The 72,089-nt window shown below is 35.0% G+C and overlaps 3 protein-coding genes across 4 annotated transcripts; 2 read left to right on the top strand and 1 right to left on the bottom strand.

Moving 5' to 3' along the window:
- The first annotated feature begins 30,462 nt into the window (after positions 1-30,462).
- Positions 30,463-34,363, top strand: LOC104113074 (uncharacterized). The gene is made up of 5 exons (XM_070182927.1): positions 30,463-30,689; positions 31,363-32,503; positions 33,269-33,348; positions 33,440-33,533; positions 33,623-34,363. The coding sequence occupies exons 2-5, from the start codon at positions 31,387-31,389 to the stop codon at positions 34,159-34,161; spliced, it is 1,830 nt and encodes a 609-aa protein (XP_070039028.1). The 5' UTR covers positions 30,463-30,689; positions 31,363-31,386; the 3' UTR covers positions 34,162-34,363.
- An 11,229-nt stretch (positions 34,364-45,592) lies between these two features.
- On the top strand, positions 45,593-47,760 carry LOC104097791 (transcription factor MYB3-like). The gene is made up of 2 exons (XM_009604407.4): positions 45,593-45,899; positions 46,930-47,760. The coding sequence occupies exons 1-2, from the start codon at positions 45,767-45,769 to the stop codon at positions 47,694-47,696; spliced, it is 900 nt and encodes a 299-aa protein (XP_009602702.1). The 5' UTR covers positions 45,593-45,766; the 3' UTR covers positions 47,697-47,760.
- A 3,346-nt stretch (positions 47,761-51,106) lies between these two features.
- Positions 51,107-57,740, bottom strand: LOC104097790 (rsm22-cox11 tandem protein 2, mitochondrial-like). 2 transcript variants are annotated; one of them, XM_070182925.1, is made up of 12 exons: positions 57,446-57,740; positions 55,096-55,361; positions 54,875-54,948; positions 54,663-54,781; positions 53,902-53,999; positions 53,568-53,651; positions 52,934-53,014; positions 52,735-52,818; positions 52,552-52,647; positions 52,212-52,295; positions 51,985-52,069; positions 51,107-51,877 (listed from the first exon to the last, which is right to left on the bottom strand). In XM_070182925.1, the coding sequence occupies exons 1-12, from the start codon at positions 57,573-57,575 to the stop codon at positions 51,546-51,548; spliced, it is 1,533 nt and encodes a 510-aa protein (XP_070039026.1). In that variant the 5' UTR covers positions 57,576-57,740; the 3' UTR covers positions 51,107-51,545. The 2 variants fall into 2 exon arrangements, with proteins under 2 accessions (XP_070039026.1, XP_070039027.1); XM_070182926.1 differs by having other exon boundaries at positions 54,663-54,757.
- Between the last annotated feature and the right edge of the window lie 14,349 nt (positions 57,741-72,089).

Below are 72,089 nucleotides of genomic sequence, written 5' to 3'. Positions count from 1 at the left end.
TTGGGGATTGGTTTTGGGTCTGCACTCGAGGGAAAAGGCTTTTGAATGAATTTTTTCGAATCCAACCCTTTTATCATTGGTGGAGCTCCCGGGATATGATCGACCCTGGAATTATATGTTTTTACTTTTTATCATTGGCTTCGACTCGTTTTGTGAGTTCCTCGAGCAATTTAGTAATTTCGGGAGTAGTTCCCGATTCTTTCTCGTTTGACTTCACTATGGCTGATTCCGTTCTGTGTTTGATTTCTAGAAGCGGATCAGGCTCCGGCCTGATTTGTACCTGAGTTTGGCTATGCAACTGGGCTATCAGTATTTTCTAGGTTTGTAACATCTCGAAGATCATCTGTAAGCTGACTCCGATCTCCTCCACCTTATGGGCGTCTTGAGCTACGGATCGAGTGCCGCCCTGAATGCTTTTTTCTAGTTCGGTATGTTGGTTCGCCTCAAGATCCCCTTGTGAATTGACATCTAGCGGTACTTCGACTCGAGCTTCAGTGACATCGTTAAGTGGTCTTCCGGCTCTGGGTATCATGTTGTTGGTTTCATCCTGAAGCCTGGCTTCGTGGTCTATAGGCAAAGCCATCAATCGAGGGTTTGCCATTGCTGATTCGGAGTTGTAAACTGGTGCGTATTGCGGATTTGTATCAAACAACCATTGTTATCCTTAGCCCCACGGTGGGCGCCAAACTGTTTACCCGAAAAGTTGGATATAGTTGAATTTATAAGTAGTTCTAAGGATATACGATATAGCTTGACATAAATCGTACGTAGAAGTGGAAAATATTTAGATTTTGGCTACAAAAACGGGATATAAATTATTGAACAAGAAGATTCAGTATGCTTGAGTAAAACAAGCTCAAGAGATTTATTCTTCAATAAATAGAAGTAGTCTTTTCTTACAACATGTGAACTTGCCCTATGCTTACAAGGATTCTCTCTTTATAGTAGATGGATCTTACTTTATTTATAATAAAAAATATATAATGGGAAACCCATGATGAATTGTCTCTTCCTCGATTCCCGCCAAGATTGTCTCCCCTAGTGCGGTTGCAACGGTTCTTGTCTGCGAGCTCGATACTGGCTCGAGCTCGGTATTGGGTCGAGCCCTCGGCCTGAGTTCGAGTTTAACATTCGAGATGAGTGTCAATCGGTCTGTGCATCTCCGACAACCTTCAGGTTGCCTTGCGGTTCGATTTGGTTATGGGCTCGATAATGATACCGAGCCGATTTTTTGATCGGTCTTGGAGATCGAAGCTTGTTTGTACTATCCTCGGAACTCGTCTCGAAGTCTCATTTCGATCGCTTACCATTCGAACTCGATCAAACGTATAGAGGCCGAAACCTATTTCGACCGTATACATGCCACATCCTAAGGGGCGTGTGACGTGAACAACCTACTCTAATGCGAGCATTAGTGGCTGCTTCTACGGTTCGAACCCGTGACCTATAAATCGCACTGAGATAACTTTATTGTCGCTCAAAAACTTCCCTTCAAATTTGCATTAATTGGACGGGTAAATTTAAATAGCGAATACTTAGAGAAAAAAGGTAGAAAGTTTCCATTCATGAATAGAGGAGTTGGGCTACATTGGGCAAGTATACTTTTAAAACTTCAATTCTATAAGAAGTACTTAAGATTTTGAGCATTTTAATCTTGCAATTCGTATGACTTGTTATATTGCTATTGTCATTATGCTAATATCTAGTCATAAAATTTTAGTGTAATTCTTGATGCGACTTACTCCACTACTTCTATATTTAGGATCCCACTACTTATTACACAAAAATATTTACTAATTAAGAAATATTGTTGGTTGAATCTCACTAAATAGAGCAAGATATTCTTGCTTCAATTTGAAGAAATTTTTTGTAATTTTTCAATTGTATTTTCACCAAATAAAATTGGTATGTGAGCGACACGTGGAAGAAAAATGTAGTAGTGTTTTTAGTGGTGTTAGTTTGTGGGCCCCCAAAAGCATATGCGCGCATGAGAATTGATTCAGAGTAAGAAGGGAGATAGTGAAGTAATTATCTTTTGAGGAACCAAAGCCAACCATCCAAATAAGGAAAAAGGTCTTCTACCTTTGATGAACCCACGTTATTGCCCTTTAATGTTTTTTTTTTCTTTCTTATTTAGTATTCGATATTCATATTGACGCTCCGATTAATTTAAATTCACGTCATATTAAAAGCGTTTCGTATCGGGAAAAAATTCAATCTCAACGTTATTTAATTACCCGTAAAACGGTACAGTTGAATTTATACGGGGTTTCTAGACAAGTGAACTAATTTGATCCTGAAATAATATAATAATTGAAGAAATATACAATACTTAGCCTTAGAATGTAGATAAAATAACAGAAATAATGATTTCGTGAACACGGTTTTCGAACACAACAATGATGAGATCTCTAAGCAAGCAAGTGAAATTGTATAAAGCTTTGTATAGAATATAGTATATGTTCTTGCGAGAAAGTTCGTGTCCTTTACAATGGTAACTGATCTCACTATTTATAGCTATGCCTAGGGAAAAAGGTCCTAGGATCATGCCCTCATTTAATGTCAATTATGAGGGTCATTGATGAAGATGTAACTTTGAGTATATATGCCAAATTCTCTATAACGGACCGTCGCTCTTAATACACTTTTATGAACGTTATCCGTTCCGGTGACAAGCGCAGTGACTGTGTTCGGTCCTCAACCATCCTATCTTGGATTCCATGTGTCCTCCTTTTAGTTAGCCACATGTCATATCATATTTTACCCTATATAGATAGTCTCACTGCTTTCCCGTGACATAACTTTGTGTTATCAGGAAGTTGGTAGAAACACCTTTTTGGCGGGAATTACTATAATTGCCTCTGAACGTCTCTGACAGTTGATTAGACGCACGTCTCTCCGCATTTAATGCCCCAAACACGCGTCATCTCATGATTCAACACAGTTTTTGTCGATTATCGAGGTAATCATGATAATGAATTTAGCCGCCAAAATTTTACTTATACACAACTTTCTTTTCCTTTACGTTTCTCAATTGCTTGAGCTTCTAATTTGTATCCTTGTTTTTCATCCTTTTTCTAATTTTCTTCAAACACAAACCCTTTATCTTCTTCTTTTCCAATGGCTTCTTCCTCCAAACGTGGTGGTTCTTCAAAGAATAAGAACAAAATCGAAGATTTTATTCCTCCAACAGCGAATTCCATCATCCCAAGAAGGCTTAGTACTTCAAAGGATTTTGAAGAAAAATTTCCTTACCGCTAAACTCATGTTAAAAACGTTTCGTATCGGAAAAAAATTCAATCTCAACTTCTAAGCTCGAAATATCTTATTAAAATTGGATGTCAGTATCTGCTATTCGGTTGCATTTATTCTTATTTTCACTACTGAAATTCTTTGTGTTCTTCTAGCTATTGGTCAAGACCCAAGACTAGTGTCTTTTCACATAACCCTGCAAAAGTCGTCACATAATTTGAAGTAATTTGTTTGTTGCAATACATAATAAAAAAAGAGAAAAGGCAAATAAGTTACGGACAATAAGTTATTATAATTTCGATTACAGTATTTAAAATGTCATGCTATTGGTGCAGTTAGGACGCAACTAATCCTTTGTTGACTCTACAAAAACATAATAACATAACTACTACTAATACTATTACTATTACGTCAATCTCAACCTAGATGGATGAAGGAAAAAAATCAAAAACTAGCTGGAGTTAGTTGTATAATGTTGGTCACTAAAATGAAATGGGCTGGCCCATGAATTGGTAATGATAGTGGCCCGGAAGTACGTAGAAATTACGCCACGTAGCCACTCTAAAGGATGCTATTTAGAAATTATCCAGTGCGTTTTGAATTTCAATTTTTCGGTTTAATTTTTTGGGACAAAAGTATCATGAAGTTAAAATTTTTTGTTTAGAATTTCATGACAAAATAAGTACTGACTAATCTCTAAATAACATTCCTGAGAATGAGTATTTTGTGCACCTGCCCTTGGAAGTACCTATACCAGGCCCATGGCATATCAGATTGGGATCTTTACACAAATAGCCGGATAAATTCACTGTTTACTTTTTCTAGCCGGTATACATACATTATATACTCATTATACACAATTATATATAAACTAGCTTTAGGGTATGCGTTTTGCGTGTGTATATATCAGTGAGTGTTCAATTTTTAAAAATTTATATAAATATTATTTCCTGTATTTTGATTTACATGACATATTTTTCTTATTAAAAAAAGATAGATAGATCGATCGATAGATAAACTCATGTACATTTTTTAGTTGTGGACGAAGACAATATATACATGGTAATTAATATTAGATAAAGATCTAATGTTATTTGTTATTAGTCCTTTTATATTTAGAAAAATATAGCTTTTGACTTGCAACTTTGAATAATTTTGATGCAGAATTTTAATTTTGTGAGTTAGAAATTTTCTTTTCTGTTTTTTTAATCTCAATTACTAATAACGTTTATTGCCTTCAACTTTTAGAAAATACTATTCCACTAACCAAAACTATTAAGTTTGCTAGTAAACTTCGTGAGTTTATTGATTAGTGCAACTTCTGTACTAATAATCTGTAATTGTAACCTTCACCATATGATGAAATTTCTGACCTTGACCAATTATTTATTTGATTAAAGTTACGTTTTTGTTGTCAAACTAAATGTTTCATAACACAAATAATCCATCATCTTTCTATCTATTTAAAGGCTCTTGATTACTAATAAATATTCCATCAGTTTCAAGTTAATTAGAATAAATTTGTGACTATTTACCCTTATTTATGTCTTTAATATAATATCTTTTCATTACATTTACTTTATTTATGTGTCATCTCCATCTGCAAGAATAATTACTGCTTGGAATAAAATAAAAAAAAATTACTTTTATTTTGAACTTCTGAAATAACAAATAATTTGAAACATCTATGTTTAAAAATTTCGATAAATAATATGAGATTGAAGGAGTAGAAATTAATTCCTTCATATTAGTTGTATATTGGTTTATTTTAACTCTAATTCCTCATCTAACTTTACTTTTAGAATAACAATAGTACCAAAAAAATAAATGAAAGAACCAAATAATAGTAGTTCTTTTCTTCAAATTAAAAAGTAGCAGCGGTTCTTCATTTTTGACTTTAATGCCTTGAATGCAAGTCTAATGTTTAGTTGTGATACCTTGAAACAATGTCATAATTAGTTCTTATATTTGGTCATAAATATTAGGATTTTGAATTATAAAAGGAAAATTTTAGTTGATTTAAATGTCCTAAATATTAAGATTTCCTACTATAATAAATAAAGTTTTAGTTGACTTCAAAATCCTAAATATTAGGATATTAATAAAATGACTATTTTATTCACTATGAACTCTATTTTTAAAGGGTAAAAAAGGCGAACGGTATTTCGCTAAGGGCCTTCGTACTTTTAATACATACATATTATACATCTACTAATTATACTTAGTTTAAGCGATTGGGCAGACGATTATTTAGCTTAATTCTTCTATCAGGAGATTTGTCTTAATTTCACTGAGGTTTCATGTCCATAAGAGATAAAACCCAAGCCATTATGAAGACACAAAGACTACTATATCCTTATATAGTCCAACAAAAGTGTTAGAGGTTTGTAGTTTGCTCACTAAAAAACACTCATATCAAAGAAGAAATAAATAAGGAACAATAATACTTATAAGAAATCCGATTGGTGAAGCATATTCGCAAAAGAATCAAAGTGTAGGAAACATGTTTTCTCTAAATTGTGTCGTAGATTTCAGAAAGGACCACAATATATGATGAAAAGGCTTAAAACGGGTCCAAAAAATGTGGTTCCACCATTTGGCCATTTTGCTATAACTTCTCAACCACCACCCACATGGCTTGATGATCCTTATTCCACTTGCAACATTATTATTCCTACAGATTTTAGTCCATTGCAAGTATTTGAATTCATGACATTGTGATTTCAAATATGGAAAAGTTACGCCACATATCAAATATATTGTACTTTCAGCAAATTTACCATTCATAACTATATTTAAAATTTATAGCAAATTCTATGAAACAAGAGATTAATTGTTTTGAACTGAAACTAGAGAGCAACAAGCTCTCGTTGCTCAATTGGTTAGAGGACCTCCACTTGCTTAGCGGAGAACCTCCATTTACTTAGTGGAAACTTTGAGTTTGACTTTCAACAAGAGCATTTTATCTTTCTGTATTTCTATATTTCGCTTTAGTTGCATTCAAACAAATACATTCGATACTTATTGTATCCTTTGTATACATCCATGTATACAGTCGGTACAAGTTGTATCTTTTGTATACACCCTTGTATTTCGCCTTGGTTACAATTGATATATATTGTATTCATTATGCGAATAAATACGGTTGATATAGATTGTACTCATTGTAAAACAAACACATTTAACACGAGCTGTATTCGTTGCGCGTTTGAATACTAGTAATACAAGCTAGTAATAATTGAACAGTAGCTATGAATAGTAATTAAACAAACTATAGTTACTAGGCTCTAAACTATAGTAATTTTTGAAAAAATCTCTTGAAATATGGGACAGTTATCTGAAATTATCTTTTAAGTAATCTAATTGTGTGAATACTCTTTACATCATTAATATATAAAACAATTGAAGAAACAACGGATTCAACCGAACCTATCAAAATTATTCTATTTTGAACTCCTAATTTCAAATGTGTAACAGATTTAGCCATAAAAATTGAACATATCAAATTAAAATCTTAAATATCCCTTTATCATATAACACCATTATTGGTATCTCTTTTATACCAAGGGTTAGGGAATTTTCTTTTGTACACAAGTTGCATGCGGAAATAATCCAAGGCAGGACACTGATATATATATATATATATACGAGTTTTTTACACGCTTGATCCCCTTTTAACTATTATTTAAAAAAATAGCATCATTTATTGTTTATTCCATAAAGAGCACTTTTTTTATTATTAGCATATTATAAAAATTAAGCTCAATATTTACTAAGTTAACTGACTCACTAATCACAGGAAGTACTTTTTTTGTCCATCTCCATTCTCCCTTTCCAACATTCATCTTCTTCACTCCATTTTTGAAAATCTGATGCATATGTGAACAGAAAAGGTCCAATAATATCCTTAAACTATTGGATATAGCTCACTTTTATCCTCCGTTAGTAAACTGGGCCAGAAATATCCCCCACGTTAGCAAATTAGGCCACTAATGCCTTCAACCTAACGGCTAAACACACAAGCCTTCTCATCAGCATTATTTAGCTGATATGGCATCCACATAAGCTGACATGGCATCCACATAAACGGATCCACATAAGCGGATCCACATAAGCTGACATGGCATCCACATAAGCGGATCCACATAAACCTGCTCAGATATCCAAATAAGCTTAAAAATGCAAGAGTCAGTAACCACAACCTCCAAACCTAGTTCTTCCATTAACAGAGGCGATTTTGTCACGACCCAAAATCCCACCACAGGCGTCGTGATGACACCTAGTCTCTAAGACTAGGTAAGCCGATTTTCATTACATTTTGAAGCCATTTTTTAAAAACAAAATTGAATTAAATAGATAATCAAAACCAACAGCGGAACAATATGAATATAGCAATCTCCCAAGACTGGTAGTACTGAGTCACGAACTCTAACTGAATACATGAAATGATCTCAAGGATCAAATACTCAATATTGTTTGATTAATAATTAACAGTACAATAAAATGAAAAGATTTCAAGGGACTGCGACGACCAAACAGCTCTACCTTGAATCCTTGCGATCACATTTTAACTATGTCCGAGTCCGATAGCTTTAATACCTGGTTCTGCACAAAATGTGAAGAAGTGTAGTATGAGTACACCACGATCGGTACCCAATAAGTATCAAGACTAACTTCGGTGGAGTAGTGACGAGGTACAGTCAAGACACTCACTAATCAATTAACTTGTGTAATGTAGCAGTATATAATAATAATAATAATAATAATAATAATAATAATAATAATAATAATAATAATAATAATAATAATAATAATAATAATAGAAACAAATGGCAATGATGACAACAAGAATAAATAAATGATGTAAACAACAAGGCAACAAGAACACCATAAATATTGCTCAAACGAATAAGGAATACAAATACAACCAATCAATCAAGTCCCTCAAATATACATTTTCCAATGTAAGCACTTCAAGTATAAATCTTTCAAATATAAGTTTTTCAATAAAAATCCTTAAAATATAACCTTGTCAGATAAATATATATTTCGAATATACTCCCTTCAAATAAATTTCTTTCAACTATAATTCTTTCAAATAATATTTTTGGAATATAATTACTTCAAATAAAAGTCACCGTATGATACCTCATTTCTTAATCATAAAAATACGGGTCTCAACCCATTTCTATATTTTCACGGCACCTCGTGCCCATATTTCTATCACAACTCCACGGACAACTCACGTGCCAATAATATCAATATATATAAGATCCACATGATCAATTTATTTCCACAAAAGTGATTTTACAATTTTTAAATCAAGTAAGAAATCAACAAAGAAATGAATTTGTTTTAGAAATCATTTGGGTGAAGAAAATAAAATTGTACCTAAATTAAAGCAACAGATAAACTACTGATTTGAATGTAAAATAATTTAATGTAAAACATAATAATAATTTTTTTTATTTAAATCAACTCAATCATCGAAAATTAGTAAGAAAAACCAGAAATATACTTCTTCAGAGTCTCGTGCTAAAAAGCCAAAGCCAACACAATACAATTAGGAGCACAAAACACATAATAATAAAGTCAACTAGTATATCACGGAAGAAGATAAGAATTTACATATTAAATGAAACAAAATCACCCAAGACAAGAACATAAATAAAGAAATATCAACAGGGCACTCCCTAGGTACCGCCTCGTAGTCTCAAATCATAAATAAATTCACAATATCTCATTTTCTTATATCACCACGGGAGCCTTCATATTTAATTTTAAAGAAATCATTTTTCCCGAAATAGCATCCCGCGTTTTAACCACCCTTATCACACCGCATGACTTCTAGTAGTTCCCCTACTAGCCACGCATTTCAAGCCACCATTATCTCACCGCATGTGTTTCAACACCCTGACCTTATATCACCGCATGACTTCTAGTAGTTCTCCTACTAGCCACGCGTTTCAAGCCACCCTTATCTCACCGCATGCGTATCAATATCATAATATTTCATAAATCGCACCTCAAGTGCCCAAATATCACAGCATAATACAACTTGCACCTCAAGTGCCCAAATATCATAACATATCACAAATTGCACATCAAGTGCTCAAATATTATCACATATCACAAATTGCACATCAAGTGCTCAAATATTACAACATATCATAAATTGCGCATCAAATGCTCAAATCTTACAACATATCACAAATTGCACATCCAATGCTCAAATGTTACAACTTTCCACAAAAATCAACAATACATTATTTTTTCACAATAAGGAGCCCACGACTCGATCATAATATATATAAAATCTTAACAAAATGTTCGGAAGTGAACAACTCAACCGAATAATATTTCACAATTTGGCATTTTGCCTCAATATGATTCACGACCTTTTTAATTCAATACCGAATTTTCAACAATGTGAATTGAAAAGTAATTCATCAAGGAACAACACCTCTTTTAAATCACAACTTCAAGAAATAAATAGATTTATTCATCTTATTAATTAAATTTTCCATTTAAATTATCTATAGGTAAAATCAATAATGAAAGTGTTTTCCATAAAAATGGCTAATCAAACAAACAAAAAGTTCACGTAAAAGTCAAGTGACAATCACACCAAATTATCATATAAAAATAACCTCGACAAACAAGGAATGAGGCATGACAAATAAGGGATTTAATAAGTTACAACAATTTTCCAATTTAATACTTAAGACCGTCTACGAATTTCAACCGATATAATATGCACATATAAACTAAGTACGTACTCATCACCTCGCGTACATGATTTTCAATTACACAATTTCCAGATAAGACTCAATGCCTAAGGGGTAATTTCCCCCACTCAATGTTAGGCAAGATACTTACCTTTTTGAAGTTATGCCGATATTCTAAAATAGTCGTCTTGCTTGAATAAATCCTCCGTACAGCTCAAATCTATTCAAATTAATTCAATTTAGTCAATACTAATTATAGGAATTAATTCCATATGAAAATACTAATTTTCCAACAAAATCCGAAATTTAACTCAAAAATCGTTCGTGGTGCCCACGTCTCGGAATCCGACGAAACTCACAAAATCCGACAACCCATTCAATTATGAGTTTACCCATACCAATTTTATCATATTCCGATAACAACTCGACCTCCAAATCTCAAATTTTTGTTTTTGGAAGATTTTACAAAAATCTTATTTTTTTCTCATAAATTCACGGATTCATGATGTAAATGAATATGAAATCATGAAATATAATTAATATAGGATAAGGAATACTTACCCCAATATTTTTCTGTGAAAATCACCCAAAAATCGCCCAAGAACCGTGCTCCAAAAATCCAAAATGAAATGAAGGAAATGACCATTTTTGGTCCTTAAGTTTGTGCCCATCCGTCACTAAAAGTCCATTTTCCGTCACTAAAAGTCCACACCAGAACTTACTTGCACCAGTCTTCTTTCAATCGATCATAACTTTATGTACAAATATCCAAATGATGAATGGTTTAACTTTCTAGAAACTAGAATAAAAAATACTACAACTTTCATGTTTTGATAATTTTCTGATTCTTTATAAATTGCGAGATATAAGCTTCCAAAGTCGGCTCCACGCATCAGAAATTTCTGACGAAACTGTCATACTAGCCTTCATTCAATCCATCATAACTTTTTGTAAAAATGTGCAAATGATGAGTGGTTTAACATTATGAAAACTAGAATCAAAATACGACAACTTTAACGTTTTGATAATGTTCTGATTCCTTATGAATTGTGAGATATAAGCTTCTAAAGTCGGCTCCACGCATCAGAAATTTCTGGCGAAACTGCCCTACCAGCCTTCATTCAATGTATCATAACTTTTTGTACAAATGTCCAAATGATGAGTGGTTTAATATTCTAGAAACTAAAATCAAATATCTACAATTTTTATGTTTTGAAAATTTTCATATTCCTTATACATTTCGAGATATAAGCTTCCAAATTTGGTTGTGCGATTGTACCAGTTGCTGTCCAAAAACAGCTTTTGCAGCAGAAAAATTTCAGCAGCTCCTTTTTGTCCGAATCTATTCCGTTAACCTTCCGAAACCCACCCGAGGCCCTCGAGACCTTCACCAGTTATACCAACATATCCCAAAATATAATACGAACTTAGTCTAGGCTTCAAACCACATCAAACAACATCAAAACGACGAATCACACCTCAAATCAAAATCTATAAACTTTAAACTTTCAAATTATATATCTTGTGCCGAAACACATCAAATCAATTTGGAATGACTTCAAATTTTTCACACAAGCCATAAATAACATAATGGACCTATTCAATTTCCAGTCTCGGATTCCGATCTCGATATCAAAAAGTCAACCCCCCCGATCAAACTTCCCAAAAATTTAACTTTTGGCATTTTAAGCCTTATTCCACTGCGGACCTCCAAATAATTTTTCGGACACACTCCTAAGTCCAAAATTATAATACGGAGCTATTGACATCATCAAAATTCCATTCCGGAGTCGTTTGCTCAAAAGTCAACTCTCCAGTCAACTCTTTCCATTTAAACTTCTAATTAAGATTGTTTATTTTAATAATTTTGAATCTTCCGAAAAATCAAACTCGACCACACCCGTGGGTCATAATACTTATTACGAAATTGCTCGAGACCTTAAGTTACTGAAAGAGACGTTAATTCTTAAAACAACAAGTCGGGTCATTACAGATTTGAGACTTGAGGGGATGATACGATCGAGCAAGGTTTAACAACACAAATTGAAGATCATCTGAAGATATTAAGGTAATTTCCATTTATTGGGTCTCTGTCGCGAACAAAGGGATTAATCAATGATTTTTGTAATTTTCTAGGGTTTTGTGATGTTGTGGTATTTCTGATCCTGCCGCATAGTGTATAGTGTTTGCATGTGGGTATGGTACTCTTTTTGTTTGTTATCTTTATGGTTTCCTTATGCGGTGTCAATTTGTGCCCTAGGTCTACATCGTCTTTGGCTGCAAGTGTCCCTTTCACATATTTTATCATAGTGTGGTAGGGTTGGGTTATTGAAATCGACAGAACCATGTGCATTTCTTCTTAAATTTGTTTTTTTGCTTTCCACTATGGTTTGAAATCGACAAAACATGTGCTTTATCTCTTAAAGTGTGTGCATTATTCTTTCCACTATATTATATGCAGTAATTTATTGTATGTTCAATATTTTATTGTCAAAGTTGTTAAATTATTCATGTGGTCCCTCTATATTTTTTTCTATGTCTATATTATAGATATTTCAATATGGGGGACCATGAAGAGCCAATTTCAGGTCAATATCAGTGTAAAATAGGTACTGATTGTGAATCTGATAGTGATAAAAGTTCAAATTATGGTTCAGATGCTAGTGAATATGATTTTGAAGAATTAGAGTTACTTAGGATGCAAAAGGGTAAAGAAGTTAATGATAAGCTTACTCACTACAAAGAGCTTGATAAGTCTATGACATTTAAGGACTTGGAAGAGGCCAAAAAAATCATGAACTTCTATGCTATTGCAAATTCCAAACCTTTGAAGCTTAGAAAAAGTGATAAAATAAGAGCAAGGTATAGATGTGTAGTAGGTTGCCCTTTTGTATGCCTCATCTCTAAAGATAAGAAGGGTCCTGGCTTTAAGATAAAAACATTGAAGACAAAGCACAACTGTGAAGATGCATTTGAGAATCCTAGAGCCAAAACAAAAACTTTAGCTGAATATTTCAGGAGTAAGGTGCAGAATAACCCCAAGTACAAGATAAAGGATATGAAACTAGATTTGAAAAATCAATTTTCATTGAATGTACATAACTCCACATTGAAAAGGGCTAAGAGGATAGCACTTCGGCAATTGCAATGAAGCTTTTTAGATGACTATAACATATTAGAAGAATATGCAAATAAGATTAGGGAGAGCAATCCTGGTAGTGACGTGGTTATCAATTTATCAAAAGATGTCATGGCTGAAGGTAAAAGAAGATTTCTTAGAATATACATATGCTTCAATGCAATGAAGTTGGGGTTCAAACAACGGTTGAGACCATTCATTGGACTAGATGGGACTTTCTTTAAGGGTCATTGCAAGGGGAAACTATTAGTGGCTGTTGCACAAGATTGCATGAATCATTTCTATCCCTTGGTCTGGGCTGTAGTTGATAAGGAAAATACCTTGATATGGACATGGTTTCTAGAGCTGCAAAAACACTCATTGAATCTAAAAGATGGAACCAGTATTACCTTTATGTCTGATATGCAAAAGGTACAACTTATGATTTTGTTTAATTGACTATTCCAGTTATTTTTAAGTTATTATATAGTTAATTTTGTTTAAATTTACATGTGCAGGGTCTGTTGGAAGCAGTAAGAACTGTCCTCCCTCTCTCAAATCATAGGTTTTGTGTGAGGCATATTGAAGCCAACTAGAGTAAGAAGATCAAAATTTCATGAGAGATGAAGAAATACCTATGGTGGTCTGCTTGGAGCACTTATGAGGAGGACTTTAAAGATCAACTAAAATATCTTGGTGAATTGTCTGTTGATGCTGCCAAGGAGTTGCTTAGGTACACCACAGAATTGGTGTAGGTCATACTTTGATACATTGTGCAAAATCAGATGGTGGACAATAATTTTATAGAGTCCTTCAACTCTTGAATCTTAGAAGCAAGAGACAAGTGTCACGCCCCAAACCTGAAGAGGCGTGGCCGACACCCGGTACCATACTCGGCCCGAGCGTACCACTCTATAACTGTGAGCTCTAGAGGAGTAACCCTCAACCTAGGCCGATGAGGCCATATTCTGAATCATCTGAACATATCGTCTCTCTCATCTGAGGGGTAAGCATACCCAAAAACTCATATATATTTAAATATATATATCTATATATAAATGTGCAGGCTGAAGAGGCCGCCATGAACATCTATTGATATACAAGCTATACAGGACTTGTCTATAAGCCTTTAGACCTAGTTGAACTGTATCATGGTCGGGACAGGGCCTCGACCTACCCATCAAACATATATATATAAAATGGACTCCAAGGTCTAGATATATATATATATAACAGACTCCAAGATCTAGACCTGGTAACTCCGGGGAAGTGGAGCTTACCAACCAAACTGATATTTGGCTTTGTCTACTGGGAAGGTCTATCCATCTGTCTATCAGGACCTGCAGGCATGAAATGCAACGTCCCCAGTAAAGGGATGTTAGTAAAAAATAATGTACTAAGTATGTAAGACAACAGAATAACTGAAAGCTGAAACTGAACAGATGATATAATAGTTGAATGTAACTAGGAGTCAAAAATAATCTGAAGATATGCTTACCTGCTGATACTGACTCAACTCTCTCCATATAGTACGTAAAATAACTGTCCGACCCTATAAGGCTAGGTATGTGTAACTGCCCTACCGCAGTAGGCTCGCTCATAGGCGTTTGGCCATACTAGGCTCTGTATCTCAACCATTCTGGGCTCGCTCATGGGCGCTCGACCACAGTAGGCTCGGTTTATAACTTACCATCTGATAAGAGGTTGCCCAATAGGGGCCTGCCTACTGATTATAGCTGGATGGTGGTTAAAATACTATAATACTGTATATCTCTCTCTCTCTATATATATATATATATATATATATATATATATATATACACACACACACACACACACACACACACACACTGATCTCTTGGCTGAAAGAAGACAATCCTAAACTAAATATGAAGTTCCGATAAGGAAGAATACTGTAATTTCTGAGACTAGGATAATGTGAATAAATTCAGAAATACGAACTTCTCTTTATACCTCGTTATCAAACTCATGTAGTTACGAGATCATGCCAAAATGAAGAAAGGTTTAGCCTTAACATACCTTATCACAATCTTTTCAATCACCAACTTGAACTCGCCTCTTCTCACCTTAATCTATAACAATGATAATAATACTATCATTAAGTTACGAAAGGTACAACTAACGCACAACGAACGACAAGCTTATTTTGTATTAAAACGGACAGCATCTCCCCTATAATCCTTACTTCCTCCAAATTCAAGATAATACCAACAACACCAAAAACAACAATAACAACATATATACATTATTTTCCAACCTTATGCATACCACACAATACTACAAAACAGCCCAACACACCCCAATCTCTTCATACACAAAACGACCACAGTAGTAGTGTCAACAACCCAAAAATGTTACGACGAATGACCATCCCAACATCCTGCATTTATGTGGTGTTTCTCCACACCCTTACTCCTCCAAAAATCAGCAAAACAGTAGTAAAACACGTAGCCCAACATCACCACAAAACAAACCACAAAATAGTCCGCTATAAGTGAATAACTCGAACTCTCGGCTTCCGATCACCATCCCGTGAGTTCTTAAAAATATAGAACGACTTACTATGCATCTACAACAGAAAAAAATAGATGAAAGAGAGCAGTAAACTTACCTTATTTGTTGGATAACTCGGCTCCTATCTTGGTTCTTCAAACTCTAGGCTTTACCTCTAATTAGAACTTGAAAGGGAGAGAAAATCAATTGGGGTTTGGGGGAAATATTTGGGAGGAGTTTTGCAGAGATTAAGTCTGGTTATTTTACCCTATTATCATCCTAATATATGAAGGGGATAGGCCGTTAAAAAGGCCTCTTTGAATGGCCTGAACTGGCCCATTTTGGACGACCCAAACATGCCCCGTTTTGGATTCTCGTTTAAGCAAGTAGGTGACAGTTTGCGCAGTCTCGCAAAAACGCCCATATCTCTCTACTCCTATATCGTATTAACAAACGGTTTAATGCGTTGGAAAATAGACTCATAGATCTTTAATTTGATGGGTGGAACACCTCATAACTCTATGTATATTGGAAAAAAATGGCAGTTACAATTGTCCTAAAGTTTCAATAAAACTTATGAACGTAACTTATGATGACTTTCATCGACTTTTGTTCCACCACTCGCTTGACTTCAAAACATAACACATGACTATCATACGACTAACATAACTCATAGAATAACCTCCTTATCCTGTTAAACATCCTAGTCTCACTCCAAAAGTACATGCTATAACATTCCCAATTTGTCGACTTTCGACGAAACATTATTATTCATGATCTTCAATATTTGTAACCTCCGAGGTAACATGATTAACATACTTTGTAAACTTTTCAAATATGATTTTATTTCTGAGCTTACATTAATTGACTTATGACGTACTTGTACGTACGAAAACATGGGTTGTAACATCATTCCCCCCTTTGAAACATTCGTCCTCGAATGTTGACTGGTGCACTTATCAGTCTCATAACCTATAGCCCTTATAAATACTTTATTGACGGCCTTTCTATCTAGGCAACTATTCTATGAATAAATCCATAGTCCAGGGCATTCCCCTCCCCCCTTAGGCATCTTTATGTCACCACGACTTGTGGTCTGAATCCTTCCAACCTCGTAATTATTGCGACCTTCTGTCACGCAGCCTGTACGACTTTGTCCTTGTATGTGCGCATATGCGACTCTTCTGTTCCTTTTCCTCCAGCTTTTAGCCAATCTCTAGGCCTCACTTTATGAACATATATATAACTATGACAAGTTGTTCCTCCTGGTGTATATAGGTGTAGTGAAGTTCTTCGCTTGGTACTTTGTCAAACTTATGACTGTTGCAATATCTTGTTTCGTAGCCTTCTAATTATATCCTTATGGATTTACTACATCTAGGTAGGTTATACTACAGCATCACACTTACTTCGGTTTATTATTGCTGAGGTTTGCTACCCAACTCCAGGTTACCCTCTCGGTGCTTATTCTATATGTATAAATCTAAGTCCTTTAGTTCTTCCTCATTACTGTTCATCGTAAGAATGACGGTCTAATATCATCTAATACTTTGAAACTTTTATCTGCTTATTATTGATTCACCTTAATGTTGATCTATAATCTACAGGAAATAAATTGAAACCTCTTATGTAATACATTGTCCTTAGGGATCACGTCTCATCAGGGAACATCTAAAGTTATTTGCTCGATCTACGTAGGGGCGATACTATACTTTAATAACCGTATTTCATCGCATCCCAACGTGATTCATCTTATGAGGGGTATTCTAATCTCATATAATTCATGAATCCCTTCTTTTTGAATCATTAACCAATTAATGTCCTTAACATCATCCTCTTATCTATCATAATTATACCCTTATTCTACTACCAGGGCAACATTTCATCTCTTCAAATTGCTCATAGTCTTAGACTCCTCTGAGTTCATTCAGGCTATACTGAATTTTTTCTATAACTTACGGAAACCACCAGCTCTCTTGTTTTGATAGGTTTAATTCTGAGGCCTTATCTATTCTCGTCACCTTCTCAATCACCTCTGCTTATCCTTAATCCTGTCCACCTAAAACCTTGTTGCTCTACCATACTTTATCTTGCGACCTACACATATCTATTTATAGTACTCGCAACCTTCCTTTAACTTTCTAGCACCATACAATTCATTATGTTATTCTGGAACTTCAAGCGAGACATCAAATCATCTCTAACTCTTCTTTAATCTCTTAACTAGACCTCTCGGTACTTGGAAACTATAGGCTAAAAGATATATCACTGACAACACCACTATCATTTGTGGATACTGAATCATGACGCTTCTAGCCCTCTATATGATGTATGGACTATTCACAACCTTTTACACTTGTGCATCTCGTACCTTCTTAACCTTTACTTTACTTAGCTTTTAATCTCGCATTGTATCTTCTGTCTCTTTCATAACCTTCCTTCCACATAGGTAGAATTCACATCCACAACTTGAAGCTCTACTATAAACTTGCACCTCTAGTGCGTACACAATCCGGTGGGAGCTTCATACTTACTCCTTATGAGGCTGGTACTTTTTTTTTAATATGGATTTATTGTAGAGCCGTTATAGAATATGACCGTTGTACTATCTTTCTTGTACCTCTAATCTTAAGAGTGATTTTGCAATGTTCATAATCATGATTTCTATATTTATATTGGTCTAATAATCAGGCTCCTGATTCACTTACCTGATGTAACTCGTTAGTTTCCTCTTATCTCCCAGCCTTATAAGTATGCTTAAGCTATCTTCCGATCTACTGCTCAGGGTATCATTATTTTCACCTTTGGTGGAGGCCATGGAACATCCATAATATAATTTTCTAACAATTCAAGCCTTTGTCTGTGAGGTGGACTCAATTCTTTCTTTTAACTTTATACCAGAGTCTCCTATAGCTGTAGCAATGTCAACATATATGCTGCATGGATAATACTCTGAAATGTTAAGTGCGGTCATAACGTAACTAACTCTGGGTCATTGATTGAATAATTCCTTTCGTGCCTTCTCAGTTTTCTTTAAAAGTGCGCAATTACGTCTCCTGGTCGTTCTGCCACTTGTTGCATGAATACTTGGATTATCTTAGTGCCCACACCTATTGGAATTTCGTGCAACTCATATGATCTCAAATATTACTTTTGATTTTTACTTCCCGTTCATTAGCCACGATAGGTGCCACTTTCTTCTGGAGTGTATGCAATATTGTAGTGAGACTGTTATTACAAGATCATTTCTTCTTTAGGTCACTATGCTTATGTTGAAGCCTTCTTCCTTATTTCCTCAGCTAGTTTTTCGTTGTAGCACTTAGGGAAGACCCTCTGACTCTTGTAAAGCTGGTAGCTTTTTACATCGTATACTCGACGAAAATTTTGATGTACTGACCCGCCAATAATTATCCTTAGTTACTTATCTATGCGCCCTTATGCTCGTAGGGTTACTTCTGCACTCAAATTTTTATTATCTTCTCAGTGGCACTCTCTCTTTTATTTCCATAACACTTATATTGTATCTTTTACTACCCAACTCCTATCAGAATATAACTCAAGGATTACGATGTCGTATCTATGAGACCGAATTTCCTATGCTGGGTTTCAGTTCGTTTATCTTGCATGATCTACTAATTTATCTAAGACCTTTTGTCTAGCCATGACTATGCTCTTTTGGAATTTCTGAATGAACTACTAACTACTCGTCAGTCCATGCTCATATTTACATTCTGGGTAACCTCTCTTGGGTTATGTCTTCTGTCTTAACTTAACTTTTGCACCGCCTCCTAATATATCAAGTGTTCATTCGCACTTATTTATCAATAACATCTGGTGTAGGAACCCTTACTGCCTCTCCTCGGCGTCGTGCTTGCATAATATTCTGGAGTCGTATCATGTCTGTAGGATCTGAATAAATTCAATATCATTCCTTTCGCCATTTACTGCATTCCTCCTTTACTATTCCATAGTCACCTGAACCACTTAACTCCGACTTAATACCATATTACACCATCTTCCCGCCTTTAGGGGAGTATTAACATTTAATGTTATGAAAACTTACTTATAAATTTTTACCTCTTCATCTTCGACGTCTTTTCACGTCTTTATTGACTCTTACTCACCTTGCAGTAACCCTTATGTACCAAGGATAATTGAATATCTTACACACAATGGTATAAGATACCTGGTGTAACTGGAACACTTAGTCCCTTAAGGTTAACTTTGCTCAAAGTGCTTGCTTTAGGGAAGCGTCTTCCTGAGTGACCTTTAAAGGTTATTCTTCTGTTATCGATTATATTATTGCTGGAATGCGATATTTGAAATTCTCTTGATGTCGAATATCATCACCTCATTCGATCCCTAATTGATGTTCAGTTTATCCTATTCACTAGCCCATACTGATTTCTATTACTCCGGGGGTCTAAATTTTTTGTTTTGGTAATCACGTTAGACGCACCAACTCATTTCTCAAAATGAGGATATGAATTTTGGCCTATACTCTTTTATTGTCTCAAGACCTGTCACCTCTTGTTTTTTTCCTTCACTTGACTATAGACTATGTCATCATATCATATTTTGATTTACTGTTATCACTCATTTATCACATCTTACTCATAATACTTCATTTACTCTCTTCTTATTCTCCTGCTAATACTTCTGTTTATCGCATTATTCTGAAAACTTCAACAAAATATTGTTTCACTTTTAGTTCCCCTGGCTCAATCCACCATTTCAGGTTACTCTAACCCAAGCTGGATCTTGATATCCCATCCTTCTCTTAAACTATATATGTTAGCTCCCATAGGGCATAATTGAGATGGGTGTGGCCAATGGTACATACCTCTATTTCTGTTGAAGGTAACTTAGAATCCTTTTATTTCTCTGCCTGACGTGGAAATTCGGACAGTCTTCATTAACTAGGTACCTCGTACCCTTCTTTACCTTGCTTCTGTTACCTGTTGAAACTTATACTTTTACCTTCTGATACTCCCATGTCCTGCTATTTACGGGGTATGTTAGATATTCCCGTCTTAGGGTAAATGGGAAATTCGCACATATGGTAAGCACGATCTAATAGGGTCTCAAACAGGGCCACGTAGTCAAGAATTCTCTCTCTACTAATGTTTTTACATGCTGTTGTATTATCCCTTTAGCTAGCTATAATTTTTCTAATTGAAAGTATCGCTATATCATTAGCAAACATAAGCTTTGGCTCGAACTCTTATGACTCAACTCTATAGCACGATTTGGATTTGAATAAAGGGTAACAGACTCCTAAATGCCTTGTAGCCTCCAGCTTATAAGTGTGGTGCACAACACACCCATAAACAAGACTCTACTAGACACGGCTTGTAGACTCCCTAGGATAGAACTGCTCTGATACCAAGTTTGTCACGCCCCAAACCTGAAGAGGCATGGCCGGCACCTGGTACCATACTCGGCCCGAGCGTACCACTCTGTAACTGTGAGCTCTAGAGGAGTAACCCTCAACCTAAGCCAATGAGGCAATATTCTGAATCATCCGAAAATATCGTCTCTCTCATCTGAGGGGTAAGCATACCCAAAAACTCATATATATTTATATATATATATATATATATATATAAATGTGCAGGCTGAAGAGGCCGCCATGAACATCTACTGATATACAAACTATACAGGACTTGTCTACAAGCCTTTAGACCTAGTTGAACTGTATCATGGTCGGGATAGGGCCTCGACCTACCCATCAAACCTTTATATATAAAACTAACTCCAAGGTCTAGACCTGGTAACTCCGGGGAAGTGGAGCTTACCAACCAAGCTGATATTTGGCTCTGTCTACTGGGAAGGTCTATCCATCTGTCTATCAGGACCTGCAGGCATGAAATGCAGCATCCCCGGTAAAGGGACGTCAATACAAAATAATGTATTGAGTATGTAAGGCAACAGAATAACTGAAAGCTAAAACTGAACTGATGATATAATAACTGAATGTAACTGGGAGTCAAAAATAATCTGAAGATATGCTTACCTGCTGATACTGACTCAACTCTCACCATATATTATGTAAAATAGTTGTTCGGCTCTATAAGGCTCGGTATGTGTAACTGCCATGCCATAGTAGGCTCACTTATAGGCGCTCGACCATACTAGGCTCTGTATCTCGGCCATTCTGGGCTCGCTCATGGGCGCTCGGCCATAGTAGGCTCGGTATATAACTTACCATCTGATCAGAGGTTGCCCAATAGGGGCCTGCCCACCGATTATAGCTCGATGGTGGTTAAAATACTGTAATACTGTATATATATATACACACACACACACACACATACACACACACACACACTCTGATCTCTTGGATGAAAGAAGATAATACTAAACTGAATATGAAGTCCCGATAAGGAAGAATACTGTAATTTCTGAGACTAGGATAATGTGAATAAATTCAGGAATACGAACTTCTCTTTATGCCTCGTTATCAAACTCATGTAGGTACGGGATCATGCCAAAATGAAGAAAGGTTTAGCCTTAACATATCTTATCACAATCTTTTCAATCACCAACTTAAACTCGCCTCTTTTCACCTTAATCTACAACAATGATAATAATACTATCATTAAGTTACGAAAGGTACAACTAACGCACAACAAATGACAAGCTTATTTTGTATTAAAACAGACAGCATCTCCCCTATAAAACTCACTTCCTCCAAATTTAAGATAACACCAACAACACCAAAAATAACAATAACAACATATATACATTATTTTCCAACCTTATGCATACCACACAATACTACAAAATAGCCCAACACACCCCAATCTCTTCATACACAAAACGACCATCGTAGTAGTGTCAACAACCCGAAAATGTTATGACGAACGACCAACCCAACATCCTGCATTTATGTGGTGTTTCTCCATACCCTTCCTCCTCCAAAACTCCACAAAATAGTAGTAAAATACACAGCCCAACATCACCACAAAACAGTCCACAAAATAGTCCGCTACAAGTGAATAACTCGAACTCTCGGCTTCCGATCACCGTCCCGTGAGTTCTTACAAATATAGAACGACTTACTATGCATCTACAACAGAAAAAAAATAGATGAAAGAGAGCAGTAAACTTACCTTATTTGTTGGATAACTCGGCTCCTATCTTGGTTTTTCAAACTCTAGGCTTTACCTCTAATTAGAACTTGAAAGGGAGAGAAAATCAATTGGGGTTTGGGGAAAATATTTGGGAGGAGGTTTGCAGAGATTAAGTCTGGTTATTTTACCCTATTATCATCCTAATATATGAAGGGGATAGGCCGTTAAAAAGTCCTCTTTGAATGGCCTGAACTGGCCCATTTTGGACGACCCGAACATGCCCCGTTTTGGATTCTCGTTTAAGTATATAGGTGACAGTTTGCGCAGTCTCGCAAAAACGCCCATATCTCTCTACTCCGATATCGTATTGACAAACGGTTTAATGCTTTGGAAACTAGACTCATAGATATTTAATTTTATGGGTGAAAAATCCCATAAATCTACGTATATTGGGAGAAAATGGCAGTTACATTTGACCCAAAGTTTCAGTAAAACTTATGAACGTAACTTGTGATGACTTTTATCGACTTTTGTTCCACCACTCACTTGACTTCAAAACATAACACACGACTATCATATGACTAACATAACTCATAACATAACATCCTTATCATGTTAAACACCCTAGTCTCACTCCAAAAGTACATGCTATAACATTCCCAATTTGTCGACTTTCTACGAAACATTTTATTTTTTCAATTCCTTTAGCTTCTGAAACTTTCAACCATCTTTGTACTTGTTATTCATGATCTTCAATATTTGTAACTTACGAGGTAACATAATTAACTTACTTTGTAAACTTTTCAAATATAATTTCATTTCCGAGCTTACATCAATTGACTTACGATGTACTCGTACGTACGAAAATATGGGTTGTAACAACAAGCCTATCCTGAAGATGCTTAAGGATATTTGAAACAAGGTCATGAACAGGTTGAGAGAGAAGAAAGAAGAATCTAGAACATGGGGAGGTGAGTTTAGTCCTAACTGCATGAAGTTGTATGCTGCTTATTTGAAGGTAGCCAACTTATGTATTGTTCATTTAAATGATGAAACTGACTATGAGAATTCTGAGGGTGATGATAGACATAGAGTGAACCTAGTGGAGAAGAAATGCACTTGTAGATCCTGGCAGTTGATTGGCATCCCATGCCCTCATGCCATCAGGGCACTAAAATACAATAGAGAATATCCAATGACTGAAATTAGTTGGTGGCACAACAAAGAAGCTAACCTGATGACATATAGGCCAAGTTGATGTATGTTAGAGGTGAAAAGTTCTAAAAAGTATTACCAGAACATGCTACGGAACCTCCTCTACTTGCCAAAACTGTTGGAAGGCCAAAAGTCAAAAGAAATAGGGAGAAGGATAAGGCTAACAAGAGATAAGAAGATTGGGCTGCATCAAGAAGGGGAACTAGAATGACATGCAACATCTGTGGTGAACTGGACCACAATTCAAGGACATGCAAGGTACTTGCTTCTTAACTTATCTTTCTTCTTATATAATTGTAGTTATTTAATAGGAAGTTTTTCTTTTTAATACGTTGGTGCTGAAGGAAATGTTGAGGATGTTAGTTGTTCAGCCCCTCAACCAACACAAGAAGATGAACATGAAAGTGAATTTGTGTTCATGCCTACACCTAGAGTACCGAGACACTAAATAGAACCCTTTGGTGATGATAGTGAGCATGAAAGTGACCCTGCTTTAATGCCTAAGATTATTTTTGAAGATCAAACACGACTACTAATGAGGCAGCAACAATTGACCTCAATAAGGACAAGAGTGATCTCTTTCAGAGGAGATCATATTGGTGTCAGTTATCCCACTGATCCTCCTTACTCACCTACTTAGCTCACTTGGAAAGGTAAAGAAGTTGTGACTGGAAATCAATTGGAAGTGGCAAGACAAAAGAAAGTTGGGAAGTTTAAGTGCAGGAAACTCAATGGGAACTCACAAATCTAGGAATCTTGGTTATTGTATGTAAACATGTTTTGATGGCAGAAATCTAGCAGCAGTAAACATGTTTTGATGGCAGAATGACATATAACATTGTATGTTTTGTTTTGATGTTTTGCACAATAGTGCTGTTTGGTTTAGTAGCTGTATTGTTGCAGCAATAAACATGTTTAGTTTGCAAAACAGTGTTGTTTGGTTTAGTAGCTGTATTGTAGCATCAGTAAAAATGTTTAGTTTGCACAACAGTGGTGTTTAGTTTATCCAGCAATAATTGTATCCATAATAGTTTAGTTTGCATCGTTTAGATTGCGTAACAGTTTACACCATGAAGGTACACCATAACAGTTTCATAACCTGTTCCATAACAGTTTACACCATGAAGGTACAGATGAAATACCATAAGCCCAACAACTGAAATAAACAAACATGTGCTTTCATATCATTCACTTCATATGTAACACAGGAACATCCATAACGAAGATGAAACAGGAGAAATGATTTAACCAAAATACTACAACATACTAAACCAACATACATTCACTTCATCATCCCTATAACTAAACCAAAATACTACAACAACATATTAAAACAATATACATTCACTTCATCATCCCTACGACAACCAAAGAAAATAACAAAGCCCATGAAACCAAAATGATATTTCTCATCTTCTTCACTTTGACCTCTAAATTACTAGCTTTTTCAGCTTTCACAAGTTAAAATTGCTCCATTTCGTCAAGTTTCATCTTCAAAATATGCCTTTCAACCGTGATAAAATCTTCCATTTCATCAAACAAGTTCGTAGAGTTGTCTCTTTCGGCTTTAATAGCATTCTCCAATTCCTCAACTTTCATCTTCATAGGGCCCCTTTGAACCATCGTACCTTGTTTCATGAGGTAAACTTTTTTTCTCAAATTGTTCCTTTCAACCTTAGCAGCATCGAGTTTAGTTTTTAAATCTTTGATCACCATCACCGCTCGACGAGGGAGCTCTTCGTCAATCCATTCAAAATGCCAGCAAGAACTAACTTACATCATATCAGAATTTACAGCAGTTCTGGCAGTAGTTTTTGTACATAAACAATAAAAATCAAAAAAGACCTAACTCGACAAAAGAAGATGAATCACATAAATCGACCAAAAATAAAATAAATTCAAAATTAACCTTGGATCTTGGACATTTGTAGAACCTTCTTCCAGCATTGGCGTCTGACCAAGCTGTCAAATATAACGCAATCAATCTGCAATGACACCTTCTTGCATATTGAATTTCATGCACATTCACAGATAAATCAGACATTGAGCAGAAATTTGAGCAGAAATTTTGATGAGAAAATAAAGATTTTTAAAATTGGGGAACAATGATAATTAGGGCTTTGGGAATGGGTGAATATCGGTATAAGAAGAGGAAAAATAAGAAGAGAGAATAGCTTATGTGGATGCCATGTCAGCTAAATAATGCTGATGAGAAGGCTTGTGTGTTTAGCAATTAGGTTGAAGGCATTAGTGGCCCAATTTGCTAATGTGGGGGATATTTCTGGCCAATTTACTAACGGAGGACAAAAGTGAGCTATATCCAATAGTTTAAGGATATTATTGGACTACCAATACATATGTGAATGCCATATAAAATTCAAGATGTATTGATTTATATGTCTTTTATACTTTGTATATCAAGTATCACTTTAATTCAAAAGGTATTTTTATGTATATAATTTTTGTATACTTATTTGTGAAGTGCCATCTTATTTTAAGATGTATTTTTAATGTATATTTCAAATATATTTTATATGTCAAGTGCCATTTTAATTCAAGATGTATTTTTATGTATATTATTTTTGTATATTTATATGCCATCTTAATTAAATTTAAGATATATATTTTTATGTGTATTTTACATGTCTAAGTGTCATCTTAATTGAAAATGTATTTTTTATGTATATTTTTTTGTATATTTTATATGTGTTAATTCAATGTATATTTTTTTTATATATATATACGTTTTGTATATATTAACATATATTATTATCGAAGTAAGATCTTTATGTTAAAGAAAGGAAGAAAGAAGGAAGAGAAAAACTTAAGAAAGATAATTAAAAAGAAAATGAATGGAACAAATTTAGAAAATATATTGGCTTCGGCAGAAAACAAAATTAAGAAGATGAAGAAAAAGAAGGAAAGCTAATAGATAAAGAGAAAAAATGCATGATTTTTGTACAAAGAATTATTGACTTTCCATTCAAATTGCTTATGTTTACGGATTAATAATTAATATTCCTATTTTAATGGAACTGTATGCTACAAATATAAATATTTTTCTGCCACAACTGTAATATTGGGTTTTATGCTAAGAATTTATTATATTTTTTTTAAACTGTGGCAGTTATGTAAAGTTCTATATATATATATATATATATATATATATTGGATAGGGCAGAAAGTGCAATTTCTTGGTCTAAAAAGTATCACTCTCTACCAATATGGTTTATGGTCGAGTGATAAGAATTCATTCATTTTTAGTCAGATGTTTTCAATTTAAACTTTAGATATAAAGTCGTTTTTATTGTGAAACGCTTTATTCTCCGGTATAAGTTTTCTGGCGCAATTCGAATTTAATCTATTCATATACGAATGTCGAACATTAGGTGTAAAATCAAAAGGAAGTATCTCAGTCCACCTCCCAAAGCTCAACGCTACTAGGACAGCTTTATTGTACAAAATAAAGGAGCTATTCCAACGCTTAATGATTAATTAAAATGCAAGCAAAACCGAGTCAAAATGCTCCGTGTCCTTTTGTCAATTAAGGCGGGTTGATGTTGCAATCAACTCAAAAATTAAAATGCATAAATTGAAATCAGAACGAACTTTTATATTATTAATTTGTATTTTTTATTCACTTGTTAACTACGTTATAAAAAATTAGTTGAGATTTTTCTTTTTCTTGCTAAATTTTTATTTTATTTTTTGTTACTAGGGGAACTAAATGTGTGCTGTGCTTTTGCTGAAATAGGGAGAAATTGGGCGGTGCAGTTTGTTAACCAGCAATTGACTAAAAGTCGAGCTTTTTGTTTTTTCCCCTTTCTAGCAAAAAGAGATTATTTTCTCAAATCTTGTTAACTTGTTTTTAGTTTTTAAAATTAATATAATATTTAAAGATGTAAAACACTTGAAAAAAATGACAAATTGGATATTTGAAATCACTCCAAAAATAAACAAGTTACTTTTAATGAATATGGGTACAAAAACCATAAAGAATGAGGCAACGATCAATCACGTGGCATGACCCCAACTAATTAAATTAAATATTAGTAAATGCCAATAGGTTGGCCTATGGATAAAGCAAAATTACCTGAAAAAGATAGTAATGCACCGCTTATGGTATGGGTTACCTTACTGCTATATATCATAACATTCTCATAAATGAAAAACTTGGCCATACGAAAGAAGTGAAAAAATTATTCTGACGAAGATTGTTGAATATGTATTATATGTCTAAAATATAATATTTTTTTATATATACAGTGTAATTTTTCAACGAAGGGTGGTCTCGTAACCATGTGTCTTCGCCACTGATATGAATGTCTTTATTACGAGCATCCTCCACTAAAACAAGCATCCTCCACTAAAAACTAGCAAAGGAATACTACTAATATTTATGTTGGAGACGAATTATACGAAAGAAGTGGAGCCTTGGAGCAATAGAAAAATTATAATTTGTATGATTTATAGGTAATGCGTTCGAGCCGTGGAAGCAGTCACTAATACTTGTTTTAGGGTAGGTTGTCTATATCACACCTCTAGGGATGCGACCCTTCTATGAATCTTGCGTGAATGCATGATGCTTTGTGACCGGGCTATCTTTTTTAACTAATGAGAAAGGCCCGATGAAATGAAGGTATTGTGTTGCATTAGGGCATAACTTAGTTACATGTGAAAATTATTTTTATTGGTTATAACAGGTTATTTTTGTATTTTTCTAAGCTACTATATCAGTCTTGATATAAAATGTTACATATTGTCATAGTCTGTAGATTAATTTTACCTAATAGTATAAAAGAAATTATATTGTCAATGCACAAAATTTAAACTGAACTAAAATGTTTCGCAAAAAAATGGAAGTTCAAATAGTAAACAGCAACGCTATTTTGACCAAAGGTAGAGGCAACTATTCCAACTTTTTGTATTTTTTTTTGGAATTTTAGTGTTCTTAAATAGTCCATATGAGGACGAGAATCTATATTATGTTAGGGTCAAACATAAGATATTAACACGCGCTTGTGCTGACATAACATTTTTTCGTACAAATTAGTATAAGAAAAGAAGACTAATTCAGTTATGTTAATGGTGGTAATACAACTATTCGATTAGATTATAAATATAATTGAATATAATATGATCCTAGTCAAATTACCAAATGGATTCTTCTTTATTTTTGGTCCTGAAATGGTATTAGTAGTAGTTTTAATTTTTTTTAAAAATAATTACTGTGTTTGAAATAAATCTAGACTACTTACTATCCATTAGTACATGCACTGAATAATTCTATTTTTTTTAAATGATTAGTCGACTCAAAAATAAATAAACATTTAAGAATTAGTGAACGACTCTAAAAGTGGAGTGTTGCATAGCATATACCATGGTCCATGCGTAATATTTATTTCATAATTTTATTTCGGTGTGATTTTGCAAACAATATATTAATTAATTTATGTACTAATTAATATGTAACTCTCTCTATATATAAATAAATAGCGACACCCATTCAGTTGGCCAGAATTGAATAAGGGGTGTGTAGAGTTGGTGATATTATATTGTTACCTCACATTTTGGTCAACAATTAATTCGTAAGAATATTGTTAGCCTACTTTTCAAAAACATATTTTGGCGTTTGTCTATTTTTTCCTCAACATTACAGGTCTAATATTATTTTGATGGGAAAGTTCATCCATAATTTCACAAAATAACCTTCTTCTGATCTAGAATTAATTTTGTTTGATTTGCACACTTAAAATTTAATTTGAACTTTTCGTAGCAGTCAAGGGACAAAACATTTTAGAGAGCACTGAGTACATACTTTAACAAGTTGAACTAATAGGAACAATATGTCGATGAATTGATCATATTTCGGTGACACAATAAATTCTCTATCTCATTTTATATGACACCATTAATACTTTTTGAAAATCAAGAAATAAAAATATTTATAGAAACTAGATTATTTAATTGTTGTAATATATTGACAGACAAAAAGAAATAGATATTTAAAGAACGGATTATTTGAACAACACGAGAGGGAGGTTGGTTTCTCTTCTCTGCTATGAAAGGAAGAATTTTTATTAACTATGTATATATAAAACTCGAGTTGTAAATAACTAATATATCCTTTAAAATAATATATATTATTAAAAGTTCGTATAAAGTTGAATGATCTTAACTTGAAATGTTATGTTAATTTTTATTTCATAATACCAAATGCATCTTTAATTTGAATACTATTTATGTTATTTTTTTTAAAAAAAGAACACGAAGAACATCTATAATATAAAAAACAAAATCCTAGACTAATAGTTACATAAATGCCTATAATTTATTTTAGATTAAAAAAAATTTCGTAAACTTTGTGCCGAGTTAAATCCAAATAAAATGAGACAATTGATTCTTTTTTTTGGGTTTAATTAATATTCGAACTCGTGAAATTTTAAACTATGTAGCACCCAAAATCGTAATAGTTACAATTGTTGGTTGAACGGACACATCATCTCGGGGGTTAAAACTGTCACCTTATTAATATGCATATACAGTGGTGTTGGTTTTGTTCCTCAAAAAGTGAAAGTGACATCCAAATTTAGAAAGAAGAAAATAACAAAACGACTCACCTTCCTCCTTGTGGCCTTGCCTTTACGTCGAAATCGGTTCCTTTTTTTTATTGAGATTTTCTTATTTGGTCCAATTTTTGTGCTCAGTCTTGATTTTAATTACAGTAGATCAGCCTTTATGTGAACTGATTTCTGGGGGATTTTCCATGATTTCATGGCAGTTCAGGTATGAAAAATCTTGTCTTTATTTCTGAAAAAATGGTGATTTTTTGTTCATTTTAGTTAGAGAACGATATTAGCATATTGTTTTAGTTATTTATTGTGTGTTGATCATTTATTGATTAGTATATTTTATGAACCCGTTTTCAAATTATGATTAATTATTCTAATACTTGTGATGATGGGTTAATTTCATGGCAGTTGAGGTAGGAAAGGTCTCTTCTTTTATGCTGAAAATGGTGATTTTTTGTCATTTTAGGTGGAGAATTGATTAGCATATTGTTTTAGTTATTTCTTGTGTGTTGACCACATATTGATTGTATTTTTTTTAACCCCCTTTTCAAATTATGATGAATTATTCTCTAATATTTGTGATGATGGGTTTAACACTTATTAGTCTTTTACGAGGCCTTACCTTTTGATTGTTATGCTCATGTTTGTGGATTTTGATACTCAATTTTGTTTCATTTTCGTATTTATTGATTATGTATGTGGATTTCTTTTGTTTGGTTAGAAAATTTGTATTTGGTTTTTGAGTTGTCTTTCCTATTTGATTGGGAATTTAAATTTCGGCCATCACGGATTATTAATATTGTTGACCCCATTTGTTTGGGGTTGAGGCTTAGTTGATTAATTGATTAAATGGCTGTTTTCTGATTTTATTTTCATTTTCTTTCAAGGATTTTGTAGTTTGAGTTCAAAGAATGATGGGAAGTTGTAGTGACAGTGAAGAAGAATGTTTCTTTGATAGCCGTGATGACATCACTTCTGTCTCTGATCTGGGTTCTGATTGCAACGAGGCGTGCACTCGTGATGGGGGTGATGAGTGTGTTTTAGGATATGAGTTTTGGAATAAGGATTTAGAAAGTGTTGATGAGCGTCGTGATAGATTTTTGAAATGGATAGGTTCGAATTCGAGTTGGGACAGACCTGATGGACATGATGAACAGAGTGATGTAAATAGAATTAGGGATAGTGGTGAGACTGTGCTGGCGAATTCAGATTCTAAAGACAGTTGTTTCTCAGGTTGGTCTTCTCAATCTTTCCAGTTTAATGAAGCTTTGGAATTGGAGGATGATGATGATGCAACAAAGGCAAGATTGCATTGCAAAATTAGGAATTTGGACAACGGAGTAGAGTTTGTTGTGGATGAATTTGGTCGGGATGGTATACTTAGCCAAGTACGTGAAGTAGGTTCGAACAGGTTGTTCACTGCTGAAGAGTTTCAGAGAACTCTTGGGTCATCACCTTTGGTTCAGAAGCTTCTGCGGAGAGTACCAGATGGAATTGATACAGTTGATGCTAAGAAAAAAACTAAAAAGAGTTGGCTTCAAAAGATCACTGTTGCAACCCATAATAAGGTGAGGTCAATAGCAGACAAAGTGAAGGCTAAGGACTCCAATTTGAAGCCAGGAAATCACATTCATAGAGTTCGGGTCCACACTTGTAGTAAGGAGTCAAAAGAACTGTCCTCACTCTACACAGGGCAAGAGTTCTTAGCACATGAGGGCTCAATCTCAACAATGAAGTTTAGTCCTTGTGGCCAGTGTCTAGCAAGTGCCGGCAAAGATGGCACTGTGCGCATTTGGAAGGTGATTGCAGATGAAATTCCAAGCAACTTGAATGTTCAGGATAGCGACCCATCTTGTTTATACTTCTCACTGACTCATATGTCAAAACTAGCTTCGTTGAACGACAATAGAGAGAAAATTAATGGGTCAAAAATCATGAAAAAGTCGTCGGAATCAGCTTGCGTCGTATTCCCGCCAAAGATTTTCCGGATATTGGAGAAGCCATTGCATGAGTTCCATGGACACAAGGGTGAGGTCCTGGCCCTTTCATGGTCCAAAAATGGGGTTAGTATAGTATCTTTCTGGTTCTTTGTAAAAAATATATATATCTTTCTTGTTCTTTGTAAAATATATATATATCTTTCTGGGTCAAGTATACTAACACGCTGTAATTCTTGTAATGGATATCATTTTCTGCAGTAGATTGGGTCAAGTATCTTGTGTTTTGTGAGACAAGCTAAATTCATTGATAGCGTGTTCTTTCTGCGGGTAGATTGAAATTGGCAATTCATCTCTTTCTGGAGGTGAGTAGCCTTTATGTTATAGCAAGTCTTTTGGCGTGCTATGATGTACGAATAACTTACCGGTTTTAGTGTTTCGTAGTAGGGATTTGGGAGGGGGAGGGGGAGGGGAGGGGAGGGGGAGGGGAGGGGGAAGTGGGTGGGCTAGGTAAATCATATGAAATAAAATGGTCCGTGGCTTTTCTTAATTTTACACATCAGTTCTCTCTCTCTCTCTCTCTCTCACACGCGCACACACACACACACAAAAAAAAAACATTGTTGAGGGTGCCTCCAACTGCAACTTAGACTTGCCCTTTGTAAGATTTAGGTATATTCCCGAAAAAATTGTTGTTACTCCTGCTTGCATAGGATGGGGGTTCTAACTTTTTCACGTAGTGTAGCTTCAACATAGATTAGACAGCTAAATGGTTGAAAGCTAGTTTGTTAGTTTCTTCTTGTTTCGATCTACTCTCTTCCGCATTTGACACTGCACTATCATTCCTTTGCATTAGGTAATCGATTGCAGATGGGCTCTCAAGTATGCCTTCAAGGAAAGAAGAAGCTTGCTCGCAAGAGAATAACTGGATTTCAGGTAACCTTTTATTTTCATTTTTTTTTTTACAAAAATTATTTTTTGTGCGCTTTTTTTGTGCGCTTAAGAGGCTACTGTAAACTTCATGCAGTACTGCCCGAACGACTCGAGCAAAGTCATGGTAACTTCTGATGACTCACAAGTTAAAATACTTTGTGGATCTGATATCATCTGCAAATTCAAAGGTGTGTTGATGCCTTATATGTGAAATCCTTGTTGGCGCCAAGCAGATTTATGAGTTTTGTTCTGAAAGTAGTTTTTGCTGCATTTCCAGGAATCCGAAATTCTGGAAGCCAATTTCCTGCATCTTTCACCTCAGACGGGAAACACATTCTCGCAGTTACTGAGGATTCAAATGTTCATATCTGGAACTACACTAACCAGGGCCGGACAACTACAAACAAACCAAAGCATGTCCGGTCATCAGAGAGTTTCTTTTCCAACAACACATCAGTTGCTATACCTTGGTGCGGGTTCAAAACCAATCTGGGAACACTTCCTACAAGCGTTTTAGAAAATGGGAATGCCAACGAGAACTCGCTGCCAAAGACTTCAGATTGTTTTTCCCTGGGGCGTGCATTATTCTTAGACTCTCTATCTAAGGGCACCGCGACCTGGCCAGAGGAGAAGCTGCCTAATTCGAGCCCAGTAACCGTCACCCCTTCAGTATCCAAATCGGAGTACAAGTTCTTGAAAAGTGCTTGGCAAGGTGCATTAAGCTCTCCTCATTTATGGGGTCTTGTGGTTGTCACTGCTGGATGGGATGGATGTATTAGAACATTTCTCAATTATGGGTTACCAATTCGTTTTTGAAATCTGGTTTTGATTGTAAATTGTTTTTGTTTGTTAATTACCAATTCTTAGCTTTGTCACCAAAATGGTGCAAAGGGCAGAAGATCCTGCTCCATAGGTTACTAGTATAGGATTGGAAAGGCATATTAGTCACTTTAATACAAGTTGTAATAGTCTTGATCAATCAATTGGCTTATATATTCTTTTATTTGTTTGGAATAAATGTTGTGGCCAAAAAGGTCGATGTTATGGAGGATCATGTGACATGCCTAAGCACAAAATTTTTATTTCTTTTTTTCATTTTCCACCCGGTGTTGAGTGGAAACAAATTGGCTGGTTGGTTCAATTTTAGGTCCACAATAAATACTTGGTGGAAAACTTGTGCCTGTTTTTTCACATGGAAAGAGTCCAAAGGCCTTTGTTAATAATTCTCACTATGTCCCTAATTTTATGTTTGTTCATATTTCCTTAAAATCCGTATCTAAGTTATTGCAGAGAATTCATAATTTTGAGTTTATGAGTTTTAAACTTTAATAACTACATTCTAAATTTTATATTTTTATATATATATTCCTTGAAACTGGTGAAAAAATAACACTCAAAAGGAAAAAAAGAAAAGAAAAGAAGTGACAATATATTAAAATGAATGAAGTAACATAAATTTTCTTTTCCTTTCAATTTTTTCTCTCTTAATTTTATCTGGCCTAAAACGTGGTGTGTGTGGCAGAGGTGGAACCAAGATTTGAAACTTACGAGTTCAGAATTTTAGATCTTTTAAGTTATTGAGTTTTAAATTAATAATTTGTACATATTCAATGAATTTCTTAAGACAAATACATGATTTGTAACAAAGTTACTGGGTTCGGCGAACCCGTAAGTTCTACTCTCCCTCCGCCTATGGTGTGTGGGAATTAAAGATGAATCCAATATGGTTGATACAAGGGAGCCAGAAAAGATGTGAAGCAAAGGTACATCAGAAATTTCAAATAATGTTGTTCATTGTATTCAATAAGTATTGCAACGGCCAACTACATAAGTGAACTATTACTCCTACGTCGAATAATCAATAGATATGACGACTCAATCAATCGAACTTAAATAGCTTTTTTTATAAGGAAAAAAGAGTATATTCTTGCTCTTGACTTATTAACTAGTAGTAGTACTTAACTTTATTCTCCCACAAAATATTATATTTTCCTTTCAACTGACCATTTAATAATTAATATTACCACGCTGGCACGATTAGATCTCTATTAAACCAGTCTTTAAAATCGAATATTCAGAAAGTGGTATTCCTTTGTTAATGTTCGAACGACATTCTGAGACCCTCTGACATTGGCTTCTTGTTTAATTAGCAACAATATTTTCATATTTGTAAATTTAAGGAATCTCAGAGAATCAAACTTATTTTCTATTTTAGAATTATGTTGGTATGTTTTCTAGGCAAAGCAATTAAGAAAAAAACTGTATTCGAAAAAACATAATGGATCCAAACTTATTTTTGAGTTGTATAAAATGAATATTGTTGATGTTTTTTGTTTTTAAGATTAAATAGTCTTAAAACGAGGGTGAATGAGAAATGGAGGGAAAATAAAATTTTGAGTAAAATTTTAAGTTTCCCCCTCTTGACAATGAGACATTGTCCCATATTGAAAGAGGAAAAGATTTTTTGTGGGTATATATATAATTGCTCTTCTTGTAACTCTTAAAGAGTTAAGAAGAAAGCAAGCCTCGCGCCGTCGTCGCTCGCTCAGCTTCGGCTTCGGCTTCGGCTTCGGCTTCATTCGGATTTGGATTTGGATTTGGTCAAATGACTGATTGATTAATTTTCAATCCGTGTATTGACCATTTGGCAGCCGCCTAATGCTCTTCCCACCAGCTAATGCTTGCTCCACCATGGAGGGTGGACGATTGGTCTTCTTCAACACTAGCTGCTATATATATGTGCAGCAACTGTTGAAGAAAGACACACAACACACAATACACAAGACACAAAACTGAAATCGCTCAACAGATTTGGCTATACATTGCACTCCTTCCTCTCAGCATTTTCATACGATTTTCTGAGTTTCTACTCCTTTGTTCTGCATTGTTTTAACTTCAAACAAAGCAACTGTAAGTGTGATTTGCTACCGAACTTTGTGTTCGCTGAAACACTGGGGTTTGAAGTACCGCTACACCAGTGTGTGATTCGTTCTATCCTGGGAGGAAATAATCCATTACCTTGGGTACTAGGAGGGATTAAATTCCTTAAGAAAACACTGTGAATTCAGTGGGCTCGAATTAATTACTGTTTCATTACGTTAACTTATATTTTGCAGAATTATTATTTACAAATACAGCAATATTGGCGGGACTAACAATCTTAAGAAATTTAATATTTATTTCTGTATTTGTGTTATTCTTATTATTCTGCAAACTAAACCTTTGTGGTTTTGTGTACTCCCGTTTTGGAGAGTAAAGCCTTCGTGGCGTTTTGTTGGAGATTCAAATCTACGTGATTTTTACTCCAGTTTGAAAACGTGTATTAAACGTTTGTTTGTGTCATTCTTTTAGAGAAACTGAAACAACGACGACTGAAAGCGAAAACCAAGCTGTTCCGATGGTGACTGCCAACGCATCGACAAGCCGAACACCGGCGTTGGCACCGGCAGAAAAACCCGGAAAATTTTTCGGGATTGATTTCAAGCGCTGGCAGCAGAAGATGTTCTTCTACTTAACTACATTATGTCTACAGAAGTTCATCAAGGAAGATGTTCCTGATCTGATAGATAAAACTTCAGAGAATGAGCGCTTTATCGTGATTGAAGCGTGGAAGCATTCTGATTTTTTGTGCAAGAATTATATTCTTAACGGACTGGATGATAATCTGTATAATGTATACAATGGCGTGGATACGTCAAAAGAATTGTGGAATGCGCTTGAAAAGAAATATAAAACTTAAGATGCCGGGATGAAGAAATTCGTTGCCGCAAAATTTTTGGACTACAAAATGGTAGATAGCAAGTCTGTTATTACCCAAGTCCAGGAATTGCAAGTGATTATTCATGATCTACTTGCTGAAGGTCTTGTCATCAATGAAGCATTCCAAGTAGCAGCAATGATTGAGAAGTTGCCTCCGTTGTGGAAGGACTTCAAAAATTATTTGAAACACAAACGAAAGGAAATGTCCCTTGAAGATCTCATTGTTCGGTTGAGAATCGAAGAGGACAATAAAGCTGCTGAAAGGAGAGGCCGTGGAAATTCAACAATAATGGGAGCAAATATTGTTGAAGATAACAAAAAGAGGAAGAAGGCTTCTGGTCCGAAATACAACCCAAGCAAGAAGCGGTTCAGTGGAAACTGCTACAACTGTGGGAAAATCGGACACAAATCTACGGAGTGTCGTGCTCCGAAGAAAGACAAGAAAATGGGTCAAGCAAACATGGTAGTAAACCATGATGATGTTGATAACTTGTGTGCCATGCTTTCTGAATGTAACTTGGTGGGAAATCCTAAACTGTGGTGGTTTGATTCAGGAGCCACTCGCCATGTTTGTGCAGTTAGAGAAGCTTTTGCTACTAATGCTCCTGCTGGACCCGGAGAGACAGTTTATATGGGAAATGCTTCAACAGCAAAAGTTGAAGGATATGGGAAGATATTTCTGAAGTGATAGGGGTGGTGAATATGAATCTCCTTTTGAGGAAATATGTTTAGAATATGGAATTATTCATCAAACAACAGCCCCTTACACGCCCCAATCTAATGGGATTGCGGAAAGAAAGAATCGCACATTAAAGGAAATGATGAATGCGTTGTTGATAAGTTCTGGTTTGCCACAGAACTTGTGGGGGGAAACCATTCCTACGGCTAATCGAATATTAATTCGAGTGCCCCATAGCAAAACACAATCCATTCCATATGAAAAATGGAAAGAAAGGAAGCCCAACTTGAATTATTTTAAAGTGTGGGGTTGTTTGGCAAAAGTGCAAGTTCCTAAACCCAAAAGGGTAAAGATAGGACCGAAAACCGTTGATTGTGTTTTCATAGGATATGCGACAAATAGTAAATCATATCAATTTCTGGTTCATAAATCAGAAAATTCCGACATTCATAATAATACGGTTATAGAATCAGATAATGCTGAGTTCTTTGAAAATATATATCCGTATAAAAAGGAATGTTAGTCGTTTGGTGAAGGATCTAAATGACCTCGGGAAGAAACAAAAGAAAGTACATGTAATCAGGAGGATCCAAGACGTAGTAAACGTCAAAGAACGTCTACTTCATTTGGACCAGATTTTGTGAATTTCTTATTGGAGAATGAGCCTCAAACATTTAAAGAAGCTATGACTTCTTCGGAATCATTATTTTGGAAAGAGGCAGTCAATAGTGAAATAGAATCCATATTGAACAACCATACATGGGAATTGGTTGATCTTCCTCCTGAAAATAAACCTTTGGGTTCTAAATGGATTTTTAAGAGAAAAATCAAAGATGATGGCACTATTGATAAATTCAAGGCAAGGCTCGTAGTCAAAGGATATAGACAATGAGAAGGTCTAGACTACTTTGATACATACTCTTCAGTTACAAGAATTACATCCATACGGATGTTAGTAGCATTAGCTGCAGTATATGGTCTTGAAATTCATCAAATGGATGTTAAGACGGCCTTCTTAAATGGAGAGTTGGAGGAAGAAATTTACATGGAACAACCTGAAGGGTTTGGGGTTCCAGGTAAAGAAAAGAAGGTATGTAGACTTGTTAAGTCTCTTTACGGACTAAAACAAATACCCAAACAATGGCATGCGAAATTTGACCAAACAATGTTGTCAAATGGTTTTAAGATAAATGAATATGATAAATGTGTGTACATTAAAAATGTTCCAAATCACATAGTCATTGTTTGCCTATATGTGGATGATATGCTGATAATGAGTAATGACATTGCCAACATAAATGCTACTAAGCGTATGCTCAATAGCAAGTTTGATATGAAAGACTTAGGAGTTGCTGATTTAATTTTGGGAATTAAGATCCATAAGACTCCTCAAGGTCTGGCATTGTCACAATCTCATTATATTAAGACAGTACTTGAAAAATTCAAGCACTTGGGCTTTAAAGTTGCAAAGACTCCAATTGACGTGAATCTTGCATTAGCAAAGAACAAAGGACAAAGCATATCACAATTGGATTATGCTCGTGTGTTGGGATGCTTAATGTATATCATGAATTGTACACGACTAGATATAGCTTGTGCTATAAGTAAACTGAGTCGATGTACGAGCAATCCAGGCCAATCTCATTGGATGGCAATGAAACGAGTTTTGGGATATTTAGAACATACCCAGAACTTTGACTTGCACTACAGTAAATTCCCTGCGGTGATTGAGGGATAATGTGATATAAATTGGATCACCGGTTCAACTAATTCTTAGTCCACGAGTGGATATGTATTCACTATTGGTGGAGGAGCGGTATCTTGGAAATCGTCCAAACAAACATGTATTGCCCGCTCTACAATGGAGGCTGAATTCATAGCCTTAGATAAAGCTGGTGAAGAAGCTGAATGGCTCCGGAATTTCTTAGAAGACATTCCATTTTGGCCCAAACCGTTGGCACCAATATGCATACATTGTGATAGTCAAGCGGCAATTGGAAGGGCTGGGAGCGTTATGTATAACGGTAAATCTCGTCATATACGACGAAGACATAAAACCGTTAGGCAATTACTCTCTAGAGAAATTATCACGATTGACTATGTAAAGTCAAGTGATAATGTGTCGGATCCACTTACAAAAGGCCTAACTAGAGAGGTAGTTGAGAAATCATCAAGGGAAATGGGGCTATGAAAGAGAACAAGTCATTGTGGTGGTAACTCTACCTAGAAGACTGAAGATCCCAAGATCTAGGTTCAAGGAGATCAAACAAAGTCATTAATGACGGTTCAACATTGTCAAATAAAATTTTAGTCCGTTCTCGTGATAAGACAATGTTCAGTACCAAGGATAAAACATTAAGGCTTTTTAATGATTTCTAAATTTGATACGGGGTATATCAAATAGTGTATCTACAGGATGACACGTTTAGGAATCACCTATGTAAGTGTGAAGTGTTAGCCGCTTCAAGGAGAACTTTGTAAGGCCAGTTCTCTACGCACTTATGAAACCAGGCGGTGTTCATGGCTGAAACGAACACAACAATGAGAACCAAAGACGGTTAAGGGTTGATTGTGTGACTTATGGTTGTCTAGGTATACACCAAAGATCGACGGTTCAAAGATATCAAATCTACCGATTGACCGAGTATATCCGACATAAGTTTACTACGGAAAGTTCAAAGGGAAACCTACTTATCCAGATGCAATTAATCCTTGCTTGTAAATCACACAGTTTTTTCATGCATACTTCCGTGATATAGCCATTCCCCATTCATGTGGGGGATTGTTGAGGTTTTATTTTTTAAGATGTAATATTCTTAAAATGAGGGTGAATGGGAAATGGAGGGAAAATGAAATTTTGAGTAAAATTTTAAGTTTCCCCCTCTTAACAATGAGACATTGTCCCATATTGGAAGTGGAAGACATTTTTGGTGGGTATATATATAATTGCTCTTCTTGTAGCTCTTAAAGAGTTAAGAAGAAAGCAAGCCTCGCGTCGTCGTCGTCGTCGCTCGGCTCGGCTCGGCTTCGGCTTCGGATTTGGATTTGGATTTGGATTTGGTCAAATGATCGATTGATTGATTAATTTTTTGGACCAAATTTATTTGTTAATAGTAAATATTAACGTAAGATTATCCGCATTTGTAACGGATGTTTTCCAATCCGTGTATTGACTATTTGGCAGCCGCCTAATGCTCTTCCCACCATGAATGTGCTTGCTCCACAAACAAGCTAATGCTTGCTCCACCATGGAGGGTGGATGATTGGTTTTCTTCAACACTAGCTGCTATATATATGTGCAGCAACTGTTGAAGAAAGACACACAACACACAACACACAATACACAAGACACAAAACTGAAATCGCTCAACAGATTTGGCTATACATTGCACTCCTTCCTCTCAGCATTTCCATACGATTTTTTGAGTTTCTACTCCTTTGTTCTGCATTGTTTTAACTTCAAACAAAGCAACTGTAAGTGTGATTTGCTACCGAACTTTGTGTTCGCTGAAACACTGGGGTTTGAAGTACCGCTACACCAGTGTGTGATTCGTTCTATCCTGGGAAGAAATAATCCATTACCTTGGGTACTAGGAGGGATTAAATTCCTTAAGGAAACACTGTGAATTCAGTGGGCTCGAATTAATTACTGTTTCATTACGTTAACTTATATTTTGCAGAATTATTATTTACAAATACAGCAATATTGGCGGGACTAACAAATATAACTTTTATTGTTCATTTTATACAACTTAATTTAATTTAACACGTACTTCAAAATGTTATTTTGACTTGTCTATTACTATATGTATAGTTCAATGTTATTTGTTATAGAAAGCGGTGGCGGAGCAAATATTTTTGCTAAGGTGGGTAAAATATATAGAAATAAACTCTCAAAGAAGCCAAGTGGTGTCAATATTTAGTATGTATACACAAAAAATAATTTTACTTTACTACACAGTATAATTTTTCATCGAAGAGGTATCGGTTAACACCGTTTGAATATATATGGCTCTTTCACTTATAGAAACTTCTCTTTAAAAATTAAAGTTAATGAGTTAAATGAACTTGAATTCTTTAAGATTGAGATAATTATCTAAAACAATATTATTGTGGTGTTATATGCTTAAAGATGATCTAAAATGTGAAAAATGTATACAAGTTGAGACCTAGGAATTATTAATTTTATCTAAGAAACGTGAACACCCACGTTAGGGCGGCTAAAAAGAAATATATAATCTTTCTATGAGAAAAGAATTATACTTTAACTTTAGTGCTTTCAGAAAAATACGAGAACAACAAATCCAAAAAGAAAAACAAAGGAAACAGAATTACATTAGAAAACGATATATAGTCACCAGACTCGCCACTCATCATAATGATTCTAGTTGGTATATTTATTCGTCCCTACATGTTTTCCAAGAATCTCTTAGTCTGGATCTAAAGATTCAAATATAAATAAATAAATTATATATATATATATATATATATATATATATATATATATATATATATAAAAAAAGAGAGATATTTTATATTATATTCAGTCATATTATGCCACAGAATAATGTGTCATAATCGCTCCATTTGGGATCTTTTTTTTTATTCTTCTTCTCATTTAATCTCCGGATTCAGGTCCACTAATTCGAATTTGCACTGGAAAATTCCATTTTCGAAAGTAAGCATTTTCTACCAAAGACGATTATATACTAAAGTTTGAATCCGAGACCTCTTGTAAAAAATGAAAAAGTATTTACCATTCTACCACAACCTTTGGTGATTTCTCTTGGTATCTTTTCACATAAACCTCCTAAATTTTTTTTAAACCTAATTATTAATGTTTGAAATATATCGACCTAATTAATCTGAATATGTAATGGATACACTCACTAAAGAAAATAAGTTAAAACATTTCCTACTGGAAGGTTCTTTATTTTCTCTAAAAAATAATGTCGTTTAAGTGGAGTGGATTCATTTGCACGTCTACATTGTAGTACTACTAATTTTGTCTGTCCCCAAACAGGGCCATAAAACACAGAGTCAAGAAGCAAACAAGGTTAAAAGAGTTTTGTATTACATGATTTTTCATAAACGGTATTGTTAACATTTTAAAATAAATAAATAAATAATTATTATAACGAAAAGCAATATCATTTTTTATATTTTTTTTAATATTTTTATTTTACTTACTATCTACTACTGCTCATCAATATAAACTCTTGCCTCCCCCTCCCCCCCCCCCCCCCCAAAAAAAAAGACCTAAGGCAATTCAGATCGAGCTGTAATTCTTTTTAACTTTTACCCCTGTTGGGTTTTCTGTTTTCAAATATATTTCGCAGGAATATATTATATTGCTAAATTAGAATATTTTTCTGTCGTAGACACACCTTGAGAATCAGAGGTATACCAAGAATACCACATCTTAATAATGAAGAATACGACATAATTCATTACTTTTCTATGACAATGAATTCAACGATCACAGCTTTTCGCTTAGTTAACTGCCATATAAAGATGCAAATCAATTATATGCGCACGGCGGCTCTAAGGTTTTTGGCAGTAAAGTCATTGCCTTAGGCCCCAAATTTATTTTAAATTCTTCTTCTTATTATTACTATATACTAATAATTCATATAAATAATTAGTATAAAGAAAAGTATTACAATATATTATTTTGTTACTTGATTGAGGTTATTTTATACCAATAAATTTATAAAGTATGATAAATTAGTATATTTGCTTCACTCTTCAATTTGAATTTTTTTCTTTTTATATAGGAATTAAATTATATATATATCGATAACATAATGAATTTCTTTTACAATATACTCTGAAATTACATGAACACAAAAGTATTCATGCACCGATTTCTTTTTAGTGTAATTCGACATATTATATTAGGTTATTTATAATTTATTTTTAGATATTCACTAAAAAGTGCTACTTAATATAATGTACTACAATTATCGTTTAAATGATCAGAAGGAGTAAATATTTTTGGCACCGTCAATGCTCAAAACTTACGCTATTACGTTATGTATGTTTATTTCTTTTTTTGTTTGTGATGATAGCCAAATCAAGATTTTCACTTTGATTTCTAGACCTCAACATACGATAGTCCACCACTTTATTTTTTGTGCTCTTTTTTTTTTTTTTTTTTTTGAAATTCACTTTTTTGTCTTAAATGATTAATTTGTTATTTAAAAAGCAAATATTGTTGTTAGTGTAAATATTTTATAGAATAAATTTAAGGGCCTCTCCATATGATTTCGCCTTAGGCCACGAGATCTTTTGAGCCGCCCATGTATATACGTGTATTTATAAATTATATATACTTCCCCATCTCAATTATTTTTGATAATTTTGACTGCAAATTCAAATATAAATTTTTAGTTTTTCTAAAATTAAATTTATATATTTAAAAACTAAATAAAAAAGAATATAAATTATATAAAAAAATATATATTTGACTCTCGGAATTCGAAATGTATTATAAGGAGACAGAAAAAATATATAACTTGAGTTGAAGGAAATGTGTGCAGCACTACGGGCTGTCTTCGGAGATGAATTTATTTAATTCGTCAATACCTCTTTCTAAAAGGAAGCGTATCATATAAATAATGAAAACACAACATATTAGTTTTTTACTCACTTGACATGAAAAAGGGAAAAGAATTAAATAAACATAAGACGAACTTTAACATTTACGAGTGAATTGATTATTTATTTGTGAAACGCGAGAGTTATTCTCGAACATTGCTATGAGAATTTTTATAATTGCAACTTGCCACGTGCAACCAATGAGACTACGTACGAGCAAAGGGCACAAACATTAGTGAGTCGGATCCAGAATTTTTATAATATGGATACAAAAGTGAGGAGAAAAAAATATCTAAGGGAATTGATAGCTACTCCTCTAAATAAATAATTCAGCGTTCAACTAAGCGTATCGTTTAGTTTTTTGGAGCATCGATGACATCAGATAATATTAAATCAATTATAAAAAATATTTACGTAAAATACCTAGTTTAGCGGAAAGATTATGGATTCGCGTGCTCCATATGTGAGTTATATATCCGCCCATGTCTAAATGTAATTTAAAATTCTGATTAATTTAACGGATGATCATTAAACTTATCCTTTGTAATATAGGCTCTAATTATATTGTGCTTCCAATAGAAAATGCGTGGCGGCAACCAAAGGTGGAACTATCCTTTGGGCAGGGGTATTGGACCCCATAACTTTCAAAAAGAAAAGAAAATAAAAATTACATATATCTGATAGCTAAGTAAAAAATTACATATATATATATATATATATATATATATATATATATATATATGTACATATTTAATTAATACCTTAACATTCAAAACTTAGTTAATTACATTTGTTGATTTGAGGAGACATATTTTGACTTTTACTGCTACGATTTGGTTCTATTTTCACTCCATCATTTGCTCAAATTATTAATTGTTGGTCCAACCATAAATTATTATAAAAATTTGAGAAACAAAATAATCTTAGTTTGGTCCCTATCCTGGCTATACAACGTGATTGGCTCTCTATAAAAAAATAAAAGTGTACGACATAATAATGAATCTGAGTTTTCATGACTTTTCAGAATTAGATCCACGAAAAACATGCACAAGGGGGGAATATAAAATTTATAAATAACAAACCAATCAACTCATTCCCCAATAAGTAAGGAACAACTAGATCTGACTGTCCTTTACTTTAAATTATTTTTCTCTCAACATTATTATTATTATTATTATTATTATTATTATTATTATTATTATATTAATTAATTAATGCCTTGTAAATTTCAACCTCGTGGCTTCAAAAAGACCACCACCTTTCCCATAATCTCATCTTCACTTCACTCTTTACTTCTTAAGTTCTCTCTGTTTTCTTTCTTTACTAAGAGCTCTGAAAATTTACTAAAATAAGAAGGAAAAAAAGGGAAGAAGAAATTAAGAAATGGGAAGAAAACCATGTTGTGCAAAAGAGGGATTGCGAAAAGGTCCTTGGTCTTCTAAAGAAGATTTGTTACTTACTAATTATATCAAGGAAAATGGTGAAGGACAATGGAGATCTTTGCCTAAGAATGCTGGTAAAAACTTTACTAATACTCCATTTTTCATAGCTTCCATTTATGTGCTTATTTTCTTTTTATTCCGTCTCCTTTTTTTTCATTATCCTTAGAGCAGAGGCACGAAGCAAAAAGTTTTATTTCAAATTTGAAAGAAGTAAAAGGAATCTCTGATAAAAGATGTTCTATATATATTATATATCACTAAAATTTAATATTTTACTATAATATTTCGATAAAGGTGATCAGTTCACCACCTTTGCACTGTATAGCTTTGCCCCTGGCTTAGAAGTGACAAATGGACGAGTTGGTTCAAACCTTGGGTGAGTCAAAATAGTAAAGGGGTAGTGACTCATTTTTGTCAAAATTTTCTTGAATCAAAATAAGTTAAATAATACATAAAAGTCCAACCCGCCTAACATGATCCAAATTCCAACTTCCTCTCTTCTTTTTTAAATCCTACTCGCCAAAAGAAAAAAAAAACTGTAATTATTGGTTAAGTTCTTTTAAATTTACATAATTTTCAATTGCCAAATAAGATTTTGTATGTTTGAGTTAAATTTTGGACTTGTTTTGATCCAATAATTCGATACTCCATCCGTTTGAATTTACGTGAATCTGTTTGACTAGTTACATGGTTTAAGAAAAAAATGAAAGACTTTTGAAATTTGTGGTTCTAAACAATTCAAAAAGGAGTCCAAATTATTTGTGTGGTTATAAAAGATTTTCGTTAAGGGTAAAATTGTAAGTCTAAGCAAAATTGTTTCTAAATTTAGAAAAGGGTCATTCTTTTTTTAACAGACCAAAAAAAGAAAATAATTTCAAATCAAGTGGAACGGAGGTATTATTTATTACGGGTTCACCTTGTTGAGTCAATTTATTAATAAATGGTTCAAAACTCTATTTATTTACACTTAGGCGAGTTGGACAAGTTATTAAAAAATGAATCGATTTTTTCACCTCTGGACTTGCCCGCGGTGGCCAGTGCATCCATTTTCTTACTCGTTGGCGACGAATTATTAATTTTGTATAAATATGATAAAAATGGCAGGGTTGCTTAGGTGTGGAAAAAGTTGCAGACTAAGATGGATGAACTATTTAAGACCAGGGATTAAAAGAGGAAACTTCAGTCAAGATGAAGAAGATCTTATATTGAGACTACATTCTCTTTTGGGTAATCGTTGGTCACTAATTGCTGGGAGATTACCAGGTCGAACAGATAATGAAATCAAGAATTATTGGAACACCCATTTAATCAAGAAGCTCAAAAGTGCTGGAATTGAACCAAAACCCCACAAAAAATTCTCCAAATGTTCCAAAAAGGAATCAAGAAAAGGACCCCAACAAGAGAAATCAAGAAAAAAACAAGGCAAAAAGAGCAACAACAAAAACAATGAGGGTCAAATTGTACAAGTTGAGAAAATTCAAGTGTTTACACCGAAACCCATCAGGATTTCTTCTGAGGTACTTTCAAGGAACAATAGTTTTGAAAATGTTACATTGAGTACTAATTGTTCCTCAAATAGTAATTTTGAAGAAGCTGATGCTGACAACAAGGAAACTGAGTTGAAATTAGAAGAAGTTTCATTCTTTCCAAGGGACTTAGATTTTGGTAAATTACTTGAAGGGGATGCAAATTTAGATGAATTTCTTATTCAAGAAAGCAGCTACATTTCCAACAAATATTCAGTGCCAATGAATGAGAGCATGTTGGAGAAAGTATATGAAGAATATCTTTTACTTCTTTCTGAAAATTGTTACCTTCAAGATGATCATCAAAAGGAGCAAAATTTCCCTGTAAATGTCTCTAATCAGTGATAATAAAGTTTTAGGAAATTCGATGATCCCACTAATTTAGATTTACGCTCAATTTTAATTTTTACTGGAGCAGTTATTTTATATTTACGCTCAATTTTAGTTTTTTACTGGAGCAGTTATTTTATATTCTTTGGTTCAATTTTGTTGTGCGTGCAAAAATTAAATGAGATCAGTGGCACGTGACTTCGCCTCAATTACCTGTTGTGTGACCACGAGTTTAAGCCGTGTAAACAGATTCTTACAGAAATGCAGTATAAGACTGCATACTATAGACCCTTTTGGTCCGATTCTTTTCCGGATTCCGCGAATAACGAGAGCTTAGTGCATCGCACTATTCTTTTTTATTTTATTCCTTTTCTATGCATCAAAAGCTCTTCATTTAGTGTAAAAACTTTTAATTTATCAGTGTAATTAAAATATTATAAGATGTTGACGGTTTTATTTTTCAAATAATAACTATTTATAGTAAAAATATTTAAGTGACACAGTTTTAAGACTACCTCAACCGCATCTTGAAATTTTCTAGGCCGGTGGGACACATACTAAGGTATAATTTCCATTAAATAGTGACATGTAGGATAGCACCAAGAAAAACTAAAGGACATAGAGATATTATGCATGTGGGGTAGAAGTGTACCATTGAGTTATTGACAAATATTTGTAATTATTTCTAGCTAAGCAATAATATAAGTGAAAGAAGTTTTAAGAAAACGTGCATAAATATAAAAGGGGTGAAATTCAAAAATATAAAAAAAAGATATACAAGTGATAATTAAAAACAATCAAAGTTTCAAAAGTAATCCAAATTTAGCCATTTTTCATGAAGATAAATTTGAACAAAAGCACTGTTCAAAATTAAAAAATATTCCAGCATAATATGCTTAAGTTCGAATTTTTTACACGTGAACTTCCAGCATAACATGGTAGAATTTCATAATGTGCTGGAGTTCCGACATAATATACTGAAAGTTTATACATAGGTGCTCCTATCTCCAGTATATTATACTTGAACTTTCTGTGTTGCAGCAAAATAATGACTATTTTTCAATGACTTTACAAACAGTGACTATTTTTCAATTATTAGTCTAAAAATTGACTAGCGCTAGCCCGTGCTATTTTAACGTATAAAAGCAGCCACAATTTAAGCAGCCCAGGGGCGACTCTCTGCAATTTTACGCATGTTAGGTCCTTGTAAACAAAAGAAAAAGAAATAAAAAGATTCTTTTTTTTTTCACTTTTACCTTATATATAAATGTCAAGTTTCTGATAATTACTTTTCACATAGTTCACTGGACAATAGTGACCACAAATCATTGGAAATCACTTTATTGTTAAAACAGTAAAAGATCAGCTCTTTAACTCACTTTGATTCAAATATCAAGATGTTCCTAAAAATTAAAGGAATAGACAAACTAATGTGTTCATACTTCATACGGAATAAATCAATATCATACGATAAAAGGCTGCATGCCGTACCACACAATAAAATTGTGATTTTTTTGTTACCTTCCATGCTATAACATATATATATATATATATTTTCATTCGATATTTATTATTTATATCATAATCCCGATTATTTGAATTCGTATCGCATAAGGTGTTATCACTCTGTATTCAAAACCAGTAAATCAATAAACGTTAGTTTAAGGAAAAAACAAAACAGAAAAAATTTCGAGCCCACAAGTTTCTTGTGTTTCCTTAAGGAATTTAATCCCCTCACAATGTCTAAGGTTGCAAATTAATTCTTCCCAGGATAGAACGGAATAACTATTCTGTGATAGTGACACTTCAAATCACAGAATTTTGGCGAACTCAAATGGCGGAGTAAATCACACAAAAATGTTTATGTTTTGCTTTTGAAAAACCAATGCATTATGCAGAAAATTGAGGAGAGAGATTTTAGATTTTTCAGTGGTGGAAAATGAGGCTAAGTCTCTCTATTTATAGACAATGAAAAAATGAGATAAAGATGTGCAATCCAAGAGGTGCCTCTTCCATTTTCCATTCACGCCTCTTAATAAAAAAGCAACATAAGGTCTAGTGGGAAAATGCGCCTTAATTGTTTCCATCATTTGATAGTTTGATCGTATAGCAGAAATACAATAACGAGGTAACACACATCAAATGAAGAAAATTCTAATTTCTTACAATATGATTTTTTTGGCAGAGTTGTATAAGAAATTCTATAAGTCACGGATTCGAGTCGTGCAAATAACTATTAATATTTGTATTAGAATAGACTGTATATATTATACCTCTTAAGGTAATATCCTTCACAAACCTCACGTAAATACAAAATATTTTGTACACCGAACTATCATTCTTGTATAAGAAATTCTAGGGTAAAATAAGTTGCAAAACTCAAAAAAGAGGTATTCTGAATCCCCGTACTGTAATTAGCGAGCTCATATATCTTCGACAAGTGTAAATTTCCTTTTTTGGTACATCCTTACCTGATGAAGAGGAAACCAAAAGAAAAGAAATAGGACTGAGAAAAGTACAAAGGGACAAAATATATCCAAGGAAAGAGACAAAAAACTGTCCTGCCCCTAAATTTGATACAGACGCTTGCTTCTTTTTATTCTAAGAAAATAATATAATGTAATAATAATATGTGAAGTACATGCTACTCTACAAATAATGAGGACTCAAAGATCGATTTATTTTTCTGGTTGTGGGTGTGATTGGTAGTACAAAGAATATTCTCAAAAAACATTTTTCATGATCAAATTCTTCCATGAAAAAAGTGTTAAATATATACTACAAAATTTTATGCAAATATCCTGCTATTTACTGATATTTTAATAATCTTTAATGTATATCTTTTCGGAAAACATTTTCACGTTGGAAAATATTATTTCATAAAAAAAGTGACTTTAGTCATACCATAGACCATAGTTTTTTTTTTTTTAAAACGAATAAGAAATTTCCTCAAATTATTAAAACATCATCTAAAATGAAAGCTCATAAAATTAGTAAATTGAAAAATCATTCACCTTTCAAATAGTAACAAAACTATTCTTCTTTTGGAAAGGGAGTACATAATGACATGAGATTAATAATTACACATCCCAAATCAATGGAGTGTTGACCGAATCTCCATGTAGGCACGTGATCTCTCTCGTACTATTCTCTGTTTTTTACACGTGGATATATCACTAAGTATATGTATCGAATAATTATGTCCATTAATATATGTATCAAATAATTCGGTACATAGAGTAATTTTGTTTAAAGCTTAAACGAACGGAAAAAAAAGCACTTTGTATTTTGCCTCCACTAAAATTAGGACGTAAAACTTTATTATTTTCAATCCACTTCATTCAATCCACTTCATTGACTAATCGGTACATGATTGACATTTTCACTTGCAAAAGAAAAAAGAAACTCATGATTCACATGCAAACGGTAAAATCGTTTGGGCAGAATTCACATTTATATCTTCACCTATTGTTTCTTGAGCAAAGTGCCATTTGAGCAAACCTCTGCTCAATCTTATCCTCTACTTTTACCAGCTGACTCATTTTTCTTTCCTCAAGTAATAGTTAGCTATGAAAAAAATACATGCATTACAATACCTTTGCCCACACGTGAAATCTGTTCAACTTTATGCTTTTCACATTTTTTCTAATATTTTTTTTTTTTAAGATCCAAGAAATCGCCAAGCATCAGTTGTGCATAGTTAGAAATCAGTGGATAATGGCCAGCCCCTGAAACCTTGTCCACTTAAATACCAGATTTTTGTTTGCCGCAGGATTCGGACTCATCACGTGCGCATAATTCACACATCATGCGCTCCGCTCTTACTTCTTGACCAAAGCCCCAGGGCCATTTTTCTAACAAAATTTAAAAGGGCCATAAGTCACCCCAGACCGATCTTCGAGCCTGATGATGCAATGTTGGGTTTTTGCTCTTTGTAATAACAATTCGGTCAAACGATCCTTCAGTGCCTTCTCGATCCATTGATCGACAAATGTCCATTTCAATCCGCTTGCCCCTTCGTAGAGGACTGTATATGATTCTTCCCCAACCACTACCAAGATCAGCATGGGCCATTTCTTCGCCTTCTTCCTCCCAATCATCATTTTCAGTAATGGCATCTGTTTCTGTAACATCAGAATCATAGCAGATGGGGTCTTCATCTTGAACATCCTCATCTTCTGAGATGAACTGGTCCTCTGACATAAAAAGAGAAATGTCACTACTTTGTAATGTGTTAAACACCAGGTACTAGATAAATGAAAAAAGTTTTTAGATGGCAAATCAAAATACTAATAGCAAATACCATAGTCAATCTCTAAATCCTCCGGATTTCTTCTGGCATGCTGCTCCTTCAATGTCTCAAACTTCATGCCATCCAGCGGCCAAGGCTCTCTATTTGAAACAAACAATAAGTTCAATTAAAGGTTAGCTTAAGGTAGTAAAACAAAAACAATGGAATTTCACAATTGTGATGATATACCAAGCTAAAAACAATTTAACTAATGGCATGTTGTATTCTTGATGAACAACTTGCCTTGGCCGTTGTCCTCGTCTAAAAGCGATAAAGCAAAACTTTTCATCTTCAAAGCCACGTAGAGGCTCACCTTTCGACCGCTAACAGACCATGAAAGAAACGGAATCAGAAACATGATTAATACCCATGTATTGGGGAAAAGAAAATGCAAGCTTACACAGGAAACGGAAAAGAAAAAAAATGACAATATTGACTAGTAAGAAAAAATTCTTAGCTGGGAACTTAAGAGTGGAATATATCTGACCCTATGGGATATTACTAGATTCTAGGGAGTAAGAAGAGACTTCATCAAATTCAGAGTGCACATTTTGTAGGGAAAAGGACTATGAGGCAAACCTTGTACGCACGTTGTGATGTTGTCCTCTGCAAGCGTTGAACAAAATGACAATATTTTCCAGTGTTATCCAAAGGACAACGTCCATCATGCGGACACTGCAAACAAAAGAACAAATACATTGAGATCGAAAAGTAGTAGTGCAAAATCTATTTAGGCAGTTTTATAAGAAACTTTATACTTACCGGAGCAACTATATATGCCCCATTCTTTAGTGTCGTCAATGCTTTACATTCTTTGCCAGATGCATCTTCTAGTTTGCGACTTTTCTAGAAATTACAATTTTAAAACGAAGGGAAAAATATCATTTAGAATAAACATCCTAACTTAGAAAAAAACAGCCCCTCCCCTCCATCCAAGCAAAACCAAAAATGTGAGTTTTACCCTTTTCTCCATCCATAAAATGTGAGATCGCATTTGAGATATAATATTAGATCCTTGTGGTGTTCCTGGTTCAACCAAAACCTGCTCAACAGTATATAGTTAGAGAGGAAATAGCTTTTTTTCCTTACAAAAAGAAGATTTTTGATACAGAGATAAGAAAGATATTTTAGTAGAACTACAACCGTGTCAAATGAGATTTCCCCTGTATCTTCTTCTAATATATATACACACACACAAACAAAGGGAGAGGAAGAAAACAATTGTTATTTTATTCCAAGATCATGATCATGTTATCAGTTTCAGAATCATGTTATCAGTTTTAGATAATACTTGAACTGGCGAATCTAGAACTGGCGAATCTAGAACTAACTTCATCAATAAAATGTGAAAACTTTGAAGAAAAGCATATAATATAGTACTTGAAGATCTAAATCACTTTTCTAAACCATCAGAAACTTCAGATAACATAAATATAATGAATCAACTAACTGTTGAGGCTTAATAAAAATGACTGCCACTTGGATGCATGCAAAATAAGTCTGTAGTAGAAGTGGAACAGCAGGCTCTTGTGGTGGTGGTTGTGGTGGTGGGGGGATTGGTTTTGGACTGCTGAACTATGGACTTTAAAACCTACCAGAACATCTCCTGTCAGTTCCCAGAGCTGGCGTACAACCGTGATTCTGTCCTTCAGAGATGGAATCTCTCCAAGTACATATGACTTCATTCAGACAAAATTAAAAACTAATCAGCACAAGACACTAAATAGCTTCACATAATCAAAACAGGAGCAACAGAGCACCACATCAATATATTCTTAACAATGAAAACACAATTAAACATACTTCTTAGTTTGATGAAGTAATAAAGTATTATAATGGGAGCATCCAGGGAATGCAAAAGTATGAAAACTGGGGCAGCTCCTACACAAATTCTAAGGAGCTAACAAACTACAACAAAATTGTACTTACAGCAATCACAAGATCATGTTGTCTGTCACTCTTTTTGACATCCTGAGAGAGTGCTTGAATACTTCCATAACTTTGAATGAGTGGCAAATTTTTAAGACCTACAGAAATTACAGGACATATTTTGCCACCTTTATCAGCTTTTCTAAATCTAGCAGTAGAGTAGTCATAAAAATATATGTAAAGGAGCTATAGGTTTGCAAACATGAAAAGTAAAGCACTCAAAACCGCTAAAGACAGAAACATGAAAGCAGTCCTTAACCACAAGCCTAGACACTCCTTTGATCTACAACAGTAATAGGCCACAATATCATGCAGCACATAAAGTCCCGGGGACAACAGCAAATGACTCCAAGATGTGACATCTTAGGTCATGGCTTGTGAAGCTCAGCCAATCTCATTCATATAAACATGACAAAAGCTCAAAGCATACAAAATCTTCTTCTTGTTGGCAAAGTCTATACTCTGATAAGAGGACAATTTGCAAGGCTGGAAGTTGCATCAGCTTTATAAACAAATTTAATATGATGTACACATATAGACTTGTATTACTTTGTATCTGAAGAATAGATTTGATTTCCATAATATTTTGACAGCAACAAAGCACAATAAAACAATACTTCCACATAAGCCAGTGACTCAGAAATATTAATGAGCTGATCAGCAAGGTAGTAATTAGCTAGTAATTAGGATTCAAAAAATGCTTACTAAGAGTGTCAGACTTCTCCAGATCCGAAGGAGTCCAAAAAACAGCAGAAATGTACCTTTTATAAGGCTTTGTCCGGCACGCTGCATGGACTGTGATGGCTCTACCAAATTAATTCTATTCAATGACCGTGGCCACACTTCTCTAAGTGCCCTGCATAACCACACAATTGAGCAACTTATCGAACCAAAGGGTCAACCAAGATTAACATATTGGTATGACAATTAACCAAAAGAAATCAACTACACACACTATCAATAATCTTCTCACCAAAATGCAGAACCAGTCCCAGCCCCAAAATCCAACACCTTAGCTGGTGAAAACCCAGGCAATCTTCTACGTACCTGAAGTAAAATCACATAAAAGCAATCACTTTTAGCAACCAAATTCATATTCATGTTTCAAAATCCATATTTTGGAAAATTCATCTGAAACAGAGAACAAAATAGGAATAATATAAAGCATTTCAATGGGACGTCATATCTGTTTACCTCACTAAGCACTCTATAAAGAGCAGAGTAGACAGCAGGCATACGGGACGCCACATAGGCCACTGTTTCATCCTCCCTATACTTGAGGCCGATGTCACCATAGACACTTTTGATTTTCCACCGCTGCGAACATTCAACAGACTTGAGAGGATCTTCCACTAGCTCCTTGGATGTGGAGGTTGGCAGCATCAAATTCACTTCCTTTATTTGGCTGAATGATTCTGATAACCTCAACACTTTTCTCTTCATATGTGGCTCCTCTTGCTCTGCAATAAATTAGATCCACCCGAAAGGCAACTTTAGATTGTGATCTAATAGAATAGCATCAATCAGTCAACCAACTATCCTCAATCCCAAACTAGTTGGGGCTGGCTCTTCTTGCTTTGCAATAAGTATTCCCCTCCGTAACACAAAATTTTAGAGTGAGATCACACAGAAGCATGTCAATCAATCAATCAATTGCATGTCAATCCCAAACTAGTTGGGGTCGGCACCCTAGCTCTTAAATAAGTAGAACAAGCGCAAACACGAAAATTTAGTGAGAGATCAAACAGAAAAATATACTCAATCATAATCAACTATGCCTTCAATCTCTAATCAGTTGAGTTCTCCTCTTACAACGCAATAATAGACCCAACCCAAGCACAACTTTAGATGAGAGCAAATAAAGCTAAGTTGCTCGGACTCTTCACTTTCAGTGCCGTACCCGTGTCGACACGACGTGGGTGTGGGTATGGGTGTGGAATCCGTGTTGGATCTGGTCAACCAATTTTGGGTACTTTGACCAAAATCAACGAAGAAATTTGGGACAGATACAATAATTTTTGAAAACAAATCAAAAGCTAGGGTGATATGGAAGAAAATGGAATACCTTGTATATATAAATTTCTATGTCAGTCCTTTTCCTTTTATTTCCTTGTAAAATTCTACTCTTGTTCAATATTTTCTCCTTCTCGGAATACCTTGTAAGTTTTTCACATAATGTCTCATAATTTAGACATATTTTTATAACTCTATTTTTAAATAATTGAATTATTTTTAGCCGAATCCCCACACCTGTATCCGTACCTGGATCCGTATCCCCGAATCTTTAAATTTAGATCATGAAGGATCTGACCTCTAGATCCGCATCCGTATCGGACACCCGCACCCGAGTCCGAGCAACTTAGAATAAAAGCATATCAACCATTCTACGCCTCGGTCTTAAATTAGTTGGAGTCAGCTACACAAGTCATCTCATCCATTCCATTTTCTTTGGGGCCATTGGTAGGATGTGACTAAATGGGCAGAGTTTTGGCCTAAAATAATCCCACAAGTATCACTCTTGATTTAACCTTATCCTCGAAATATAACCTTTGATAGAAAAAAACCTTTTAAACATAAATTGAGAACTTTTTCACACCTAATGGGATTAAACTCTGTTACATTACGGTTCTCATTGAGCCAAAGAACCCCAAAACAGAATTTCAAACTTCTGAAATTCTTAAAAGTCCTGCAAGAGAGTCTGATTCCCGTGCCTCACATATACATGATTCCAAATCAAGCCTTCTTATCTCCTTAGACATACAATATCACAGTGAACTCAAACAACATATAATTCTCTTCACAAAAAGGTATCAATATTTGAAGCATATGAAAAGTGGTGGCTGCTGCAAAACCAAGAAAGGTATGGCAGCAAAAGAAAGATAGCTGTACTTGGCAATGATTTGAATATGAAATAGTTGGTTGCTAATGTGAAGGGAACCAATGACTGTTACTAATTACTACTTTTTTTTCCGTTGATATCTTATATATGCCATAATCTTGGAGAGAACAAAAGGATCAACTAACATGGTGTTCAATGTTCATTAGAACTAGAATTCAATTCCCTACCAAGCCCGTGTTATTTGCATATATTCTCAGCATGAATTCTATATCCACTCCACTATAAAATCAAATCAGTAGAACTCTAGACAAAAATGAAGGTTACATCAAACACTTATCAAGCTCTTAGTACCGGAAATACCAAGCTCTAAATCTTAATGCAAGAACTTGACTACCAAATAAGTAAACCCCATTTTCAATAATTAATCTTCTTCCCATAACCGTGGTGTCCGGGCGCCACCTCTCCCAGCACAGGTGTTTCACAAATTAATCATTTTGCCCAAAGCTGCTGAAAATCAGCTTCAGTATAATGTCAAAATTGCAATTTTTGCATACTTGAAGGAATAAATATGTTAAAGGTGATATTATAAGAATGAAATGTAATAAATAAGGGACTATTTCAGCAAAAAACTCTAAACGGGCACATCCTAACGAAATCAATGTTTGAACAAACGTGCATAAAAAATAAAAAAGGTTGAAACTTTACCTCGGAGGTACTTTTTGATAGCTCTACGAAGGCGGAGAGGAACAATATGGCAACGTTCAGATTGTTTAGCTGCGGATTTGAGTGCTTCAGCAGTGAACTTTGGAACCGTTTCTGATACTATTGACGCCATTTCTGGTGGCGCTTGGCGGTTTCCGGTGAATTTCTGGCAGCTCAGAAGTGGCAAATTTGGGGGTTTAACGCTGCATAGTAGGGTTTATGATTTGGCACAGGGAAGGTTTCTTCCACCAGGTTACATTTGCAGTAGAATGAAAACTGTTACTTGTGTGGGGTTGTGATGGGCACGTGAGGGATGAAATTAAGAAATAGCCACATTTAAACGTGTTAATTGAAAAATAACCATAATTTTAAAATTAATCTAAATTTAGTTTTATTTTTTATTTTTTATGTAAAGATAAATTTGAACGAAAATATTGTTCAAAATCCGAAATATATTCCAGTATAATATACTGGTTCAGTATAATATGCAGAAAATTGATATATAGGTGCTCCAATCTCCAGTATATTATGCTAGAACTTTCTGTGTGTTGAACTTCCAACATAATATGCTGGAAGTTCATACACATGTGCATCAATTTACAGTATATTATGCTAGAACTTTCCGTGTGTTGAAGTTACAACATAATATGCTGGAAGTTCATACACAGGTGCATCAATCTCCAGTATATTATACTGGAATTTTTTGTGTTACAGCAAAATAGTGACTATTTTTCAATAACTTTGTAAATTTAGGCTAATTTTCAAAAACTGAATAGCCCGTTTTATTTTTAACCCTGTATGAGAGTACCTTTATAGAGACTGGTCCAATAAGAAATGCCCAAAAAAGTGCACAGGCCATCGATGTGAAGTCCCGCACTTTAGGCTGATTTATGCAAATATTCCTTTTTTTTTTAGTGAAATTCACATTTTATATTTTATTTTTATTTTGAAAAATTGAGTAAATATAGTTATAGAGAAATTATCCCTTCCGAATAACATTAGTCTCGGGTCATATATACATTCATATAATTTTCAATTGTCTGTGGTCTAACGTTTTCAATAACTTAGACCGTAGTTTAATATTTTCTTATAAGATTTTCAGTTTGATAAAAACGAATCTTTATATAGTAAAAAATTCATTAATTGCAAGAGAAATAAAAATAAAACAATTTACTAAACAACTGATATAAAAAGAGACAAACTGACAAGAATTTGATCTTTGTCCACATTAAAGAAGCCCAAGATAAAGCAGAGTCCAATTATTAATACTTAAGTATAGTTAACTAGTTATGTGTTTTGCAAATAATCTTCATTAATAATACTGAAAAACTTACTAACTTGCTACATTCTCCGTTGTGTTCTAAAACGGCAACATCAAGTAGATTGATTTTATTTTATATTACTGTTACTTTCTTTTTTGTTTTTTATAAAGAAAAATTTCTTAAATTAAATAGATAAATTATCTTAAAAACAAATTTCAAAAGTTGGCAGACTCATACAATTAAATATCACAGAATTGCATTTGATTTCATACTTACAGTGTTACTGGTCATGAAAATTAAGAACATATATTTGAAAAAACTTAATTTGGGAAAACAAAATTAAACTTATGTGTTTAAAAGAGTAATTCTTTCAACATGCAAATATACTTGTAGAAGTATAAAATTAACCAACCTGCTATATTTTAATTTCTTAAATCACAACCAGTCGTAGTTTAGGGGATAACGCAAAAATTCGGACTGAGCCGGAACCTAGAAGAACGGAATGAAATAACAAAAAAAGACGGTGATTTTAACCCAAAACCTTCTAACGTTAGGTTATTATGACGTTATTTTCCTTTTTAATTTTTTATTTATTAAAAGTAGGACTCCTAATAGCCTTAATTTGTCTTTTATGATTAACTTAACTAAATCGGGTGTAAATATTCTGTACGAGTAAGGTTTTACCGCAGGGGAAATCGAGTAATGGTATTCGAGACTCTCGGTGATATCAATATGCTATAAGCTTTGGCAATGGTGAGATATAAATTTCACTTCTTACTTGAAGACTATAAGCCGGTCAATCGAAAATGTCCCAAGGAATATTAGCCACCTCGTCATAATCGTTTCTCCTTTTTTGGTATTTTAGGGTCATAAAATTAGAATTTCGTCCAATTTTTAGATTTTCGTGTACTACAACCCATTCCTTCTGTATGGGTCCGGGCGTCCGGACCCGAATCGCTTAATATTTTGTCGGCCTATAAAAAACGATCTAAGGATCATTAGTCACCGCCTCGTCACGGATGTTCCTTGTTTTTGGGCATTTTAGGGCCATAAAACTGTAATTCTGCCTGTTTTTTAAATTTTCGTGTGTTGTATCCCACACCATTTACATGTGTACGGGCGACCGGACCCGAATCGACTAAATTTTTGCGGGCCATTAAAATCGACCTACGTAATATTAGTCATCTTTTCGCTATAACCGTTCTTCATTTTTGGCGTTTTAGGGTCATAAATCTGGAATTCCAGCTGATTCCTACATTTTCTTGTGCTATAGCCCACACCATCTGCATGATTCGGGCAACCAGACCCGAATCGCCTAAAAATATTTCGGCCCATTAATGACCTAAGGAGCATTATTCATCCCCTCGCCATGATCGTTCCTCGTTTTTTGGCGTTTTATGGCCATAAAACTGGAATTCAGCTTGATTCCCAAATTTTTGTGTGCTATAGCCCACGTTATTTGTATGGGTCAGGACCCGAATTGCATAAAATTTTGTCGGCGAATCGAAAACGGCCTAAAGAACGTTACTTATCCCATCACCATGACTGTTTCTCGTTTTTTGGCATTTTAGGGTCATAAAAGTGAAATTCCGCATGTTTCCCATATTTTCGTGCCCACGCCATCCACATAGGTCCGGGCGTCCAGACCTGAATCGCCTAAAACTTTATCGGCCCATTTAAAACGACCTAAGGAACATTAGTCATCCCTTCGCCATGACCGTTCCTCTTTTGTTTTTAGCGTTTTAGGGCCATAAAGTTGAAATCCTGCTCGATTCCTAGATTTTCGTGTGTTATAGTTCACGCCATATGCATGGGTCTAGGGTCCGGACCCGAATCACCTAAAAATTTGACAGCCCATCAAAAACGACCTAAGAAATATTAGTTATCGCCTCGCCATGACCGTTCCTCATATTTTGGCGTTTTAGAGCCGTAAAACTGGAATTCCGATGGATTTCCAAATTTTCATGTATTATAGCCCGCACCATCTGCATGGGTCTGGGGGTCCGGACCCGAATCGCCTAAAAATTTGACAGCCCATTAAAAACGACCTAAGAAATATTAGTTATCGCCTCGCCATGACCGTTCCTTATTTTTTGGCATTTTAGGGCCGTAAAACTGGAATTCTGCCGGATTTTTAGATTTTCATGTGTTATAACCCGCACCATCTGTATGGGTCTGGGCGACCGGACCCAAATGACCTAAACTTTTACTGGCCCATAAAATTTATGTGCATCACTTAAAAGTACCAAAAACTAATATCACCGAAAATCTCCCGTGTGCTACTTTCTCCTCTGAGTATTCACGGACTCACCTCTATCCCAAGAATTTTGAGAAAATAAAATGCAAAGCGTGCTTCTCAGTTTTATTGTTATACCATTTCTGTGCATCATTTGTAAAAAGTTTGAATACTTTAAAACTGCTATAAACGTCGAAGTGTTGGTCAAGATATTAGTAATACCAAAGCTAATACATTTATTATTTTACCTTAATGCATCCTACCAAATAATCCCTTACTGAAATTATCAATCATAAACAGAGTTCAAGTAGAACATCGCGAATGCAAAACACACCTTGTCTAGGTGTTGTTTTTATTGTCGTTTGCGACTATCGATTCTTGCTGAAAGCTCCTAGTAAATGAAAAAACGATTTCTAGTAAAATGAAAATTGTGCTTAGACAGTCTCTTTCCTGATTCACTGCACTAAGTAGTGCTTGTCTTGAACCGTTGCAAATAATTTGAGACCACTAACACTTTCCAAATGATTTTGACAGAAGAAATTCTAACATTTGTATAAACAACGCCTCTATCATAAATTAGAGAGGGTCAACGCCTCTAACATTTGTCTATTAAAAGGTTAGCTTAAATGTCAATGTGTATGTCCTATCAAATAAATCTTGATCTTGACTATGACCCGACAATCGACAGATTTGCTGAAGCTGACAGTCATAACAATAAACTATTCTCATGTCCTTTCGGATGTAGCATAGTCTCCTTTATAGGTACTCAATTTCTGATCTTGTAGATGGATAATATCTGTGACTGCCTGAAGAAAGAAGCAAAGATAGGTTTATGAGATATCAGAACAAGCATGAACCCAAGTATTATGTTAGACAGCATAAGACAACATGCAGATCAAGATGATTCTACAAGGAAAGGAAAACATAAGTTCTATGTTATTCTGCATGCAAAAGACTACATATATAATTTCTATAAATGAATAAATGTACATGTACATCCTCAAAAAGAAATAACACAACGAGGGTTCATCAAGCAACAATAAATCAAATGTAATGAACAATGGCCAAGCAGGAGTTATTCTCAAATTTTACATCATCCATAAAATGTTTTAGTCTATTTATTACAATTGGCGTGAGCGCAAATGACCAATAGGAAAAACATCATAACAGAAACTAAGGTGGAGAAGCATCCTGCATCTGGAGTAAAAATCACGTAGATTTTAATATCCAACAAAACGCCACGAAGGCTTAACTCTCCAAAACGGGAGTACACAAACCACAAAGGTTTTAGTTTGCAGAATAATAAGAATAACACAAGTACAGAAATAAATATTAAATTCCTTAAGATTGTTATTCCCGTCAATATTCCTGTATTTGTAAATATTAATTCTGCAAAATATAAGTTAACGTAATGAAACAATAATAATAAATTCGAGCCCACTGAATTCACAGTGTTTCCTTAAGGAATTTAATCCCCTCCTAGTACCCAAGGTAATGGATTATTTCCTCCCAGGATAGAACGAATAACACACTAGTGTAGCGGTACTTCAAACCCCAGTGTTTCAGCGAACACAAAGTTCGGTAGCAAATCACACTTACAGTTGCTTTGTTTGAAGTTAAAAACAATGCAGAATGAAGGAGTATATACTCAGAAAATCGTATGGAAATGCTGAGAGGAAGGAGTGCAATGTATAGCCAATTTGTTGAGCGAATTGTATGTTGTGTGTTGAGTATTTTTCTTCAACATCTGCTGCTCATATATATAGCAGCCAGGAAGGAGTGCAAGACCAAACGTCCACCCTCCATGGTGGAGCAAGCATTACATGTTTGTAGAGCAAGCACTTCATGTTTGTGGAGCAAGCACATTCATGGTGGGAAGACCATTATCCGGCTGCCAAATGATCAATACACAGATTGGAAAATATCCGTTACAAATACGGATAATCTTACGTTAATATTTACTATTAACAAATAAATTTGGTCCAAAAAATTAATCAATCAATCGATCATTTGACCAAATCCAAATCCAAATCCAAATCCGAATCCGAATCCGAAGCCGAAGCCGAAGCCGAAGCCGTAGCCATAGCCATAGCCGTAGCCGAAGCCGAGCCGAGCGAGCGACGACGATGACGGCGCGAGGCTTGCTTTCTTCTTAACTCTTTAAGAGCTACAAGAAGAGCAATTATATATATACCCACCAAAAATGTCTTCCTCTTCCAATATGGGACAATGTCTCATTGTTAAGAGGGGAAAACTTAAAATTTTACTCAAAATTTCATTTTCCCTCCATTTCCCATTCACCCTCATTTTAAGAATATTACATCTTAAAAAATAAAACCTCAACAATCCCCCACATGAATGGGGAATGGCTATATCACGGAAGTATGCATGGAAAAACTGTGTGATTTACAAGCAAGGATTAATCGCATCTGGATAAGTAGGTTTCCCTTTGAACTTTCCGTAGTAAACTTATGTCGGATATACTCGGTCAATCGGTAGATTTGATATCTTTGAACCGTCGATCTTTGGTGTATACCTAGACAACCATAAGTCACACAATCAACCCTTAACCGTCTTTGGTTCTCATTGTTGTGTTCGTTTCAGCCATGAACACCGCCTGGTTTCATAAGTGCATAGAGAACTGGCCTTACAAAGTTCTCCTTGAAGCGGCTAACACTTCACACTTACATAGGTGATTCCTAAACGTGTCATCCTGTAGATACACTATTTGATATACCCCGTATCAAATTTAGAAATCATTAAAAAGCCTTAATGCTTTATCCTTGGTACTGAACATTGTCTCATCACGAGAACGGACTAAAATTTTATTTGACAATGTTGAACCGTCATTAATGACTTTGTTTGATCTCCTTGAACCTAGATCTTGGGATCTCTAGTCTTCTAGGTAGAGTTACCGCCACAATGACTTGTTCTCGGCCATAGCCCCATTCCCCTTGATGATTTCTCAACTACCTCTCTAGTTAGGCCTTTTGTAAGTGGATCCGACACATTATCACTTGACTTTACATAGTCAATCGTGATAATTCCTCTAGAGAGTAATTGCCTAACGGTTTTATGTCTTCGTCGTATATGATGAGATTTACCGTTATACATGACGCTCCCAGCCCTTCCAATTGCCGCTTGACTATCACAATGTATGCATATTGGTGTCAACGGTTTGGGCCAAAATGGAATGTCTTCCAAGAAATTCCGGAGCCATTCAGCTTCTTCACCGGCTTTATCTAAGGCTATGAATTCAGCCTCCATTGTAGAGCGGGTAATACATGTTTGTTTAGACGACTTCCAAGATACCGCTCCTCCACCAATAGTGAATACATATCCACTCGTGGACTTAGAATCAGTTGAACCGGTGATCCAATTTGCATCACAGTATCCCTCAATCACCGCAGGGAAATTACTGTAGTGTAATTCAAAGTTCTGGGTATGTTCTAAATATCCCAAAACTCGTTTCATTGCCATCCAATGAGATTGGCCTGGATTGCTCGTATATCGACTCAGTTTACTTATAGCACAAGCTATATCTGGTCGTGTACAATTCATGATATATATTAAGCATCCCAACACACGAGCATAATCCAATTGTGATATGCTTTGGCCTTTGTTCTTTGCTAATGCAAGATTCACGTCAATTGGAGTCTTTGCAACTTTAAAGCCCAAGTGCTTGAATTTTTCAAGTACTGTCTTAATATAATGAGATTGTGACAATGCCAGACCTTGAGGAGTCTTATTGATCTTAATTCCCAGAATTAAATCAGCAACTCCCAAGTCTTTCATATCAAACTTGCTATTGAGCATACGCTTAGTAGCATTTATGTTGGCAATGTCATTACTCATTATCAACATATCATCCACATATAGGAAAACAATGACTATGTGATTTGGAACATTTTTAATGTACACACATTTATCACATTCATTTATCTTAAAACCATTTGACAGCATTGTTTGGTCAAATTTCGCATGCCATTGTTTGGGTGCTTGTTTTAGTCCGTAAAGAGACTTAACAAGTCTACATACCTTCTTTTCTTTACCTGGAACCACAAACCCTTCAGGTTGTTCCATGTAAATTTCTTCCTCCAACTCTCAATTTAAGAAGGCCGTCTTAACATCCATTTGATGAATTTCAAGACCATACACTGCAGCTAATGCTACTAACATCCGTATGGACGTAATTCTTGTAACTGGAGAGTATGTATCAAAGTAGTCTAGACCTTCTCATTGTCTATACCCTTTAACTACGAGCCTTGCCTTGAATTTATCAATAGTGCCATCATCTTTGATTTTTCTCTTAAAATCCATTTAGAACCCAAAGGTTTATTTCCAGGAGGAAGATCAACCAATTCCCATGTATGGTTATTCAATATGGATTCTATTTCACTATTGACTACCTCTTTCCAAAACAATGATTCCGAAGAAGTCATAGCTTCTTTAAATGTTTGAGGCTCATTTTCCAATAAGAAAGTCATAAAATCTGGTCCGAATGAAGTAGACTTTCTTTGACGTTTACTACGTCTTGGATCCTCCTGATTATATGTACTTTCTTTTGTTTCTTCCCGAGGTCGTTTAGATCCTTCACCAAACGACTCACATTCCTTTTTATACGGATATATATTTTCAAAGAACTCTGCATTATCTGATTCTATAACCGTATTATTATGAATGTCGGGATTTTCTGATTTATAAACCAGAAATCGATATGCTTTACTATTTGTCGCATATCCTATGAAAACACAATCAACGGTTTTCGGTCCTATCTTTACCCTTTTGGGTTTAGAAACTTGGACTTTTGCTAAACACCCCCACACTTTAAAATAATTCAAGTTGGGCTTCCTTCCTTTCCATTGTTCATATGGAATGGATTGTGTTTTGCTATGGGGCACTCGATTTAATATTCGATTAGCCGTAAGAATGGCTTCCCCCACAAGTTCTGTGGCAAACCAGAACTTATCAACAACGCATTCATCATCTCCTTTAATGTGCGATTCTTTCTTTCCGCAATCCCATTAGATTGGGGCGTGTAAGGGGCTGTTGTTTGATGAATAATTCCATATTCTAAACATATTTCTTCAAAAGGAGATTCATATTCACCACCCCTATCACTTCTTATCATTTTTACTTTCTTGTTAAGTTGCGTTTCAACTTCATTTTTGTATTGCCTGAATGCGTCTATTGCTTCATCTTTACTATTCAGTAAGTAAACATAGCAATATCGAGTACCATCGTCAATAAAAGTTATGAAATACTTCTTTCCACCGCGAGATGGTATTGACTTCATGTCACAAATATCTGTGTGAATTAAGTCTAAAGGATTTGAATTCCTTTCAACTGACTTATAAGGATGTTTAACATACTTAGATTCCACACATATTTGACATTTTGATTTTTCGCATTCAAACTTGGGCAGTACTTCCAAGTTAATCATTTTCCGTAAGGTTTTATAATTGACATGACCCAAACGTACATGCCATAAATCATTTGACTCAAGTAAGTAAGAAGAAGCTGAAATATTATTATTATTTTCAAAAACCATTACATTTAGATTGAAAAGGCCTTCGGTGAGGTAACCTTTTCCCACAAATATTTCATTCTTACTAATTACAACCTTGTTGGACACAAAAACGCACTTAAAACCGTGCTTAACAAGAAGTCTAGTAGAGACTAAATTCTTTCTCATTTCGGGAACATGAAGGACATTGTTCAAAGTCATGACCTTGCCAGAAGTCATTTTTAGAAATACCTTCCCATATCCTTCAACTTTTGCTGTTGAAGCATTTCCCATATAAACTGTCTCTCCGGGTTCAGCAAGAGCATAGGTAGCAAAAGCCTCTCTAACTGTACAAACATGGCGAATGGCTCCTGAATTAAACCACCACAGTTTAGGATTTCCCACCAAGTTATATTCAGAGAGCATGGCACACAAGTTATCAACATCATCATGGTTTACTACCATGTTTGCTTAACCTCTTTTCTTGTCTTTCTTCGGAGCACGATACTCCGTAGACTTGTGTCCAGTTTTCCCACAGTTGTAGCAGTTTCCACTGAACCGCTTCTTGCTTGGGTTGTATTTCGGACCAGAAGCCTTCTTCCTCTTTTTGTTAGCTTCAACAATATTTGCTCCCATTATTGTTGAATTTCCACGGCCTCTCCTTTCAGCAGCTTTATTGTCCTCTTCGATTCTCAACCGAACAATGAGATCTTCAAGGGACATTTCCTTTCGTTTGTGTTTCAAATAATTTTTGAAGTCCTTCCACAATGGAGGCAACTTCTCAATCATTGCTGCTACTTGGAATGCTTCGTTGATGACAAGACCTTCAGCAAGTAGATCATGAATAATCACTTGCAATTCCTGGACTTGGGTAATAACAGATTTGCTATCTACCATTTTGTAGTCCAAAAATTTTGCGGCAACGAATTTCTTCATCCCGGCATCTTCAGTCTTATATTTCTTTTCAAGCGCATTCCATAATTCTTTGGATGTCTCCATGCTACTGTATACATTATACAGATTATCATCCAGTCCGCTAAGAATATAATTCTTGCATAAAAAATCAGAATGCTTCCACGCTTCAATCACGAGAAAACGTTCATTCTCTGGAGTTTTATCTGGCAGATTAGAAACATCTTCCTTGATGAACTTCTGTAGACATAACGTAGTTAGATAGAAGAACATCTTCTACTGCCAGCGCTTGAAATCAATCCCGGAAAATTTTCCGGGTTTTTCTGCCGGTGCCAAGGCCGGTGTTCGGCTTGTCGATGCGTTGGCAGTCACCATAGGAACAGCTTGGTTTTCGCTTTCAGTCGTCATTTTTTCTGTAAAAGAATGACACAAACAAACGTTTATTAAACGTTTTCAAACTGGAGTAAAAATCACGTAGATTTTAATATCCAACAAAATGCTACGAAGGCTTAACTCTCCAAAACGGGAGTACACAAACCACAAAGGTTTTAGTTTGCAGAATAATAAGAATAACACAAATACAGAAATAAATATTAAATTCCTTAAGATTGTTATTTCCGCCTGTATTACTGTATTTGTAAATAATAATTCTGCAAAATATAAGTTAATGTAATGAAACAATAATAATAAATTCGAGCCCACTGAATTCACAGTGTTTCCTTAAGGAATTTAATCCCCTCCTAGTACCCAAGGTAATGGATTATTTCCTCCCAGGATAGAACGAATAACACACTGGTGTAGCGGTACTTCAAACCCCAGTGTTTCAGCGAACACAAAGTTCGGTAGCAAATCACACTTACAGTTGCTTTGTTTGAAGTTAAAAACAATGCAGAACGAAGGAGTATATACTCAGAAAATCGTATGGAAATGCTGAGAGGAAGGAGTGCAATGTATAGCCAATTTGTTGGGCGAATTGTATGTTGTGTGTTGAGTGTTTTTCTTCAACATCTGCTGCTCATATATATAGCAGCCAGGAAGGAGTGCAAGACCAAAAGTCCACCCTCCATGGTGGAGCAAGCATTACATGTTTGTGGAGCAAGCACTTCATGTTTGTGGAGCAAGCACATTCATGGTGGGAAGACCATTATCCGGCTGCCAAATGATCAATACACGGATTGGAAAATATCCGTTACAAATACGGATAATCTTACGTTAATATTTACTATTAACAAATAAATTTGGTCCAAAAAATTAATCAATCAATCGATCATTTGACCAAATCCAAATCCGAATCCGAATCCGAATCTGAAGCCGAAGCCGTAGCCGAAGCCAAGCCGAGCGAGCGATGATGACGACGGCGCGAGGCTTGCTTTCTTCTTAACTCTTTAAGAGCTACAAGAAGAGCAATTATATATATACCCACCAAAAATATCTTCCTCTTCCAATATGGGACAATGTCTCATTGTTAAGAGGGGGAAACTTAAAATTTTACTCAAAATTTCATTTTCCCTCCATTTCCCATTCACCCTCATTTTAAGAATATTACATCTTAAAAAATAAAACCTCAACACCTCCGCTAAAAGATTGACGACCTTAGAGGTAGCCTTGAACTCCAAAACTAAAGAGCTTGCTACTTGCGGAGGTGAAAAATGCCCAATTGGAGGAGAAGTATAAGAAGACCCTTGAGCGTAATAGAATTTGCAGCTCTATTATCCGCGAACCCGACGTTAGCCTCAAGTCCATTAGATTCGCCCGGGAAAATCTTTCTGCCGAGGTAACCCAACTCAAAGAAGAACTCAAGTGCCGAGAGACTTCCCTTGTTATTGAGAAAACTTATGTTATGTACAACAGGAGGAGAAAAACCTTGGAGGATGCCAAAGCTGGTATCATTGACTTTGATGCCAAAATTGCTAAGGTGCGTGAGCTTGAGTTAGCTGCTAAAGGGGGCCTCCCGGCAGGGTCTGCTATTTCCGGTTCTGAAACTTCGGGAACTGAAGATGAACCGGAAGACGAAGGCATTAAAGGCCAAACTGATGGGGGCCAAAAAGGTTGAGCCATCGGCGGATCTATTCGCTTCCCCTTGGGGCGCGTACACTTCTCTTCCTCCATGTTCCGGAGATGCATCAGTTTAGTTTTTCTTTTCTTTTTTCAACTTTTGTATCTGTGTCGCTTTGGCGCGTTATTGTAAATAAAGACATCTTTTTGCTCAAGTATTGTTTGAGTTTTTCTTTCGTTGAACATTTATGCAAGTTTTGCATTCTCCTTTTTTCTTTTGCTTAAGTGTTTTGCGCAAGTTTTATTATTTGCGTCTTATTACGTAAAGCCTTGGGTATGTTTTTCCCGAAGGCATTTTGATTCCGGGCATAAGTTTTTCAGAAATCATCCCTTTAACGTGAGAGTTTTCATAAGTATTTGCGCAAGTTTGCTTTTTGCGTCTTTTTATGAAAGGCTTTGGGTGTATTTTTCCTGAAGGCATTTTGATTCCGGGCATAAGTTCTTCTGAAATCAACCCTTTAACGTGAAGGTTTTCATAAGAGAGGGCCCTCTTATGTTTACGGTGCTCTTGAAGAGAACGTCTCTTGTTCATTATGACACTAGCATTTGAAGTACTTGTTTAACTTTCAAATGATAAAATTTATTCATCGATCAGACAAGAAACAAAATGGAAAATAAAAGGACTTTACTTTATTCCTTCCGTTTTCAAAAAGTACATAAGCATTCGTTACTTTAAAAAGAAATTGCCATTTCTTGTGGCTAATGCGTACAACTTATTTCTACGGGGTTGGTCACGCAGTCCCCGGTCTCGATGACACAACTATATTCCCGATTTTCATGCTCCGGTCTACGTGGCAGTCATGATTGTCGTATTCTCATACCATCCCCCCAGTGTTCTAATGCGAAGAATGCGAATTGGAACACTAAAAATCATGCACCTTCGAGGATCTCACTAATGAATTGCTAGACAATCTTCAGCTCGATAATAAACTTTGCTTTCCCTTTGAAATTTATGCTATCGATCAAAAGACTATTTAACAATCCTCTAGTTGTTTGTACTTGTGAATGGTCGGGTAATATTTGGTTGATAGCAAACTCACTTTCCCGGTGGGAATTTTGCTATCGAGCGAAAGATTATCTAACCGCTCGAGTGGTTCTTCGCTTGTGTGACTTGCCAGAAAAAACCCAATTGGGACAAAAACTGGACGAAGGAAAAAAGAGTGTAACACATACTTTCAGCACATAGTTTATCAGCAATAGTATCTCTTGAGGTGTGCCACGTTCCAGTTGCTGGGCAACTTTTCTCCATCTTGATTCTCCAACTCGTACGAACTTTTCCCAGTGACAGCTAAAATCCGGTAGGGGCCTTCCCATGTTGGACCTAGCTTCCTTGCATTGAGCTCCCGATGTTTTGAGTTACTTTCCTTAGGACCAAGTCTCCTACTTTGAAATAACGGAGGTTGGCTCTTCGATTATAATATTGTTCCATTCTCTGCTTTTGGGCCGCTATTCTTATATGCGCCAAGTCCCTGCGCTTATCGAGTAGCCCCAAGTTGATTAACATTGTTTCATTGTTTGACTCTTCATTTGCTTGGAAATATCTCAAGGTGGGCTCCCCTACTTCCACCGGGATTAAGGCTTCTGTTGCTTCGTACACAAGGAAAAAAGGAGTTTCTCCTGTGCTTGATTTGACCGTTGTTCGGTACGCCCATAGCACTCCAGGCAGTTCTTTAGGCCATTTGCCTTTGGCTGCTTCCAATATTTTCTTGAGATTTTGTATAATCACTTTATTCGTTGATTTCGCTTGACCATTTGTGCTCGGATGATAGGGTGAAAATGTGATTCTCTTTATTTTCAAATCTTCAACGAATTTTGTGCGCCAATAAATTGTGGCCCATTATCGCATGTTATCTCTTTTGGTATTCCAAACTTGCAGATTATGTTTTCCCACAAGAAATCCACTACCTCACGTTCGTCGATCTTCTGATAAGGATGTGCTTCCACCAACTTAGAAAAATAGTCAGTTAAAATCAAAAGAAACCTTACCTTACCAAGAGTCGGCGGAAGCGGTCTAACGATGTCCATCCCCCACTTCATGAACGGTCACATAGACAAAATTGAATGTATACGGTAAAATATACAAGGGGACTATCTGTATACGGTAAAATATGCCATGCTAAGCGGCCGCTTAAGAGAGTGACACGTGGAACCTAAGGCAGGGGATAGTTAGAACCGAAGGCAATTATCCTGTTTGTCACTGGAAAGAATGACACTCGTAAATATGCAATAAATACCCTCCGCCCGGTAGTATTTAATGGAGAATATTTTACAGCATTTAGTGCGCTGCCCATTATAGAGAATTTATCATTTATGCTCAGCGTTACACCTTCATCAATGGCCCTCATAATTGACATTATGATCCTAGGACCTTGTTCCCTAGGTGCAACTATAAATAGGGAGCTCTGTTATTTATGTAAAGGACAAGACTTTTCTGGAAAGCTTACGCTATAATCGATTCAAAACTTTATACAATTTCATCTTCTTAATCCTTGATTTTATTACTCTTGTGCCCGGAAGCTCTACTCCCGGAATTACTGTTTCTGCGATTTTATCTTCGTTTCAAGGCTAAGTATTACGTATTTTTTCAATTATTTTATTATTTCAGGATCGAATTAACTCACTTATCTAGAAACCACGTATAAATTTAACTGTATCATTTTATGGGTAAACAGTTTA

Source organism: Nicotiana tomentosiformis, chromosome 8, assembly GCF_000390325.3.
Source record: "Nicotiana tomentosiformis chromosome 8, ASM39032v3, whole genome shotgun sequence".
In the NCBI taxonomy this organism is placed as follows: Eukaryota; Viridiplantae; Streptophyta; class Magnoliopsida; order Solanales; family Solanaceae; genus Nicotiana; species Nicotiana tomentosiformis.
Note: the sequence above shows the minus strand (reverse complement) of the source record. Positions and strands in the feature narration are given on the sequence as shown.

Bases quoted from the DNA above. Each gene is read 5' to 3' on its own strand.
- LOC104113074 (XM_070182927.1), top strand. From the start codon at position 31,387: ATGATGGGAAGTTGTAGTGACAGTGAAGAAGAATGTTTCTTTGATAGC. The intron at 32,504-33,268 runs GTGAGGTCCTGG...CCTTTGCATTAG, and splicing joins TGAGTTCCATGGACACAAGG to GTAATCGATTGCAGATGGGC. The intron at 33,534-33,622 runs GTGTGTTGATGC...CTGCATTTCCAG, and splicing joins TATCATCTGCAAATTCAAAG to GAATCCGAAATTCTGGAAGC.
- LOC104097791 (XM_009604407.4), top strand. From the start codon at position 45,767: ATGGGAAGAAAACCATGTTGTGCAAAAGAGGGATTGCGAAAAGGTCCT. The intron at 45,900-46,929 runs GTAAAAACTTTA...TAAAAATGGCAG, and splicing joins ATCTTTGCCTAAGAATGCTG to GGTTGCTTAGGTGTGGAAAA.
- LOC104097790 (XM_070182925.1), bottom strand. From the start codon at position 57,575: ATGGCGTCAATAGTATCAGAAACGGTTCCAAAGTTCACTGCTGAAGCA. The intron at 55,362-57,445 runs GTAAAGTTTCAA...AATTTATTGCAG, and splicing joins TATCAAAAAGTACCTCCGAG to AGCAAGAGGAGCCACATATG. The intron at 52,819-52,933 runs GTAAAACTCACA...TGTAATTTCTAG, and splicing joins TTTTATGGATGGAGAAAAGG to AAAAGTCGCAAACTAGAAGA.